This window comes from Macrosteles quadrilineatus, unplaced genomic scaffold, assembly GCF_028750875.1.
Source record: "Macrosteles quadrilineatus isolate MER2022 unplaced genomic scaffold, UCM_ALF_1.0 Scaffold_9__3_contigs__length_116548681, whole genome shotgun sequence".
NCBI classification, from domain to species: domain Eukaryota; kingdom Metazoa; phylum Arthropoda; class Insecta; order Hemiptera; family Cicadellidae; genus Macrosteles; species Macrosteles quadrilineatus.
Window position 1 is genome coordinate 30750503 of NW_026542602.1, and position 72089 is coordinate 30822591.

At 33.6% G+C, this 72089-nt stretch overlaps 2 protein-coding genes across 6 annotated transcripts; one reads left to right on the forward strand and one right to left on the reverse strand.

Annotated features, from left to right (window-relative positions):
- The first annotated feature begins 4698 nt into the window (after positions 1-4698).
- On the forward strand, positions 4699-43053 carry LOC129004515 (uridine-cytidine kinase-like 1). 5 transcript variants are annotated; one of them, XM_054433129.1, is made up of 15 exons: positions 4699-4773; positions 9944-10083; positions 13589-13624; positions 16183-16350; positions 17636-17742; positions 21982-22152; positions 22474-22545; positions 23186-23347; positions 23960-24049; positions 25086-25295; positions 26258-26443; positions 29041-29206; positions 30400-30542; positions 42251-42294; positions 42923-43053. In XM_054433129.1, exons 1-14 carry the CDS (start codon positions 4721-4723, stop codon positions 42290-42292), a joined length of 1746 nt encoding a protein of 581 aa, XP_054289104.1. In that variant the 5' UTR covers positions 4699-4720; the 3' UTR covers positions 42293-42294; positions 42923-43053. The 5 variants fall into 5 exon arrangements, with proteins under 5 accessions (XP_054289104.1, XP_054289105.1, XP_054289102.1 ...); XM_054433130.1 differs by having other exon boundaries at positions 30400-30522; positions 42923-42934; XM_054433127.1 differs by lacking the exons at positions 42251-42294; positions 42923-43053 and adding an exon at positions 41499-41626.
- LOC129004516 (xylose isomerase-like) lies at positions 42859-59401 on the reverse strand. Its single transcript, XM_054433132.1, has 7 exons — positions 59195-59401; positions 56147-56308; positions 55543-55653; positions 53455-53620; positions 52058-52263; positions 48834-49309; positions 42859-45913 (listed from the first exon to the last, which is right to left on the reverse strand). Exons 1-7 carry the CDS (start codon positions 59367-59369, stop codon positions 45740-45742), a joined length of 1470 nt encoding a protein of 489 aa, XP_054289107.1. The 5' UTR covers positions 59370-59401; the 3' UTR covers positions 42859-45739.
- Between the last annotated feature and the right edge of the window lie 12688 nt (positions 59402-72089).

Genomic DNA, 72089 nt, shown 5'->3' on the forward strand with positions numbered 1-72089 from the left:
TTGTATACAATATCACTTCTTTTTGAAATTATGTCAAGTCCAAGAGACATACATCTAGTTTTGTATTAAAGTCTTCTGTCAAGAACTACACGAATGTAAATGTTACTGTGGACAAGGTAGCTGAAACATTTGCAAATAGGTGTAATAAATTTAAGAATATTGTATTAGTAAAAGTATCATATACATTTGTCATTTATATCACTGTATTAAATAATGTATTACCTAATTATTTGTAGGGAGTAAATTAGTTAGTAGACTATCTATTAATCGATTTGCAAGGTACATTATGAATATTTCATAATGTAGCTTGTAAATCGATTAATGTATTTAAACCAGACGCTCGTCAAATAATGCAGTTCAAGGCGGAAATGTAGTGAGGGATACATCAGGATTAGAATGTGTGTTACAGAACAAGAAACTGATGACAATAGTTGGAATAACTAGTCAATGTCAACGCACTCGATAAAAGCGCGGGATTAAAAAAGGCGCGAATATGTGCAAGTACTACTGTATAACCAACGACAACACCTATGAAAAACCAGACATAAGCTATATTACAACCAGGCCTACGAAAAAGTCAAACTATGTAAATAATGAATCACTGAATATGATTAGACGAAATCACAGAGGTACAAACTATGTTAGATATTTACGTGGTAAAGGAGTGTAGTTTCCTGATAGGTCTAAACAACGTCATCAGTTACCAAATCAATTATTTTTACTAGTTTTAGTCATACAATTGTTCTCATTTAAACTTGCGCTATTATGCTAATTCAACCTAGGGCAGATGTAGTTCCCACAATATATCTATACTTACACGAGGAGAGCGTGGTTTCGGTGATTTTGTAAAGTAAGAAATAATAGATGTAGAAAGAAATGTGTAGATTTTGAACTTTTTTCTTTTTTCATTGATTTACTGTGTTGATTATGCACCACAGTGCTTTGTACTGTAATTATTTTCTGCCATTATGAAAAATTCATTGCCAATATTTCTTTCAAGGTCCCTTGCATTATTTTGCGTGTACTAATATGTACTAGGTGTACAATGCAGTTGCCTGCTTGCAATTTTGAGCGGAGCTATCATAGTACTGTAATCCAATACTTTTGCAAAGTCAATGCTAAATATAGTTCACGTAATTGAGATGTCTCCTACAAGTCCACTAAGTCAATTGTATAATTGTTTCTCATAAATGGGATGACTACTTGTAGTATCCAAAGTCAATGCTTTATCTGTTTCTCTTAAATGAAATCTCTACTTGCAGTATCTAAAGTTAATGATAAATCTATGCTAAAACTATTGCCTTGGGTGTAGTACGCCAGTGTCACGGTGATAACGGCGGGAGTGGTCGTGGTAGGCACGGATGAGTCGTTGTTCTTGCAAGGCTGTTTTTTGCCTGTCTTCTGGCTCAGTCAGCACTTACACCATCGGGAAGAGATAGTACATCCAAACTAACAAAAATAGGTTCCAAGGACCCATATTAGATTTAATACAATTGGCGGCAAACGTTATTGTTGATTAGTATGTTAAATAACAATAAAACTGTTGTAGGAGTTTGTTCCTAACCGTAGGTGCTCTGTATAATATTTAAATCGCTAAAATTATACCCCAACAATCAACGTTTACAATCGTGATACGTAAACAAATGATCCAATAATATGTAAGCCGAAGGATCGTCGTAAATTAATGTCTTTCGTGTAATACAACAATATGATAATAAACAATGTTACTATATCACTAATAACGTGTACGTAGACCGTCGTAATTAGGCTCAAATTAAAATATAATAATGCAATGTCAGTATTAAACAATCTTAATACTTGTGCGTAACAATATTGCTGTACTACAGAGAAACAAGGGTTTTCGAGTCGCTGTTGAATAATAGGACAACAAGATATTTAATAATAATACGTTAATGAATACTATTACTATTAAACAGTTTCAATCCCAAATATTTTACGGGCAAGCAAGTCGGTTGTATTATGCAGAAATAAAGCCTATAGTAGAATTATGAACGAGGAAACTCAAATAGTAAACCGCACGAATACCGTTATCAAACAGCTGATTGGGCCCCTCTTATCTCTTGCCCATTCATCCAGAGTACAATTGACGAGCTTAAACAGTGTACAGTACATTTCTTTTTACGTACAGGTCTAGAAGGGTAGGTACAGGTCGACTAGCATTTACAATTCTCACCAAATATTTGGTAAACTGAATGATAACTGAAAGATAACTGAATGCTCTGACATGAAGCAGTGTTCTTCTTTACCTATAAAACAAGGTTGACACCTTTCTTCACTGATCACGTAATGCGTGATTTTCTATAAAGTCTTGGAAAAATAAAAGGAAAAATAGATAGACTACAGGTGTACTGTATGTGGTTTACACACAAATATTCATCAAACTGTGTGATAGTTTGTTATAGCAATGAACAGTTTGAGAGTACCTATCGTATTGTTTAAGTCGATGGAAAATCTCTGTTGATCCTGTTTTACAAGCAAACCAAAAAGATACAGTAGTCACCACTCTATGCGACATATTCTAGCCAGAATATTGTAATCGTATGATTCTATAAGCATTGGTAGGATTGCAAAGTACTACACAAACATTATTTCAAGGGTAATAACAGTCACAATTTCCGCTGACTTTAAAAGAGCCAACTAAACTATTATACTAATGGACACACAACTAAATGGAACAACTAATGGAAATTCTCACGATGTACATTCGTTCGATATAAGCATTGAGTATACACGTCAGTACATACGTGTATACCCAATGATATAAGCAACGGTTCTTGCAATTTATTGCTTATTGTTTTTTAGAGTTGTTTTCGGACTTACTCACACTCGTATAAGGTTTTCCACGTTTGTCATTGATAATGTAGCCATGTTGCTTTGAAATGGCGACCATACAAAATGTATGCATTTTAAGCCAAGTATGAATGGAGATGAGTGTGGGATGAGTGGAGCGATCTTGTTGTCCTGTTTGTGACTAAGGCCGACATAATCCTTAGACACAGCTGTTAATTAATAGTGCATACAGTCAATTAATAGCAGCAGAGGTCAAGTTTGGTATCAAATTAAAGGTTTTATTCATAAAAATACATTGCTGCAAACCCAAACTCAAACGAGGATGATGATAATAACGTTAATGATGTCGCTAAAACGTATCGTTTGAAATTTAACAGCTGAAAATAAGTGAAATAGAAAAGGTTTTGGTTAAATCCATCAAATTGTAATTGGACACTAGTAAATACTAGTGCACTTGTTGCTACCTCCCCCCTTCGGTTTCATGTATTCCTCTCAATCAGTTCAAACCTAGGAGGATTAAACATTAATGTTAATTAATGTTAAATCCTCCTAGATTCAAACCTGAAACACCCAGATCGAAACTCGCCTGTCGTTATTTTACCATCGCCTGTTTTTTAAATATATTTTTCAAAAAAGAAATATTATATTGATTTACTTTGGTTTTTAAAAATGTTAACGTTTTATTTTGTTAAAGATTTATGGTGATACGTAAATATTGTGGTGTAGTAGAGTATATTATATTGTAGTTAAGTGTTAAATTTTGAAATTTTAGGGTGAATCGAGATGAATCTTTGTTTATAACATGGGTCTCTCCTACCTTAACATACATACCAAGTTTGATAAACATCGGTTGGAAAAGTGCAAAGATAAATATTTGTATGTAAAAAATACAAAATGGCGGATATCTGGTTAACGAAATTATTTTGGAAAAAATGTTATCCTTGATCTGTTTATTTTGACCCAAGGAATTACTAGGTAAAGTATCTCCCCGCTTATTTTAACACCCTGTTTATGATGTATTCTTATAAGTGAAAAATGTTAGCTGGTAATAAAGAAAGATGTTTTATAAATAATATGAATGTACTGGTGATCTGTATATTCACCTTTTTCTTGTCCTTAGATAAATTAAATTAGATAAATTAAAAGTCCACTCAGCAGTCGCATCGTACGATGTAGTTCTTTCCATGCTTGCGAAATGCTACATTTGCCGTCCTCTTCAACCCAAGTTATCTACTGAACCACTGATTGTAAAAAAATTCAAAAAAATATATTTTACGCATTACACTTTTGGCTACAACTTTGCCACAGACAAAACCTCTCTAACCCAAAAACAAAAAAAAATCTCGCATGCTAACTTTTTCATGTTAGAAATCACGATTTAAAACTATTTCACCATACAAATCATTTTTTATTAATTAGATCGGTAAATAGTTTAAAGTTCCAACAAAATAGTCATCGAGTAGGACTAACCAAGAAGCTCTGTGCCAAATTTCAAAATTTTAGCACAACTTTAAGAACACCAAAACACGAAATTATTGAAGACATGCGTCGAGAGGACTATCGTTGTTTTTAACAGATTATACTTTTGACCTTCCGGCACTGTTGACTCAGCGAAACTGAACTTATATTTTATCTTATTTCGTTATATTAAAACTGCTGTTGCATTAAGTCAAATTCCCAATAAGTCAATTGCTTTAAAATAGACTAAACTTTTAGCCCGGACTGTACTATTTGACTTTCTGGGATTTTTGATCTACAGACACTGCAAACATTGTAGTTTTTGACCTAGCGGCACAGGTTTAAATTATTTGACCTTCCGGGACTGTTGACTTTCTGCAACGCGTCCCAGCTGACAGACAGAGATAAAAAAAAGAAACAAGACAACAAACCGAAACCAACAAACATAAACATGGCCGCAAGCTTGCTTCAATTTGATCCTCCAAGCTCTGGAAGCTCTGACTGGTAAGTTAATTGGGTTTCCTGCAATTTAAATACGCATTAGTTAATTTCTTATGTTCTTGAAGTTTAATATATCAATACCTGTGGTAAGTTGATTTTTAATTAGTATTTTTATTGAATAATACATTTTGTCTTCTGCTACGTATGTACACATGTTTGTGACGTCATTCTATTTCCTGCGGGGTCAAGGAATATTCATTATTTGTAATATTTGAAAATCTTCAACTATTTCGGGTACCTATTCATCTGTTTGATAGAAGTTAATCTGTTTTTTCAATATAGTATTTTTTTTAAATATTAATTGCTTTTTTCACAATTGGATTACAATTAGGTTATATCAAATATATTTTTAGCTAAAATTGATAAGTAAACTTTTATCTGCACCATACCCAGTTTCAATTTAGCCTTCAGTGGTTTCTTGGGCTGCACTTGCGTTACGTTCTACACTCATTCGAATGAAAAATATCGATATTTAGATTTTTCGATATATCGATTATTTCATCCGGTTTAGTTGGGTCAGGTTAACCTAACTAGCCAAACTTGATATATCGAATTAAATAATCGATAGGCCTAATTCATTCGAATGAGTGTAGGACGTCAACTAAAGTGCAGCCGTTTCTTAAAACAGGGAAGGCCTACTGGATACCAGGTTAAATTCTAACCTGTAAGCTGATATAAAAATCAAACTGAGAAATTGGGAACATTTTATTTAACTACAATTTTGCTACCGGTAACTTAGCATTCGTAGGAAGGCTACAGTATAAGAAAAATATAGGTTAAAAGGGATTGAGGCGTCACAGAGGAAGCTGTAACCTAATTGTAGTAGCCTAAAGGTGTAGGCTAACATAAAATAATATTTTCAATTATTTCATTTATTTTTGCTCGTATCTACACCAGTGGCATCAGTGAATTTGATCTTAACCATTAAAAAAATTATTTCAGCCATGACCATAACATTAGTGATATAACTCCAAAACCTCTTAAGCTAGGAAATACAAGCAATGATCTAACTTACAGTACTTAGCCTAGTCTTGCTCACAAGGGCCTCTGCAGCAAACTTGTAGCTTTCAAGCTGTCGGTAAGTTAGTTGAGTTGTGTCCGTCGTGCTTGTTATGGCCGGCCGCACATTTTTCGTTAGCTTAATGTATCTGAGTGTGTTTCAAATGTTAAATTTGTGTATTTTGATGACGACATCATGTTCAAATTTTATTTTTTATGTTAGACGACAAGGCTTGAAAATGAAACATCAGTTTCGAAACTAGTTGCCTAAGACTATAGGCTACTAGGATTGACGACGTAAGGTACCTTATGTTAACTTTGTTATATTAACTTATGTTAGGTACTTAAACTGGCGAGCGACCTTTATTTCAATTTTTAAACGCTATATTATGTTGGTGACGGATTAACAATTTTATAGATTTTCTGACATTATCTGTTTTACTACACTTTAGCTACTATTGTAATATTAAAAACAATAGTTTTAAAGAACGTAAGTCCACTTGACTCAAAATGTCTTTTTTATTGTGCTTACTTTAAGCCCGAATGAAAAAAAAATAACTCAAACCGATCCAAAACAAATATAGTTAATATTTGTAGTAGTTAAACGAAAACTTATTAGCCTATACTTTTCACACCTGAAGTGTGTCTGCTACAAAAAGAAAACTAGATAAAAAGTATTGTTTTTAATCTAATAAAAGCATTTTAGCAAACATCTTTTTCAAGAAACGAGATACAGTAGAACATCGATAAGACGTGTTTCTAAGGGATCAGAAAAATAGTCTTGTTATCGAGGTGCTATGTAGGCCTAATGCAGTAGGCCTAGGCCTTACTATTAATATTGTGTATGAAATGTTGATAAGTTATTAAATAAAATGTGAGTATTATAAAAAATACACTACAGTAAATTTTTTTTAATAATTGTATGCAACGCAGTTGACGAAATATTAAATTCCCTAGTAATTTCAGATTTCTTTTTTATTTGGGAATTATTTGGGAACTGTGCATGCTTTACCATCTTTCTTAAAAATTCTACTGTTAATAAATTTAGTTTGTTTTCCAGACATGATTACCACTCATAAAACACACAAAACATTTACAGCTCACAAGCACAAAAAAACATAATACTGGACATGAAATGAAACAACAAATTATCAGTAATACAGTAAAGACTAAAATGAACAGACACGCTACTGATCTGTCAATGATAAAAACTATGCTCTATAAAATAGGAATGATTTGTGTGTGGAGTAGGAATTTTACTTGTTCTAGTCTGGATTGACGTTGTTTCCCCCAAAACATACACTCTGGCGAATCCCCGTGAGAACCGTATCATATAGACATCGAGTTTGATAAGGTGTCTTCTTGAGACTGTTTTAATAAAAATAGCTGTGTTATAGAGGTTAATAAATCATTGGGTGTTTTGGCTTTTTTAAGGGGACATGAAAAGTACACTTGTAATCGTCGTTGTTGGGTCATTGAGGGTCGTGTAAACGGGTTTCTACTGTACATGAATTATCAATGTTTCAACGTCAGTTGCTTGATTAGTGCTGTGTAATAGTATTTTGTTGCCTATGACCTAACCTTGAGAGATAAAATACTAATCCAAGTTAGTATTTCTTCTCAAAACATTGCTTATTAATACGGTTTTATTACATAAAAATTGTCTTATGCAATCTGTCTTTAGAAAAAGAATCATAAGTCTTTTACTTTATTATCCAAATAACTAACAAATAGCTGTGCCTTACTAGTTAGGAACACTTGATATTGATCATTGTTATAGTACATTATTTAATTAACGCATATGAGATTTTGCCTTTTATTCAAAATAAAGTTAATACACAAGTATGCAACAACAACTAATGTAGTTACTTGACGCACCTTGTATTTTCTCTAAACAATTAAATGACAATGAACAACAAGTCTACATGTGTCATTAATACAAAGTTTATAAACAATTTGCTATCCACCATTACATGTTTATGTCAAATTTAATCAATATCAGATCACAATTACTCGAGCTATTGTGTTAACAGACACACACACACACACACACACATACAAATTTTAATAACTAATGGGCCTAGTGTTTTTGACTTCTTAGGACATTAAAATGTAAAGTGAAATAGTTTATTACTGATATACTTTATGTATTTTCAGCAAAAAAAAAAAATAAATAAAAAAAAATAAGAGATTGTATAGTAGCACAGTGCATTTATACACTCTCATATTTTACTTACTAAACAACTCATAGGTACTAAAAATGTCTCTATTATTTTGTTATAATAATTGTTACTATGTGTGGCTGTTGCTAAGTCACATATTATAGACAGTAATTCATTTCAGAAAAAAATTACTGCAGAATTGTAGTACCTAGGGCCGAAAATGAGCTGCAAAACTATTTCCGAACGCTATTTTCTCCCACACTATACCCTATCACCACTATTCACTTTACAATAATAATTCTCACAGTAACAGACACACAACTACAACTTTAAGGTTATGTGGAATATTTTAAGGAATCAGCAAAAATAACAATTAACAAAGAAAAGAATGAGGATAAGAATAGTTTATTGCCATTGACCATGTACAAAAAGGAATAGGCATTGTCAAGTTGCACCAGAATAAAAACAAAAACAAGTAACTTATAAATTCATATATCTACATAAACCAAGAGTCATTGAGTTCTAAAGAGTTCTAAAATCTAAATAAAAAATAAAACTAGTTAAAAAATAAAATAGTTGACTTATCTGCGGTGACAATAAAAGAAGTCTGCTGCGATACTGCTTGTGTATTTAATATACTTTAATTTTTCAAGTAAATAAGCAAACAGCTGGTTTTCAAAACCTGCTCAGTCCCCAATTGACGATGGCAGCTAGCATGGGCCTCCAAAACCATTTGTGAAACGGCTAAAAACATGTTTTGTTGTATGGTGAAAAAGTTATATTTACTACTTTCAAAGTATTATTTTTGAAAGCATGATTAATGATTTTGACAGTTGTATGATAAGCAAGAGGGGACATTTTGATAAGGCGAATGTGTGACCTTGTAACCACAATTAGCTGTCTGTGGGCTCGTTTGCTACTAGTTAACACAATCGTCAATTGTGTTCATGAGCCCATCACAATCATGTGCAGGTTCGTTACTCTTACTCTTCCGCCTATTACTATTATTTAAAAAAATCCTTTCACCTTTGGCTGTATGCAAACTTTTAATCACTTGTGCAGCTCTTAAACAAATGCTCAAAATAAAATGCATGTAATGAAAATGCTACCCTATACCATAAAGAATAAATAAATTTATTTAAACTGTTTGTCGCTGCTTTTAGTTTAATAACAAGTAGGCCTAAAACCTATTTAAAATCTTGAAATATTACTTTAGATATGTTTGTAATAAATAATTTTAAACACTACAGCAACATAATTTTAATAATAAGCTACATCAATGTTTTGATTGTAAAATGTTTTGATTTAGCACTTTGAAATGTCATCCAAGACATTTTCAAGAAGCTCCTTTAAATTGGGGTTTTAATTTTGTGCAAGTATTATATAAATGAAAGGAATCATGTTATAAAATATATGGATTTCTCAGCAAGGTGAGGATGAAGAACAGGCTAATGTTGCTAAAACTACTAAAACAGTTGCACACATTGATTACGGTTTGGTATTCATTATCCGATCTTCAGATATCCGACCTTTGCTGCGGAAGATCAAGTACTGTGAAGTCACATGATATTTCCAAGTAGTGTGGCTATACACCATGTAGCAAGTCTATAGAGACAGTATCTTTTGCTTTTATCCAGTCAAATAGAAAAATTAACCTACCTTTTTTGACCTTAAGATTGACAAGAAAGTTTATTAAAGATGGTTCCTAAACATTGGTCTGTTTTATTTTCAAATGGCGTTCAAGTGGTGGTTTGGTTCTTTCTTGCCAACTTTGATTTCTACAATCTCCATTTTGGAACTCAGGACATACTCAGAGTGTATCCTTGTGTAGTAGGTGGGTTATACTTTTGACTATTGATAAAACTTGACATTTCATCACCATGTTAAATTTGTCACCCAATTTTAAATCAAAATGGAGGGAGTTGAATTGAAACCCCATCAGAGTGTGTCTACCTCTCCCTTAACACTGTTAGGTACTGTTGTTTGAATGACATGACTATGTTGTGTTGTAGTGATGCATGTGAACGAGACGTGGAAGACCAGGTGTTTGTCCAGGGATGTCTGGAAGATGAGGAGGAGCGCAGTGGTGACTTCTATATTGCGTCTACCTCTCCCCCTCCCCCACCACAGTCCCCACGCCCACCCTCCGCTGGTGAGTAGACCATCACACTTTGGCTTTCAACACATCAAAAACATAATTTTTTTTAAACTGGGCCTATGCAGGATTACCAGAAAGTAACAGATTATCTAGCCTGTCCCAGCAGTGGATGGGTACAGTAGTGCTGGTCTCTTGGTATCATAATGTTTCTACACATTCATTACACAACCGGCTGTTTCCACCAGCCTTTTCATTTCCTAAAACCTGTCACTATTCTCTTGCTATGACTTTTTACACTTTCATGGAGTAGAGTTTTAGCATGACTGTGATTGGAAATCTCAATAGCTGTGTGGTGCGGTAAGGTTACATTGGGAGTAGATTTTTCCTGACCAGGACATACCCAACCATAGGAAGCCTGGTCGGCACACCTACACCGCAGCCAGTCAGTCTTACAGTCACAGTACAATGTTAGCTGCAGCAAAAGCAAAGTTACTTTTACCCTAGTTTGGATTTTGTGATTGAGTTTTGCTTCCGATTTGGAAAATAAATGAGGAACTTTTCGATTGAACGTTAATGGACAACAATTTACTACTTAAAATACCCACGAGAAAGTAGGTTCATGAGTTTAATGAAGACCACAGGCCAAGTAAACAGTCTTTACCCAACCTGCTTACATATGCGTGGTCTTCCAGAAAACCCCGTGGTAAATAGGCTCCTCCCTCAACTGCACAACGGCTGAAGCGATCTGCACCAAATTTAGCACAAACATGGGAATTTTAACTAACCATGGGAAGGTATGGATCTGAAATAGTACAAATCGGACCACAGGGCTTTTCCCTACGTGAATTTAAACTTTTGGAAATTTAACATGGGCCTTATGGGTTAAATGGTCGCCATGACATTATTTTGCGAGATAACAACAAAAAGGTAAACAAGAGTTGCAACATATGTTAGTCAACGAATCATCTAAATAGCACATTACAAATACTGTACAGAGAAAAAGGGAAGAACAATAGTATTAATATCATTGAGCATAGTTTACTACAAAATGCTCAAATTACCAATAATTAAGGTTGCTGGAATAAGGCTGATGTACCATTGACTTTAAATAATCCAAATAGCCATTCCATTTATGTGAACCAAATAAAGACCTACCATTGAGTTTGGATACTGCAAGTAGACTTTCCATTTAATGTGAACTAGACTTACCATTCAATAATGCAGACTTTGAATAGGTACTGCAATTAGGAATTCCATTATTGTGAACCAAAGATACCACTGAGTTTGGATACTGCAAGTAGACATTCCATTGAAGTGAACCAGACGTACCATAGACTTTGTATACTGCAAATAGGAACTCCATTTATGCGAATCAAATGAACCATTGCTTTGGATCCTGCAAGTAGACAATTCATTAACGTGAACCAAATGTACTACCAAATGTAAATGAGTTTGGATACTGCAAGTAGACAATTCGTTTACGTGAACCCGACGTATCATTGGTTTAAAAGCTGCAAATAGACTTTCCAATTAAGTGAACCAGAAGTAAGCCTACCGTTGACTTTGGATACTACAAATAGGCATCTTATTTATGCAAACCAAATGGACCATTGACTTTGAATACTGCAAGTAGATTTCTCATAAATGTGAAGCAGGTGTACCATTGATTTAGGATAGTGCAAGTAGACAATTCTTTTACGTGAACCAAATGTACTTAAGTTTGGATACCATTCATTTTAGAACCTCAACCTGTAAATAGACATTCCATTTAAGTGAACCAGGCATACCATTGACTTTGGATACTGCAAATAAGCATTTTATTTATGCGAACCAAATGTATCATTGACAGAGGATAGTGCAAGTAGACATTTAATATATGAGAACTAGATGAAGCATAGACTTTGGTTCCTGCAAGTAGACAATTCATTTACGTGAACCAGCCGTATAATTCACTTTGAATACTGCTAATGGACATTCCATTTATGTGAACCAAATATAGCCTACCATTGACATTGGATACTGCAAGTATTTAATCTCATTTACGAGGAACAGATGTAGCATTAACTTTAGAAAAGTATTGGATTAATATGCTATATGCTAGCTCCGCTTAATATTGCAAGCAGACAACTGCATTGTACACCTAGTTTAATTGTGTCAGACAAGCTCAGACCCATCTCTCCTTTCCAGCACTACAACAAGCGCAAGTGTAGGAGGGCAGACAGCACCACATGTGTTTGTTTTCGTCAAACTCGGTCACACCCACCCAGACTGTCAAATTTTGCTTCCAATGTACTAGCAGCCTTAGGTTTGTGATTACCAAAATCTACCAAACAATTTGAATTTTTGCTGCCAGATTTGTCTGAAATTCCCATTGTGGAGGGGGGGGGGAAGGGAGAGGTGCCATCAGTTACTAGTAGACTAATATTGTGAAGTTTGGTTCAGAGATTTACAAATTAATGCACCTGTGCTTTTCTTGGCTTTCACCCATCATTCCTTCACCATACACGAGACAAATTTGATTATCAACCCATTCCGATGCCAAAGACTTCATGTTCTTGTCTAGTGCCTGTTACCTCGTTAGGCCAAAACGCTTGTTACTTTCCGGATGGACAACATTGTGTTGGAAAAGTGTTACTTTGTTACAAACCTCAATGATTAACAAAATATTTATCTTCTAGAATAAAACATTAGTTTACATAAAACCATTATAATGTAAATGAAAGAACAGTATTCTTTGGAAGTTACTCGTCTGATTTGGAAAAGAGTTTTTCTTCACAGGCTGTTTCTTCCTGATGCACTTCACAAAGAAAATGAGTAAGCAAAAAAGGTAGGCTTCAAATTCAGTAAAGATATTGATGGCAATCATGAGCTTAATTTTTTTTCTAGAACGCTAGGCACTAGCCTGGGACTATTTTCACGTTACTTCAGGCCAGACCAAGGAGTTGCGTTATTATCACTTAGATAAAATCCATTGGTGATTTGGTGGGGTTTGAACCGGGGACCTCACTAGACCAGCTTGCTCCTCATAAGCTTGATATTAGAAAATACATAAATTAAAATACATTTTAAGGTTATCTTATAAAAAGATAGGGCATTTGCCAGGAATTATTAAGGAAATTGACAGGAAAGCAGGCTTACCTTTAAATAAGTCCATAGAGACACATAAAACATCATAAAATTAAAAGTAGAAATTTTCGTGGTCACTGACCACTTTTTCAACCACTGGAGATTGGAGAAAATCACCAATCTCTCAATTTGTTTTTCTCCAATCTCCAGTGGTTGAAGAAAATTTCTACTTTTAATTTTGTGATGTTTTATGTGTCTCTATGGACTTATTTAAAGGTAAGCCTGCTTTCCTGTCAATTTCCTTAATAAATTAAAATACAATTTTTCAACAATATTATAAAATCATGAATACAGTATATTCACATTTGTCAGTGTCATATCATTGTCTAACATGGCAATTAGGCTGATAACATTTATAAAACATATCAACCATAAAATAATTTTTGTAACTTATTCCTTTGTAATTAATTTGAGTCACAAAATTTGTTTCCAGGTCCTTTTCCAGGTTGTGCAAGCCCAATACCTAAAGGTTGGTTTTATAGTTTGCAAATCTTCAGGGTCGTGGCTGGGCAGGGTTGGGTGGGGGCAGGTAAAGAAGACGACAAAAATAGGAAAATATAACATTTCATAACTTTTTTGTAATTTATATAACCGAACATGAAACAAAACATTACTTTGCTCATGTTTACTGAACTGTAATGAAATTAAACCCAAATCAGTAATTCAAAATATACTTGGCATTAATCATCCTAAAACCGAACATGATAAATGCAAGCTAGAGTCCAAACAAAGTCCCACAATTAATGACATCTGGTTTATTGGTGAATAAATGTGTTGAATGTTATGACGGTAATAACTTCATAATTGACATCAGATTGTTTCTCCGTTAAAGTGAGCCACTGAATTTGCATAAACACTGTAAGTAATATTAGCTTAATAATCAACTCAGCTGAATAGTGGATATTGGCTCCTACTCTGAGTGGTGCCCTGTTGAGAGGCTTACTGTGGTAGGGATTCTAACTGAAAATCCCTTATAGTACCTCTACCCTGTGTACTCCTCAAACAAATAGTAATGCAAAACAATGCATCTTTACAAACAAGTGGAAAAACAACATGCAGAACTAGCTCTATGATGTCCAAAAGTTTTTTTATATTTGAACCCGTAGATGTACTATATCATGAAAAGTTTGATTGGGGAGGGGATGAGCTATTGGGGGAGACAATCCCTCCCATGCGACGGCCCTGATGTTTAATTGGGATTACTAACAAACTTGTTTTCACAAGGGTTTGTAGTAGATGTTTTTGAGTAGTCCTTATGGTAGATATGAAAAATTAAATTTATTTATAATTTTGTAATCCTAATTTTCTCTAACAAAGAACTATCGTGCATAATCTAGCGTTAATTAGCCTTTAACATATAACCAAAACAAAAAAGCTGAAAAATATTGTGAGTAGAACCTTTTATTACAAAAATTTCATGTAATGCTTCTTATTTTTGAAATATACTTTTGGAGAAGTAGTGTTATGTAACCGTAGTTAGTGTGTGACTAAAACTTGTGCCCTGTGTTCAAATAAAATCATGCAACTAGCCTAAGCTACCAAGTCCAGTTGTAAAGCTTCATCTGATTATCCACATACAATCAATAAACACACACTAATAAGTTATGGTTTTTACTTCGTTTTAAAGCATTAAAATGTATTTTGGAATTATTCACAACTATAACCTCAAATTCAATCATCAATTCAACTTATAAACAAACATTTACTGAAACATAAACAGTGTTAAAAGAACACACAAACCAGCTGTCTAAAGCCGTCTGCTATTGGTTGATGCGTAATGGTTTGTGATTAGTTAACCACATTTGTCAGCTCCAATGTACAGTAAAAGAGCAAAATACTTGTTGCCAACCTTCTTCTGTTGCATTTGGTACAATTTGCAGCCAGTTATGCCAAAATATGATACTGAAAGAACTGATTTTCCGATTGTCTCTCTCCGACATTTCTCGCACAACCTCAGCCGTCTCGTTAAGATACGTTCGGTACTCAAGCTACGACAATGGAGCGTCTCGTAGCAAGACACTCAAAGGGTTAAAAAAATGTTAAAAACAAACAAAGCAACAGTAGACTTCCTCTAGTCCGTCAGGCTCAGATCTAGATTCGAGGACGGACTGAAAAATGGAATTCTTTCATTCTTTTATTTTCACAGAAGTTACACAAAAACAAACAACAATAACAATGAATTTAACAGGTGGCAGCTGTGTGAATTAAAATCAGCACCGTCTGGGTCGGCGGATGACGCCACACGCGCAACTGAGGCAACCTTTTTTTCAGTAGCCTTGATCCAATGGGACAGTCATGATTTGTTGTGAGTGATTTAAAAGTACTTTGCCTACAGTTGTCAAACAAAGGGGCATTTTGTTCACTCAAATTGGTTTACAAAACAGCTGATTTCTCAACATTTTACTTTGCCCCATGGACTTTCCTCACTCCGAATGACAACTGAGCAAAACAAATCCAGGCTATGTTTATTTTAATTAATTGAATGATAAACAACAGGAAATGGGCCATACGTAGATTAAATTTCCATTAACAATAGTAAAATGTTAAAAAAAACACATAAAAAACAATGATTTATATTTTGAAAAAGTTGTAATTATTTATTTACAAATATAACTAATTGAAGAGTAATTTTGGTTTTAAAATTTTTTGGATTTGCTGTGATATTGTTTATCTTGTCTTCAATATTGATCATAAATATAAAATCATCCTAATTTCAATGTTGTAAATACGTTTGTCAAGAAAATAATAATTTTTGAATTGTTGTATACCAAAACTGTAGACAAAATACCATAAAAAACAATTTGTCTTCAAAGTGTCCCTTTTAACTCTATAAACATTTTTCTCTCTTTTGAAAAATGCCACTTTGCTCCCTAATACCATAACTTTTACCAACATCAACTGTCAACACAACTGTTTTGGACTCTCTCTTATCCAGTTCACTTTACAATTGAAGACTATAACTCAATAACACTGTACACTCTAAAATTCTCAGCATAGAAAAAAACAATATCTTATAATGTGGCTCAGGGTCGTGCAAGTCTCCTCGGTCCCGTAGACAACGCACCACATCCATGTCTCAGAGCAAGAAGACGTCATCGGAGTCGGTCATCAGGGGCCTGACTCGGACCATCTACACGGCCGGGCGACCCCCTTGGTACAACAGCGCTGGACAACAAGTGGAACCATTTGTTATAGGTAATTAGATACTGTACCCATGCTTTTCAACCGGGAGAGGTTGAAAAAAGTAATAATGTAGCTTTAAAAAGGTGTGATTGATTTTAGAAACATAACTTTATCACCCTTTTTATCTTGTTTTCCTTTGTCTTACCTAGGTTGCTTGACTCTAGCCCAAAACCGTTTTACACATTACTTCAGGCTAGGCTTAGAGGGCCACGCCATCTATATTATTAATACGCTACATGAAACTTTGTGAACAATAAGGCATTTTTGTTTTAAGATTTAACCCCACATAGTATATACCAAAATTCTCGTCTAGGTGTGTAGATTTGCAAACTGACCTTACATTTTTGAAAAAAAAAACACTGGGCTCCGCCTGTGCTATAAACATTTACTGGCTTGGTTGAAATGAAATATTTACTATTTGAATTTGGGTTGGTGTAAATATTACAATGGAATACTAAAAAGAACTGAATTAACACTGTGCTGCATTTCTTGAGCAATGATTCAAAGAGCTGATTTGCAAACTATGGAAACATGGGAAAGTCATAGAACACCACCAAGTAGAAGAAATAGAAATAATGGTTTAAAAAAAATTAATAATCATTGTTATGGACAACCTAACGTGGCTATGAGTGGGAAACATTTGTAAGTTAGAAGACACTAAAAAACAAGATCAGCTTTTGAAAAATGATAAGATATTTACTAGAAATGTTGATTGTATCGAACTGTTATGTACATCGTGAGTATTTCCATAATCTTTGAGTCGATTCTTTTTAAGTCATCGGAAATGACTTTATGACTTTTTTAAATAATACCTGTAATACTTTGCAATTGCTCAAATTCGAGCAACAGGTACACTAGTTATTACTTATAGACTAGATCCAAACACTAGACCAAATGATTCCTTACTCAATCACCCCATAGTTAAATGTAGTATGATAATTAAACACCCACTGCAAAAAACCTGCAGACTATTTGCAAGCCTGCAAATTTTTATTTTTTTGATTGGATTTTCATTCAACTATTTCCTTCAACATGTTGATTTGTTGTTTTATCGGAATAAGCAGTGCAAACTGCCATTTTTGGCTTTCTTAAGCCATTAAACATAAAAATAAAAATAAAACTTCATTATCATACACAAATGTACAGATAAAATTGTATGCTCAAAACCCTCTTACCATACAGAGACAACCTAAATCACAAAAAAAAAATTATAATTATTTTACCCAATGTTAAATATTTTTCTAAAACCGGCTAAATAAAACTAAAAGGCAACATAAATTTTTGGTGCTGTTAAAAGGTATCTGTGGCGGAAGTGCGTCTGGGAAGACTACAGTAGCCACTGAGATCATAGAGAGCCTCAACGTACCCTGGGTCACTCTCCTCAGCATGGACTCATTCTACAAGGTCAATCACTTAACATAGGGTTTAGGTCTGGAAAAAGTATTACCATGAGAACTGCAGTAATAGCTTATTCCCTATATGGGAAATATGCTAAAGGAGGCGTAAGGGCGGCTATGTGGATAGTGGAGGCTGTATTAAATTAAAAAAGACGTTTTTAAAGCGATAAATAAAATACTTAACTTATATCTGATATTTTAACACGTTGAGTATGGGCTACATCAATTGATGTAGTGCATCACAAGCGCTCCTATCGGGCTACATCAAATGATGTAGTTGCGCCACTCTCACTACATTAGTTCAGTATGAGCTCAGCAATTGCCAGGGAACTTTATAATCGCTGCCAGGCTGTAGCTTAGAATGCCAGCTTTATTTTGGTGTAGATTGGTAAAAAAAATTCCTGTAAAATCCCATCTGGCAATGCTTTTGTCCCGGTTTTGGGGATTTTCTCAATTCGAGCCATATTACAAAGACACTGGTTATTGATCCAGTCAGTGCTACTATCTTTAGGTGTTTCAGTGAACTACGTCCACTTTCGGGGCAACGCAGCTCAATCACCTCTGCTCTTTTGTGATTCGTCGATAAAATATTTGAATGCCAATTACGTTTGCTGATTCAGTGGAGCGCCGAGGCTTTGCCAGGGCCTCAACGCCATTGGCGAGCGCCTTTTTAAAGGTTTTCAGCTCTCAACGTGTTAAGACACAACCACAAGCATTTTTGTTTGCAGTTAATTCAAGTGTTTTATCGTTTTTCATATCTAGCCTTGTGTATAAGTGTATGAAAATTCATATCTGTGTATCAATATCTACTTATATCATTTCTGTTCAATGGAAGTTATACAATTTCAATGATACCGGTACTTAAATGGGAAGTCTTACAGCTGTTATAAAACTGTGCATACATTTTATCTTACGAGTAAATTTGCTACCAATTGATATAGTATGACAATTCTATTCTACTGCAGTACTTAGAATTCTACCACTACTCACATTAAACCTACCATTTACTTTTGGGCTAGTGATTAATTTTTTGTATTAATCATACAATATAGTGAATAGTGTAGTCATTTATTTATTTCGTTTCTATGACATAGCTCTATTTTGTAGAAATCAATTATGCAATCATAACAACAGAAATACTGCATCATTACATTTTACGGTGACATAGTATTTATTTTACATATAAAAACTTTTAAGCTAATGCAATAATTAGTTCAATTAGAACCATTGAATATTGAATAATTTAAACATTAATCGAAGACGAAGCGGTTGACAACTTTCAAACAGTTGACTAGGCCTAGTTGCCTTCAAAACTAATATTTCAATAATTGCAATGCAAACTGTATGCATTGAGGTCGGCAAACAGTATTCACTGTGCAGGCACTTTGGACGTCGTGGCACTTGGACGTCGTGCAACAGTCAAATATTGGTTGGACGTCGTGGCACTTGGACGTCGTGCAACTGGCAGAGGCTTTGGACGTGGTGCAAATGATACTTCTTTACAATTCTACAGTGCGCTGTTTCACGACGTCCAAGTGCCACGACGTCCAAAGCTTGTAGAAAGACTATATTTTTGGCAGTTACTGTACTTTTGGACGTCGTGGCACTTGGACGTCGTGCAACAACTCAAAAATTATGTTTTGGACGTCGTGGCACTGGAAAAATATTATTGGACGTCGTGGCACTTGGACGTCGTGCAACACTCCCCTAAAGAACTAGCTGATCTTAGTCAATAACAAATCTTTAACTGATTCATTTGACACTCTTCTTCTGAAAATACACGCCTTTGTGTGTTGGTGCTGTAAAAAAAACTCTAAATATAAAAATATTTTTTGGCTCAGTATAAATAATGTTAACATTACATGTTTGGAATAACTAATTTTAGTGCGATAAAAATATATAGTGTATAGAAGCGATAAAATGGAATTGAGATTTCACCGAAATCATTTCACAAGAAAAAACTGACAATAGTTACCTACTAGACTCAATACAATTAGTGATGTGGGCCGGGTAAATACCCAGTTGGTAGGTAAATATAAATTGGGTATTTACCTGGGTATTTACCCCAGGCCCGGGTAAATACCCAAAAACTGGGTATTTATAATTTGTATTAAAGTTAGAGAAGATTGAGATGTTTTTTTGCAATTATTACCTTGTAAGGATAGCAAAATGATAATAAAATGTGTTAAACTAAATTTCATATGGTCACTACTAGCATTTTACTTCTCGGTATAATCGCCATAAATACCCAGGTCTGAGCATAAAGCATAATCGGCATAAATACCCTGGTCGCATGGTTGCACTGGTCCTGACTACTTATGATTTTTTAATTTCTATGATAGATAGATGAGTTTATTTTATTAAAAGTGAAGACTAATAATTTGTAAAGTAATAATTATTATTTAGAAAGACAGGAAAATTTAACCTAGTAGTGGCCTATGTGTGGACAACTTAAGAAAATAATTAAAATTCAATCTGTAGGATGGCAGGATTTAATAATATTTTTGTTCTAGATCTTTTGTTGGTAAACTTATAAAAAAAAACTAATTTCATAAACTTGTGATACAAAAAATTTGAATCTATAGCACAATAAATCTTTCAAAATTATATTATAGGCCCTAAGTTAGACCAAAAAACAGGAGATACATTTTTTAATAGGTTTATCCAAATATATTATTGTTCCCAACTAAGCGGTAACATAGAAAAGTTTAATGAAGACTCCCTTTTATCCGGACACCTTTTAACCGGACAATTTGTATTAGCCCATTGGTTTAACCTGACTAGATTGGCAAGAAGTGAGCGGTACTGAAATGACTGTTCTCGTGGGAAAGATTTGAGACCAGTGATCACGTATCTAAATACAATGCTCTCCTAAATTAAAGTCGAATATGACAGTACCAGTACACGGTTTCTGTTTTAACAAGTTTTTGGGGACGTTGGTTTAACCAGAAAACCCGTTATCTGGACTAGCCTTGGTCCCGAGGAGTCCGGATAAGAGGGAGTCTACTGTACATTCAGTATTCTGCCATTCTGCCTATATCAATCAGGCCTTGGGTCTGTCCAGCCTTCCAAGCCATTTACACAATACAAATTTTAACTAACATAATTTATTAACAGTAGAAGTAGATTTAGGTTCACTATTTCTCTGATGAGGTGTTGTCTTGATTTCATAAAAACAAGTGCTAAATCATTAAATAAAAGGTACTAGCAATTCTGCAAAGCTTCAAGTTACTGTAAAAGGTGAAATAGACTATCCTAATTTATCATGTAATGATAACAATAACATATTTAGGTGTGGATAAAAATGAATTTCAATCGATTTCATAAATACCCAAAATACCCGGGTATTTATGGATTTTGGGTATTTACCCGGGTAAATACCCAGGGTATTTACCCCGAGTTTTAAATACCTGGGTATTTTACATCACTAAATACAATCCATTAGACCAATAACCCCGCCGCAGCAAACCTGCAGACTAAGCGAATTTCCATTTGCCTGATTGGATTTACACTATGTCTCCTTAAAAATATCACATTTTTAAATATAATTAGTTTAACAAGTACTTACGTTTGCTGCAACAGGGAGGGTAAAAAAGTCATTTTTTCAAATGTTAATAGTTTAGTAAGATATGAATGCATTTTATAAATTTGATCAAAATATGTTCCTAAACAAGCAAACTACAACATAATTTTTGTTGTTTTTTTGCCTCCTGATCACGATATAAATTATTACTAGAGGTTAAAATACCTTATAATCCGTCAATGTGATCATGTCACCGATGAAAGGCGACCATCTTCAGGCAAAGAATGGACATAGAATTACTCCAAAGAGTTTGTCAATGAACACGAAACGAAAAACAATAACACTTAAAACACATTTTTACAAAAAACCACGTGTGGCAACAAATTAACTGTGCTGCGGATGGTATGCATACATTGGGTTACAGGTCCAGATTGTCGCAGCAGGCTGACAGTCTATAATTTAATTCTTTTTGTCTGTGACGGTACCCAAGAAGTCGCATCTATTACCTGATTTATCCACTATTCGCCCACCCCTATTTTACAAACTTGAAATTATTATTACAAAAATATCTGTAAATCTACCGCTTGTCCTCTGGTGTTTAAAACCGAAGATTAATAATGCCTATCTTGCCGTAAAATTTATACAAAAATAGGGAAACATTTGCTGGACATTAACAAGTATTGCTGTCTCAAAGTTATATATGATAATGAAATTGATTTTCAGGTGCTGAACGAAGAGCAGCATAAGTTGGCAGCCAAGAACGAATACAACTTTGACCACCCAGATTCATTTGACTTTGAACTACTGATACCCACACTGCAGAGGCTAAAGAAAGGCAAGAAAGTGGATGTTCCCATCTACAACTTTGTTACCCACCGTAGAGAGTCCAGGACGGTGAGTGGGACTGTTTAGAGACTACAAAATGTAGTGAAAAATTAATGAAAAAGAAAATATTTTTAAGCCATACTTCCTTCAGACTGTAATTAAAAACTAACAGATTAACATGACATCTCTCTTCATTGTATTTAGAGCAGTATCTTCTATTAGGGAAGGAAGAAATCATTAAACTTTAATTTTAATTTAATATTTTAACAAAATTTTCATCTCTTTTTAGGAAAGTATTGCACTTTAAAAAAAAACAATGACAGTCAAATAAAAAATTACTTTTTGGTTTTATTTCTAATGGTTTGTTTTAAAATATTGTATTTGTTGCAGAAAACCATGTATGGTGCCAATGTCATAATCTTTGAAGGAATTTTGGCATTCTACAACAGTGAAGTATTGAAGGTATTATACAAATATTGAATAAGAAATTTAATATTTTTTATAACTGTTGATTTTTATACTATTTTGTTTGATGACTAGCGGACTAAATTACAACAAAAATTATAACTAGAATGTAAAAAATATATATTTTTTGCCACTAAGAGTGGTTGCTTGTACCTCCAACTTTGTTCACTTAATACTAATGCATTATTCACCAAGTATGTATGTTGAGTTGACTTGCTGCTAAAGTGAGTAATAGGATAGTACATGATGCCACTGAATAAACGCCTTGTGTATAAACTTCTTTACAGTAAGTTAATTCTTTTTATTCAAGCGAAATATCCAAGTTAGTAAATTATAGTTAATCTTCAATCAATCAACCAATAAATCTTATTCGTTGTACAAGTTTGTACATTTGAACGACAGGAAATGTGCGTGATTTGGTAGTGGTCAGAGGAAGATATATAGGGCCCAGGTATCTTAATTTACAATCATACTACTCCACATCATCACAGTTAAAGAGCGCTAATTTTTCTTTATATGTAGAATTAAACCAATTTCTATCCATGGACTGTTTTAAACACCTGATTCTGAAAATTTTTTTGCCCAAGGGTAACCAAAGTAGTTTGATACAAATTCAAATGTTATGTCTGTTTTACAGTTGCTGGACATGAAGATATTTGTAGACACAGACGCAGACATCAGACTAGCGAGGAGACTCAAGCGAGATATCTGTGAGCGAGGCAGAGATCTGGACGGAGTTCTCAAACAGTACTCCAATATGGTCAAGCCTGCCTTCTACCACTACATCGCTCCATCCATGGTAACTTGTAGAAAATTGTGTGTACATTAAGCTGCTACTTTTCAATCCCTTGTACCTAGATTTTATCTAAAAGGTGCTTCCTGGCTTTCAAGGAGGTAGCCTATACAAAAAGGTCTGATATACTTGGAGTAAACCCTCAGAAATCAAAACCAATAAATATAGATTTGTCTTCTTAATCCATACTGTCATTTTACAGCAGCTTGTAAAAATGTAGTACAACCAAGTTAGCGATGCCCTTCTGTAAGCTTCAGTTGAGTACCGGTGTCCGGTATTGTCTTTTCTACTTCATAATAAACTAAGTTTATATTTTTTTCTGTTATATGTGTTTTATTACCTATAATCAGTCTGTACCAATTCTCTTAATTTTAAGTTTAATTCTTTTAATCCAGATGACTTGAGTTCCCAATTTGTCTTAGTTAAGGATTTTATGTAAAGGAATAATTTAGAGTTTCATTTAAACGAACAGCTTGTAGTTGAAACCCCAAATTAGTTTAAATTAATAAGAGTTTAATGTACTATTTTATTTATCTTTATCTTAAACAATGACCAAGTTTTTTTTCAAATCCCACCCCTCACGTATACTGTGTGGTAGATATTATGTTGTATGCGCAGGTACATGCAGACATCATTGTACCTCGAGGTGGAGACAATGCAGTGGCTATTGAACTCATCGTACATCACGTCCACACTCAGTTGACTCTGGTCAGTATGCAAACACATTTTTGCTTGCTAAAAAAAAAAAAACACTTTTAGTTTGAAGCTTCACATTCCTATAGTTTATTTAAAAACAATTAGTGTGCAAAATGCACTGTAGTCTGGGAGATTTTATTAAATCAATTCCAAAACTGTCAGGAAACTTGTTAAATGAGTTTGATTGAAACATGAAAAAATTAGCGAAGATAAAGAAAAAGGTTTGCAATTTTATTTCTGATGTGAATTAATTGGGGGTTTTTTAAAGAATAATTTCCCAACTCTCAGTTCAAGTACTGCATTATGACCAACGGTCAGTATTGTGTTTGTCATAGTTAAATTGCACACATGTTGTATGGTTTTTTTCAAACAGCTGCTAATGATAACTCAAGTTGTAAAATCCTTTAGTGCAATGTACTTATAGTCATCTAATCTTAAATATTTAAACCAAACAACAAAATTCTCTCAAATCTTAAGTGGAGATGATAAGCCATAGATGTACAGCTTTGCTCATGCTATGAGTCCTAGGTAATTCTTCATGAAGAGCCATGAACAGGCAATCCTTGATTATGTGATTCATAGGCTTAACTCTCAGCAACACAGCTACGTGGTAGCCTTTCACTACCCATTTATACTGTTAGTTAGCTATTAATTTTTTGTTTGGATGTTATCTTCATCATATATCTCATAGATCGTGAAAGAAAACATCATAATCTTCTGTAATTGCAGTAAAGTAACAAACATTGTTCCCCCATGATCGTATATTCATCATTGTATCCTGCTATCAAGGCAATATAGTACACATCCCCTGCGATCAAAGATATCATCATTGTCTCCCACTATCGTGACATATATTATCGTGGTACATCATTATTGTCTCCTGTGGTCACGGCAAAATTATTGCATGGTTATTGATAAACCAAAATAGAGTTTTTCCATCAATTCTCAGTTTCAGTCTTTTTACTAAAAGCCTTGTTAAGTATCATTGACAACTGATTTTAAACACAGACCCATACCTATAACTAACTATTGTTGTTGGTATCCTCAGAGAGGCTTCAAGCTGAGAGAAGAGTTAGCCCAATGCAACACCGGCCAACCTCTGCCCAGCTCCATGTACTTACTGCCTGACACTCCTCAGATCAAGGGACTACACACGTTTATCCGCAACAAGGAGACTCCGCGTGACGAGTTCATCTTCTACAGCAAACGGCTGATCAGGCTTGTCATAGAGTATGCACTCTCACTGCTCCCGTTCAAGGTACCATTCTTACTTTTAATCATAATCTGAATAACTTCTTGATCAGCATCGTACGTGTTATGAAATTACCTGAAAAAACAAACAAATTATTCGTCTAATAACACTACTACTAGTGTTATTACACTACACTAACTAATAACACATTACTAGTGTTAGATGTATAATTTGTTTGTTTTTTAGGTAATCATAATCCTATTATTACAGTAAAATCGAATTAATCCAGCTACTGATAATTCGGTATTCACAAACTTTTTTTAATAGGTTTGTGACTTCTTTTAGCCTTGTATTTGCTCGTCCACGAGGGACTTCTGTGCATAGAACGTTTTGAGCAAAGCAAGTAATGAGCTGGTTCAGTACAAGAATGAACTCTACTGATAAAGATGTGGCCCTGGAACAGAAACCCACAACATTGCTGCCTTGATTTCACAATCATTCTTGCTGCTCACTTAACCTCCAACGCATAAAATGATTGACCTTACTTTCATTCACACGGTCCCATTGCAGTAAAACTCCTTAATCCAGCATCCAATATTCCAGCTAATTCAATAATTTATGTTGGTGTAAGGTTTTTTTTTACACTGCCTCCCAACCACATTTTTAAGATTTCAGGAGCATTCTATATTGTTTGCGAGCAATTAGTGTAAGTTGGGCATACTGAAAAATCCCAAAGAAAAACACAAAAAGTGGCCTGATATCTTTACTGTTAGCCCTTTTAACTCTCTATTGCTAGGTTTCACTATTCCTGTGTTGACCTCTATGTTAGACAAGGGTCAGTAATCAAACATTATCGGTAATCTTGCACTTAAGTCAAAGTCCCAAACAAGCTGATTGCCTACTGTGACTGGGTTAACTGAACTTCACTTAGCAGGTATAATCTTGCAAAGAGATAATAAGGCATCAACATCTCTATTGAGTAAAGATTCCATTACGGTTTTCTGTAATGCGGGGTATGAATTTTGTAGGAGATGATGGTGGAGACGCCCCAGGGAGTATTGTACCAAGGGAAGCGCTGTGCCAGTGACAGGATCTGTGGAGTCAGTATCCTGAGGGCTGGAGAAACCATGGAGCAGGCTGTCAGGGACGTCTGCAAGGATATCAGAATAGGAAAGATACTGATACAGACGAACCAACAGACTGGAGAGCCTGAGGTGTGTCATCTATAGTTATTAATAAATGTGAAGAAATACAAATGTGAATTTTAGTGTAAACTAGCTGTTGTACCCGTGCTTCGCAACGGAGAGGACAAAAATCAAAAAAGAATATAAAAAAAAAAAAATTATCTTGAATTCCGTTCTATAAAATAGTTACACATTCCCCTTTGGTTTCAGGAACATAACTCAACTGAAACTCTTAGTTTGAAAAATATCTTTCTTTAAGGCTACCTAGTACGAATTATATGAGGCGCTGATGCATTTATAGAAATAATGTACCCATACGATTCAATTTTGAAATGATAACTTCATATTTTGAGTTGTTTTGTCTCTGGATCACAGAACAACCCATAAAAGAAAGGTATAAAATTACCTGAGTACTGCCAGAGTGATCCTGTTTGTTCCTTACGGATAACGCGTTTCGAAGTCTTCATCATCAGATCTTGTACAAGAACATTAAAACGTTTGTAACATACAAAACACGGAAACATATTATGTACAAACGTGGATGTAAATTCGAGTAGGCCTACCGACGAAAACTTACAATGTCCGACCGCACAGTTACAGGTGAAGGTTAAACATTAAAACTTTGGAAGCTCATGGGGCGTAGCCCAAGGGAAATATAATAACAGGAATATGCCTATAAGTTAACCAGGTATATAAGCTACCTTCATACAAAATTTTATTTCAATCGGTTCAGTGGTTCTTGCGTTATAAAGTAACAGACAGACACACACAAACACACACCATCTCATTTATATATATTAGTATAGAAGTATAGACTAGAGGATGTCCAGTGGTCGAAAACTCAAACAAAAATATGTAATGTACAGGCTTCTCTAACTTTACCCCGTGCTGTAAACAAAACATGGGATTGAAATTTCTTCAATTTGTTTTTATTTTATGTTTATATTTAGTTGTTATTTTGCCACCAGCATGACAACCCATAGGGCCCATCATGTTTTTTTTTAAATTTCAAATACATGTTGTGCTTATTTTTGGTCCTATTTTAATTTATAAAGGTATTATGCACATCTACAGGAAAATTTCTTTCTTGTATGCGTGGATTTTCCCTGCGATGCACACGAGTAGAGAAAAAAGGTTTTAAAGAAACATGCTTGCATATAAATATTTTGTTTTGATTTTCTGTTTATATTTCGTTGTTATTTTGTCACCAGCATGGCAACCCATAAGGCCAATGTATTTTTTTCAATTTCAAACTCCATTTGCTGTGTTTATTTTTGGGCCTATTTTAATATAAAGTGATTCTGCACATCTACAGGAAAATATCCTTCTAACAGTATGCATAGATTTTCCCTGCGATGCATACAAGCTGAGAAAAAGGTTTTAAAGAAACATGCTTGCCTATTAATATATAGATAGATGTGTATAATATATAATAATAATAATAGTTTTTTCCTTTGTTTGAAGTTCATTGTTGGTGATGGTGAGTTAATGTTGTTCAAAGGTTTATTGCGGATATTTTCCATCACGATTGTAAAAAACAATACACGACGTTTCGGGATCTGGAATCTGATCCCGTCCTCAGGTGAAAAAACTTAACTAACACATTACAACTAACAATACACAAACGCCCAACCTAAGTTGGGATACACTACAGAAGGTAGCAGTCAAAAATATGCACTGTATAGCAGTCAAGTCATGATACAACATGCAAATAATAACCAGTCACAAAACACTATAATCTATAAAAGGTGTAACGTAAAAAGCTCACACAATGGAACACTAATAGCACCGTTCGCAATGACTCCACCAATGAGACTGATGCAAAAATGATTGTTGGTCGGCCATGTTGCATCAGTCTCATTGGTGGAGTCATTGCGAACGGTGCTATTAGTGTTCCATTGTGTGAGCTTTTTACGTTACACCTTTTATAGATTATAGTGTTTTGTGATTGGTTATTATTTGCATGTTGTATCATGACTTGACTGCTATACAGTGCATATTTTTGACTGCTACCTTCTGTAGTGTATTCCAACTTAGGTTGGGCATTTGTGTATTGTTAGTTGTAATGTGTTAGTTAAGTTTTTTCACCTGAGGACGGGATCAGATTCCAGATCCCAAAACGTTGTGTATTGTTTTTTTACAATCGTGATGAAAAATGTCCGCAATAAACCTTTGAAGAATAATAGTTTACTGTCCTTAAACACTCAGTAGTATTAGTAACAATTTCATTCAAATAAATCATATTAATCTAAAATGATATTCTGTAAATAAAATTAACATTTAAACAGGAAACTTAATAGATACAAAAAAATATTATAAAAACAACGAAAAGGCTATTTTAAAAATATACTATTCCTTTCAATCCTTTCTTATAAAACAAAGAACTCATTGTTATTTAAAAATTCTGTTGAGGAGTAATCTGCTTCATTGATTAGCCATCTTGACAAGTGAGTTTAGAGCATTTAGGATCAAAGTTACAGATATTAAATAACCAGGCAATATATTAAATAACTATCTGCTGGTACTTGTGGCCGTTTTAAAATTTGCTCAATCTAGTTGAAGCAGTTCAAGTCTTGAGAACCTCTTGTATGATGACTATGTTTAATATCTCTTGTGTTTGTTTTCAGCTTTACTATCTGCGCCTCCCTAAGGACATCAAGGACTACTTTGTGATCCTGATGGATGCGACGGTGGCGACAGGCGCGGCAGCCATGATGGCAATCCGTGTCCTTCTTGACCACGAGGTGCCTGAAGAGAACATTCTCATTGTCTCCTTGCTAATGGCTGAGTCAGGTATGTATTCCAACATTTATGTTAGCTTTTCTTTCATACAAGTTATCATTCTTTAAATATTAAAAAACCCATTAGAATAGGTTTAATTTATCTCTCTCTAAAAAAGCATTGATTTGATACAAAACACAATAGCTCTATCATAACTAATCTTCTGTTGATCCATAATTTTGACTAAAGACTGAGCTATTTTTTTGATAAGCCTAGTTGGTCATAGAAAGACCAACCAGGATTATAATATTTGTTGTTTCATTGGTTTCCAACATCAATGTTTGTTTTTAAGTTGAGTGGCAAATCATTTTTAATCTTCTTCATCTTTGTGGTTGGGAAGATTCGTCAAAAGCAAGTACTAACTCACAAGAAAATGTTTTACAAAATTTTGCCGAATACTTTTTTTTCTGTCGATGTGTTGCTGGAATTTTAGGTACATTTCTTTACAATATTCTTGCATAGCTGTGCTGCAATCCATTGTAACACTAAGCTATAATAAATATCTCTAGAGGTAGCACTTCTTGATAGGATAATGTGCTGCTGGCGGCCATTTTGTAGTGCACTGAGATTGTAAATCCAGGATTGTCTATTACATTCTACCATTGATTTTAGGATACTAAAGTAGAAATCCCATTTATATAGACCAGCTGTCACCAATTTTTTATTAAAACAGAATGTAGTTGTGTCAGCCATTCACAGAATTTGTGAGTGTCTAACATTTTATTTTCTACCCAATTATCTGTTGCTGACATAATTGATGAGTCATAACAGTTGCTATAGCTCATAATAAGACGTTCCATCAGTTTGACATAGTAAAAAACATTGTACATCAACATAAATTAGCAATTTAATCTCTCGGTGGCTCTCATAAACAACGAAGAATTTGAAAAAAAAACTGGCGACAACTTTAACATGAGGATGGACTGTCTAGTTGTATCAATAGTTGAAGATTATACATGCAAGACTAAACACCTTACCAGCCTTACAAACCAACGGCATGTTTGAAGTAGTAGTCAAACTCTCACATCTCCAAACAGTTCAGTTGGTATGAAGCCTAATAGAGGGGGGGGGGGGCATAGATTTGATAAACATCTTCCTTTCCTTTGTTTGGATTTAATTTTGGGTGCTGGTAAGTTAAAGTTATTAAAGGGGTCATTACAGGCATTTAGGTCTTCTTCCTTCTGTAATCACAATTTTGGTTCCAGGTGTACACACGATTGCTTATGCTTTCCCACAAGTGAAAATCGTAACATCAGCTGTGGACCCGGACATTAACGAGAAGTTCTATGTTATCCCAGGCATCGGAAACTTCGGAGATCGCTATTTTGGTACTGAGCCTTCCGGGCAGGTTTGAGACCTAGTCGTAAGATAGATAATTGAATAACATTACATTAGTGACAAGAGAAATCAGTTACCCCAATGTGACTGTACTCTGGTAATCTTGTTGAACAGTTGTTGACAAAGCAATGCCTTTTGACAAAACGTAAATAGTCTTATTCAGGCTAAATTTCTTCTCTAGAAAAAGAATTTACGTCACAGATTTTCTCTATTTTATCTATATCACTGGAAAAGTGATGTGTATTTGTGTAGGAAAATGTTGTCTAACGTAAAAGTATGTTTTTTTTTTGTTTCAAACTTTATTTTACAGAAAAAAAATATTCCACAAAACAGTTGGAAACAGGGTGTTTTTCCAAAACATAATTTTCCAAAACAAGAAAGATTGTTATGAGGAATCCAAAGATGTTTTTTAACTATTTTTTTTACCATTATACACATTATACAAGTTTTATTTTGAAAGTGTGATATGTTTTATCAAGGTACAAAGTCACAAACTATTTTTCTTCAAGCTTTTTCCAGTTCATATTGAGTTGATTTTTTTAAAATATAAGGTCATCACTTTTACGTCTGCATTTATTGAGTTTTTGATTATTGCCAAAATTTGTTACCACAGAAAATATTCCAGGGCTAATTTATCGAGAGTAACTTTTTATACTGCAAGAAGTTAATCTTTTTAATCTGTAATATTTGAGTGTACAAACATTTCAATCCTTTTAGATTACTTGAGATTTATTTATTAGTTTGGCTCATTCCCTTTTTGAGATTAATTGATCAATTTTTTATACATTGCTTCAGTTTAAATACTTATCCCTTGATCTACGTGGCTTTTAGGTAGTAAAAACTAAAAAACAATACCTAAACAAACCTTAATTACTGGCCAAAATATCTATGTCCTTGTAGGTTGATTTTACCCTTTTTAAACTTACTTTTACCCTTTTTGACTGACATAATACATATTTAATTTTTTCATAGTTACTATGCTTTATATTCAACTAATTGTTTAACCATCTATTTGTCAGAAATGTTATACTTGTAGGAATTTTACACTAGATGTGCAATTTTTAGTTCTTAACATCAAGCCAAAGTTAGCTTGGTATGGTTTTATTTATTTTATAAGTTTTTCCTTTTCCTTATATTATTCATCAGTATTCCAAAGCTAAGAGCTTATTCGGTTTTAAGCATATTTATTTCCTACTTGTTTTTAGTTTAGGATTACTATATTACAATATTTAAGGAAGAAACTTATGCTACTTAAATAACTTTAGAAATGAAAATAACTAAGTTTGATTTTTTATGATATAACTTTTTATACGATGACCAAGTTTGTTATGTTATTCTACTCCTAAAAAAATTCGAGGGATGAAGTAAATGAAATACATTTACAAAAAAAAAATTTAATTATAATCAAATGGTTGTAATAAATACATATTTAGACATAATATGGGTACTTTGTTGGAAAGGCCAGTACAAATTGACACTTCTTTGTTATTTTAATTATTTTAAGTCATTTGAAAAATATTATTGTTACTCATTTGTGATCATTGAGCAGATGTTACTATCTAGATCTACATTCTCTTAAAATATCTCTTTGTATCGGTGCTTTTAGTTTCAACACTTATAAACTTGTGATATTTTCTGTTTTATCACTTAAGTCATTAGTTTTAAGCCAGAGACATAATATTTAAAGTAAAATATGTTGTTTTCATAGATCATTCATTAGAAGTGTTATATGGATTTACAGTTGACTCTCAATATTGGACCTGAATAATATATACCTAAAGCCTATTTTTATCTCCTACTGTCACATTTTAGGACACTAGGCTAGCCTGGAACCACTTTTACATTGCTTCAGGCTAGGCCTAGAGGGTCATGACATCAACATTTTGATCAAGTCCTTTCGTGATTGGCAGAATTTAAACCCAGGACCTCTGGGACAGAAGTCTCACACTCTACCATTAAACCAGCTCGCTCCCCAATAACAATCTTAAGCCTATGCCTATTGCAGCTATATCCTAACTGTAATTCCTAATTTAAATGCTAGAAAAGTGAGGTACTTGATTGAATTTACTATGGATTCGCTGTAGATTTTACCCCATGAAAAGATGCAATTCTTCTGTCACAACACAAGCCTACTTCCTGTATTCAATGGGTATCATCCAATGACTCCATCATCAATCATGTAGTCAGGTTGAGGTTACTGAGTTTGTCGGACCATCAAGTGTCGGATTATTGAGAGTCAACTGTCATACATCAACAAGCATACATATTAGTAATGAATTTGTGTCAATTAATGTTATTTGATTTATGACATTTGAATGCAATTCAAGTTTTTTTAGTTGTCTACTAATACTTTCAAACAGTGGTTTGCGGGTCTCCGATATTTTCAAGTTGGGTCAGGAAAATGTAGAGCTCATCCTTATATATAATACGTGAAGGCGATTTCTACAAAACACTACTCCTCCGTTAATAATGGACGGATTTTTACAAACGACGTGTCAAAATAAAGTATTTTTTATGTAGACGCCCCCTTTCACCAATTCCTGTAATAAAAATCCTCGGGCTTTGCCCCACAGGCCATCAAAGTTGGAGTTTCTCCCATAAGATTAACATGGGGGAATCTAAATATTTAATTGGAAACTTTGTCCCCACTAATTTGAGAGAACGGCTGGGCGTAGAAACTTGGTAGAGGTGCCCAAAGAAAGGTCTTGGTCTCTAGATGAGTTATCAAAAGAAAAACGAAGCAAAATCCCTTAGGACTCTGCCCCAGAAGCCTTTAAAGATCCCTCCACAGAGTTGTTTACATTTTGGCCATGAATAATACTTTTTAATGAAACAGCTGTTCATTTTTAAATTGTATTTCAAACAACACACATATTGGGAGTTACTGAATTCTACCAAATCAGTATTTGCAATGTTATTTTCTGATTTTAAAATAGATTTTCTTCTTTATCATGTCATGTTTTGAAATATAACGTTCCGTTACGAAATCAGTGGAAAATCCTTTTATCACAGCAATTCTCAAATTATTCCTTATTGAACTATCTTATATCTATTGTACGGGTTGGTGTCTGCCTTTTTCACCACCTACTTTTATCATATTATTCTACACATATCAAATATCTATGTAGAAATATCTGCTCTTATCGTGTCTAATAAAATCCAAACATAGAAACCTTGCCAAAAATGGTATAAATCTTGACAAATTATTTGCACCTGCCTATATTACGAACTTCGGCCTACTGGGTTGGTAACATTATTGAAAATAACACGGCATTTTGGTTGTAAAATATGGTACAAAGAGAAAATACTATTTAAGCAGCTACTGTAATGACAGAAAGGTCATATTCCTTTTAAACTAGATCAAATAATCCTTTATAAGTAACGTTGATTAACAATATGTAAACTTCATTATTTACGTAACAGTCAATTTACAGTATTTTTGCTTTATGGAAATGTCCCATTGCTATGTAATTTGCATTATTTGTTGCCAATGAAGCCGGAAGACCATATTAACTAGGAGGCCTCTAACAGTTCAATAATAAAAGCCAACTTCAATTCAAGTGTTCCACTATACCTAACACTTAACATTCCGTAGAGAGATTATATTGACAACTTTATGTTATTGATAAGGCTGAGGCAACTAACTGACATCCCTCATGTCAAGGAATTCCAGCTTTAACAGTAACCCCACAATCAATTTCTCAAAACTATGCTAGAGGGTTCATTCATTGGCACAGAAGTACGATATAAACTGACGCGAAGGAAAAATCAAACTTACACTGTAACGGATATATACCTCTCTTTGAAGTTAAAATATGTCTTCCCAAAAAATATTTTCTTTTGAAATAAAATCATATTACACTGATAAAATCACGGAAGTGTTTAACTACAAAAGATCCGCCAATACGATTTTAATACTATTTAAAGGTTCTTCTAAAGGAAGAGATGCCATATAACATACTAATAATAACTCTGATGACGTACGGTATGTGTAATATTCTATTCATTGAATGATCAACCAAATTTGGCAACTAACGCAATTAATATCATTATTGTTTTTACACTTATTACTCTTTAAACAATGCTAAATGCTCAAAATATGTATATTTCACCCAATTTATTGCAGTTAGATGAATTAACGTAACCCTTGAAAGTAACCGTCGATTTTGACGGGTTTCGCCTAGTAACATTAAATAAAGGAACCCCAAATAAGTCTATTCTACGTGACAGTCAATAGTTGGCCCCAGAGATAAGTTTTGGTCGAAAAAATGTTTGGGTAGCCTAGATTTATGCCAGGCAAGTTATATTAGAGGTATGCAAGCGGCTTGACTTTTGAGCTAAGCTTTTGGTGATCACAGAAAGCGTCTGCAATGATATGCAATTGAAAATTGACGATTTTGCTGCAATTGTGGTAATGCTTATGATTTTGTTGCAATAGCGAAAGACTATGATGATGACACTGCAACCACAGAAGTTGTTTACAAGAGATGTTCACAATAATTGCACCTTGACTGAAAAAGATGTTGAAAATTTTGCTGTGATTACAGGAGATGTTCCTAATACCATCACATTAGCGGGAGATAATTTTGTATACTAATTGTTTTTTTCTAAAGCAACCCATTTTTAACCTGGCCCAAAGTAAACAAATCTGGCCCGCAGGCCCCTACTTTCACAAGTATTGACATATTTTATGCCTGTTTGCCATCATAATATGTATTATCTCATTTGATGTACTTTTTAGTATTAAAATAATTTGTTTGGCCTATATACTAAAACATTGACAGGTATTTTAGAAAGTGCTTGCTCATGTAACCAATAACAGTGTCAATTCATTGCTTAAAATTAAGTTAGAAAAGTCAAATAGTACTTGAGCTAGTCTCATACTGTAGTTTTAGCAGATGAAATCAAGTACAATTATGTCTAATCTGAATTGTAACATAGCTACTGTTAGCTATCTTTTCCATAATATAATCTATATGTTTAAATAAAACTTGCATAATTTTCAATTGATAAAAAAATTCATAATTCTTGAGCAAAATCTAGTAAAAGTTAAACTACATACAAACGTTTTCCTAGCTGCATCCAAAGATATATTTACCTTCTCATTATTTAACTAGGGATGGGCCGATTCCTATTCTCGATCCTCGATACTTCTCTTGATTGTACTCGATACCGATTCCGAAAAAGGGGTTAGTTATAGTGATGGTCAGATCCGGATATCGGACTACTGAATCAATGAGATCTGAACTAGAACCTACGCCCAATCAGATCCACAATAAATTGGATCTTAGGCTGGATTCGGTTTTGATGGATCCGATTTGGTTTCATCAAACAAAAGAACTTTATATGGAGGATCCCGATTATAAGGCATATACTGTGACATTGCCAAGCCATATAAGTTATTGACATAAAATAAACATATATTGTGACATTGTGACAACATATATATGACAATGTTTGAATTAATATGACTATCCGTATCCATATACGTTACGTGATGTTGACATATAGGCCTACTGTGACATTGCCTAGCCATATAATCTATTGACATCAACATATATTTTGCAAGAAGCACACATCTATGTGTTATTAAGTGAATTTATAATAGGTATCGGTATAGAGTGTGGAATCGAGAATCGAAACCAAAGTTCTGTAATCGTTATCGTAATCCTATCCTGGAATCGGCCCATTACTATATTTAACTATACTTTTGGCAAAAACATTGTTAATATAGAGATCTCAAAAGGAAAATCAATCCTAATCTCTGTGATCCTTAATATTCTTTTAAGCGCTCTTGTTCCTTAAAGTTTGAAATATAAAAAGTATTTTTGTTCTTGCCTTTGTCAATTTTTATGATGTTGTTAAAGCAATGCAAAGATGTCATCAAAATTGCCCTGATCAAAAACCAACCTTACACATTAAAAGACAAGCTACTTATAGAAATTACACAGAAAGATATTTGTTATCTGTTTTTGACATTTACAGTAATTTCAACATTTAAGTCTTATAATATAAGCCTTTTGTTTGAAACAAAATTGTTCCCATATAAGTTAAGGGCTTGGATCATCCAATTCCAAGAAATGTGAAAAATGTCAATGGGATTGAAAACACGTAACGTAAATATATTGTATGGTCTTCTTTTCAGTGAATTTGAATCCATAGGCGAAACAACAAAAATTTTTCTAATAATGGTACATTTTTTAACATAAACATTCCTTTAACATACTAATTCAAAAACTTCTTTAATTCCCTAGAATTAGCCCATACAGGGTCCTCAAAAAGAATGGGAACAACATTTAATTTTTAAAAATTTTCGTACATAATGTAACAAATCTTTGCCCATTAGTACCATTTCTAAGTACCCCTGCCACAGCAAACCTGCAGACTAAGCGAATTTCCATTTGCCTGATTTGATTTTCACTGAAATCTATTGTAATAACCTAGGGTTCTAATGAAAACCTAGGTTTGCTGCTACTGGGAGGGTAATAGTGTCTTTGATTTTCACTTAAATCTATTTTAATAACATAAGTTCTAATGAGAACCTAGGTTTGCTGGTACTGGGAGGGTAATAGTGTTTGTTTTTTATTAAAATATTAATAGCTTAGTATAAAATAAATTAATTTTCCAAGTTTAATAAAAATATATCCATAAACAAGCAAACTATAAGAATTTACTTATTTTCCAGAAGAATAGCATAGAAATTTTAAATTTACAATTTTAAAATTTTTCCATAACTAATAATTTTGTGCAAAAACACTTCAATATATTAAATTTTTCTTTTTTAAGTTCTACAAAATGGTTTGGAAATAAATTGCTAGATTTTGCGTTTTTAGGGTCGCAATGAGTAAAACCAATTTTTACTACATAAAAACCCCCTTCCCTTAGTCCGATCATGCTTGTTCGCAAACTAACTTGTTAGAATAAACGTACACTTACACATTTGTACCAAATTTCATCAAAATCGGATAATTTATGCTCGAGTTATCGTGCCAATGGACACACACACACATATATAATTAAAGTCCACGCATAGCCATCCAATCTTTTACGGTTTTAATTGGTGAATTGAAAATTGCAAAGCATTCATTTTGAACCCTGGGTAAAACATTTTTAAAAGGTTTGCTTTCTTTAACATCCTCTAATGATTGCATTCTGTTACTGAAAACGTCAGTTGCATATTCCACAGTTGTTTATATATGTACACAATTCAACTGTTGCTGTTGCTAGCAGCAGCAATGTTGCAAGTTGCTGTTGCATTGTTTGTTACTCCATTTGTGATGAGAGTGCCTAACAGCCTACTGATGGCACTCTAGGATTACTTGAATAAACATGTTTGTACTTGTATAGTTAGTTGAATTCGTTCATTTACATTCCTTTGCCCTCGTCCATTTTTAGTTTAGTCTCATTTGCTAATTTTGATCAAGTGAACTCACAAGTTTCAACTAATTTGTTTTCTTAAGCATGCTGTGTGAGAATTTAAATTGCCAAAACATAGTAATACTTATATTTATTTAGTATATTCATTCCTAAACTGAATTTCTTTTTCATGCTGTAAATTTAAATAAATTCACTTATTCTTTTATTGGGGTGGTATCGACTATGAATGAGTGGTTCTACGTTATGTAAGAAAATCAAATAGAGTAGTACATTTTATAGATGGTAAGGATTTATTCTAGTCTCATACTGTGCATTTATTGTTTCACCTAGAGAGAGCAGGGGGTCATTGATACCAACTATTTCATTTTCAACTGACTGTAGACGGAATATAATAATAACGAGCTGTTGGCCCGTCCTATGTACGGGAATCGAGTACCTAGTCAATTAAAACGGAATAGTTCAGAACATCTAGTTTACACGCACAGAGACAAATTCTGGCAGTTTTAATTTTTTTGGTAGAATTTTATTAGCTAGTACCAGGAGACCGAGCTTTGCTCGGATTGAATTACACATTAAATTTATTTGATAAGTTATTTAGCTAATTTAAAGATATTTATTATGTTCTGTAATCAATGTGAACACATTTTAGATGATACAAGGAAAACTTTTTTTAATACACCTTTATAAACGCATAGATTTCTATAAAAATTACTTGTATCAGCTGTTTTATTAACTGCAGCTACAAAAACGTATTGACGATAACATGGGCACTTTAAAGGGCTGTAGGGCGGAAGCTGGATTTTTCCCAGCCTTGTAACCAATTCCAATAGACAGGGTGTCTAGTAGTCGGGAAAATCGGGAAAGTCGGGAATTAGTATTGAATTTCAAAATGGTCTTGAAAAGTCGGGATTTAGTATTAAATTTGATTTCAAAGTCGGGAATTTTTATGATTTTGCCGCGATCGTCGTCTTCCGTTTACGTAACAGCGAAAGCCAATGATGATTGTCCTCACGGCCTCGGAAAATGTTCATGATTTTGCCGTGATCGCGGACGTCAACCATAACGTTTCCGTGACCGCGGGAGATGAAGGTGATGTCTAAACAGCCGCGGGAAATGTTCATGATTTTGCCGCGATCCCTCACGACGACGATGACGTTTCCGTGACCGCGGGAGACGACGATGACGTTTCCGTGACCGCGGGAGATGACTATGACGTTTCCGTGACCGCGGGAGATGACGATGACGTTTCCGTGACCGCGGGAGATGACGATGAAGTTTCCCTGACCGCGGGAGACGACGATGATGTCTACACGGCCGCGGGAAATGTTTATGATTTTGCCGCGATCGAGGACGACGGCGATGACGTTTCCGTGACCGCGAGAGATGACGATGACGTTTCCGTGACCGCGAGAGATGACGATGACGTTTCCGTGACCGCGGGAGATGACGATGACGTTTCCGTGACCGTGGGAGTCGACGATGCCTACACGGCCGCGGGAACTGTTCATGATTTTGCCACGATTGAGGACGATGGCGATGACGTTTCCGTGACCGCGGGAGATGACGATGACGTTTCCGTGACCGCGAGAGATGACGATGACGTTTCCGTGACCGCGGGAGATGACGATGACGTTTCCGTGACCGCGGGAGTTGACGATGATATCTGCTCGGCCGCGGGAAATATTCATGATTTTGTCGCGATCGCGGACTATGATTACGTTTCCGTAACCGCGGGAGATGACGATGAAGTTTCCGTGACCGCGGGAGACGACGATCACGTTTCTGTAACCGCTGCAGTCAATGATGATGTCTAAAAGTATGGTACGCAGAAGATTTCATGATAAAAAAACCAAATTTGCTAGTTAGAATTTTTTATTGCTGCATTATTTCTTTACTTGAAAACACCACATTATCATAATACTACTTTATGTCAAAGACAAAGGGTTGGTGTAGTATTATTTAGAAAATTTGGTTAGAAAAAGCTATAAAAATAGGTACCGGGTATCGGTATCAAGAATTGAGAATCGATACATTTTGGTATCAACACCCACTAATTGTGGAAAAAACTAGTCTTGAAAAATCTGGAATTAGTCTTGAAAAGTCTGGAATTAGTCTTGAATTTTATAATGGAAATAAACTAGACACCCTGAATAGATTTCTTGTGGCCAAATACCCCATAGTAAACAAAAAAATTTAAAATCCTAGGAGCTTCAATAGAGCTTCCAAGCTGTTTTACATAAGTTAATTGGTTGCTGAAATTTACATTTTGTTGGCCATGCCAGCTGTCATCGTCATTTGGGGACTGAGCAGGTTTTTACACACCTAGGGCCGCAAAATCAGCTGCCCGCTTACTTTCTTCAAACATGAATGCATATTAAATACCCAATCCGTATCCATAGCATTGAATTAGAATTGTTTTATTGTCATCGCTGTCTAACAACTATTTATTATTATCTCGAGCCGGCAAAACCGTCTCATTTTCGGCCCTAGGTACAAAATATACTATTACCTACTCCATTCGCCATTACACAGCGACAGCTCGTATGATATCTGCTGTAAAATGGACATACTGTATAATAATGTAAGCTAAGATAAGTTGGTGATCGATCTCATCACTTATACTCTTCAGATGTTGAAAATAGCTTCTCTCATGAGCTTATATACTTTAAATCCTATATTGAAAGATAAAGGAAGCCCCAGCCAAGATGGGAACCAAAACTGATATTGAACTCGAAATTGAATCATACATGGAAGGCAACATTGTTGTATCCAATCAGAAGTCACAATCGTGTTTTGCGGCCGTAAGTGGGCCATACAAGGGCTCTTATAATGCTTTTCATTAAACAATTTTTTGTAAGATTCACTTACTTTTTTAGTTTTGATCACAACAGTTTTGTAAAGAAATGTATTTGTTTTATCAAAAATACCAACTTGGAACGTCCACTATAAGTGTTCAATAAAGAGCATTATAAGAGCCCTTGTATACAAACGTTTTTGTGTACCATTTTCGGGCTGCAAAACACGATTATAACTTCTGATTAGATACAACATTGCATTCCATGTATCCAAGACAGAATCACCTTTTGCATAACAAATGCAAAACAAAAACGTCTGTAAAAAATGGATCAAAATGTTATTAGATTTGTTGATGCAGCATGCAATTGCCGATTACTTTCCTACAAAATCATCTGACGTTAACGGGGTAATCAGTGGGTGAGGAGCACGCTGACAAGTGGAAGGAGGGGTGGCAAACTGGCCAACGTCACTGCCTGGAGGCGGCAGATAGTTAAATACGTCCCTGGTGTCGTTAACACTATCTTTACATGATTGTTGCCTAAACTACTATATTACAAATGTAATTTGACATATTTTTGTACTTTCAAATATTTTTATCTTTTCGAAAGAGAGGTACCGGAACGCCGTTCCGCCACAAATCGAGCATTGGATCTGTTCATAGTGTCCGTACTTGAATTAAATTTCCAGTAGTTGCACTTAAATACATTTGTGTGATACTGATTCAAACTTTCCATTTTACATAAGGTATACATACTTAGATACAAACTTTACTAATGCTTGCAATATTTTACAGAAACCTCTCCAGCCCTCAGGCTATGTTCGTCGCCGAAGAAGATTTTTTTTCACTTTGTGTTCTCCAAAAGTTCATTGAATATGTTTTCTTTAAGATTTTATACATATTTTGCCTGTTTTAGAATATCATAGCAGTGTATTAATAAAAGTTAAATGATATTTATATGCTGTGAGAGTTATTTTTGGAAATATGAAAATGGTCGGTTTAAGCATTGAGTGATTTGGAAAATTCCTTAAAGAATAATATAAATTCATGGTTGTGATACGATTTGCCATATACAATCACTAACAGTTGAATTGTAGATTTTTTTTAAACTGGGTAGCCAAGAGGATAAAGTGCTCGCCTGAAAATCTAAGTGTTATCAGTTCAATCCTGAGTAGTCAGTAATGTTTTGATAGTTTGAAACTTAACTCAGCTGTCCTCATTGTGATAATTCATTGGGTTTTCATTATCCACCGTTCACATAATTTAGGCCGTTTTAGGGGAAGAAATCCATCCCCTCCACTTGGTCCTACCTTTAAAACAATAGCTCAACAGTTGAGGTTCTCCAAAACGTTGATCAGCTGCAACATACATTAAGCGAAAAAAGTGGTTAGGGAACCTCCCCTCAAAAAAACTGCCTAAATTTTGTGAACTGACTAAATGATCCTAGCTAAAAAGAACAGCTGATCCTAGTAAGTTACAAAGCTAAGCAAGGCATGCTGAACTAAGAGATTATTTGTATAACGTTTTGAAGAGTTTATTTATTTTAGGGCCGTGCGGTTCCAACAAAACACCGCCACCGCATTAAGTGAAGGTAAATGTTTTGGTTTTTATTTTAAATATGATTTAATATATAGACTGTATGGAATTTAAAAGCCTTAATTTACCTCGTTCTCTAAAATAAGATGTAGTGTGACCTATTGAAGTGGGTGACACACATTGCTTTGCTAGCGCTTTTAGAAAATTTCCCCTCTAGAGAATAATTTATTACCCAGAACTGATTACCTTTTCGTTTCAATGTCCCAAGAGGCCAGGGATACCCTCTGTTCAAATTCATATTCCATATATATTTATTTTGGTTGTAAATTAAATACAACTGTGCTCCCTGAAATTAATAGATTTTCTTGAAGTTGCATGTTATGAGACTAATTCCATTTTCAAGCATAATACTAACATGAAATATTGAAAGAATTAGTATAATAGTAAAACTCCAATCAGGCAATACAAAATTTACTTAGTCTGCTTGTTAGCTGTGGAGGTAGTATTCAGTATTCATCATTATGTTTTCATTATTTAAAATACTTTTACATAATGGTTTATAAACATTTTAAACCCATAGAAAGAAATAAAACGACCAATTTAAAATTATATATTCATCTAGTTTTGTCACAGCTCAACCTTTGACAATATGTTGAGTAAAATGTATATTAATTTTTTTTCAGTCAATGGCAAAGGAGATAGTTGAAAACCGTGTGACAATTGTCTGGGAATAAGTATTGGTTTACTTTACTTACATGGTGATAGAAAAAGTTGACAGCTTGAATAAAAACCTCAATATTTATATAACAACAAAGTTTATAAAATATCCATAAACTAATGTAACAAAACAACTAAAACTAACTTATGAAATCTAATACTAGTAAAAAACAAGAGTTAAATTGTGATCAAATTGTGTTTTATAATAAATAAAAGTAAATAGTAACATTTTAAAATGAGTTTTTTTACCTATGTTATTTTATCTTTCATACAATTTTATACTATGTCAGTTATTGAGGATTTTTCAAATTTTTAATCTTATCAAACAACCACTGCGCTTAAAAGTTTATATTAATAAAGTAGTGATAGATTTCCACATAAGTAACATTGACAAATAAGTAAATAGTTTGGTTATTAAACATTGTACAGAAGATAGAGAGAGTTATAACTTTGACTATTCCAATAGTTAATGGTTATACAGTAATAACAGTAAACAATCAGTTTTTGTTATTCTAATGAATATTATTTTTAAGATTTTAATTAACTGGTATTATGGTCACGGATAATAATCAGGCATAGTAATAAAAATTATAAAATCACAAATGAATAACCTTATTCACTTCATTTATTTATTACATACAAGACATTATGGCACTCAGAATCCACAATCTCAAATAAATGCAAAAGTAGCAGATTAAGAGAATGATGGTGCTAAAAACCAACATCTTTGCAATTGTGCAAAATAGCGGCATTAAAACATGTTAGAATTTGTAGACTAAAATCTACGATTTTCTGGTGAAATTGACAAGCCTAAAACACTTTTTTTACCAGTTCAACTTAAAAACTCAACGCGCTATGATTTACAGCATTGATATTAAATATAAATATAAATAAAATTGTCAATTATTTATGTAAAGGTGTTTTTCTACCTAAAAATGAGATCAGTAAATGCTATCAACAACTAAGTCTTTCAATTATCCTAACAAAATACAAAACTCTATTTTTTCAATAGAGTGCAATCGAATAAAAAAATTCCACTGCCGCAGCAAACCTGCAGACTAAGCAAATTTCCATACGCCTGATTGGATCTACACTAAATTGTCTCCCTTAAAAATATCACATTTTCCCTATTTAAATAGAATTAGTTTACCGAGTACTTAGGTTTGCTGCAACAGGGAGGGTAAAAAAGTTAAAAAAATGTAAAATGTTAATAGTTTAGAAAAATAAATGCATTTTCCAAATTTGATCAAAGTATGTTCATAAACAAGCAAACTACAACAGTTTACTTATCTATATATATAAAATCCAATGTATGTTTGTATGTTTGTCCTTTATGGACTCCAAAACCGCTCGACAGATTGTAATGAAACTTTCAGGCATTATTAAGCATTATTCAAGGATGGTTTGTGTGAAGTTTGGTGCAGATCCGTCAAAAGGGCTCCGCCCCAGTGGCTCTGGAGTTTCCCATGTTAACCTTATGAGTACTCAAATTAAAATGGAATTAAAGAAAATTAACAGCTGGTTTAACTAAGCAATTTGATTCTGTGATGTTCAATAGCATTAAAAGTTAATAAGTTTACCAACAGGGTGCAGCACAATTATATTTTTTAAATTTATGACAACAACAGCTAATTTGCAACCAAAAGGTGAGTGAGCGTAGCGAACGAACTTCAACCTGAAGGCAAGTGAGCACAGCAAACGAGCTCCAACCTAAAGGTGAGTGAGCGTAGCGAACGAACTTCAACCAGGATCTTGAAATAAACAAGCATTTGACATAAAAGCATAGGACAGGACGACGTCTGTCGGGCCAGCTAGTTATATCTATAAGAATAACATGGGAATTTTTAATTTAAATTTTTTTTTTATTTTCTCCATATCCATTAGGCGCATATTAATGCTTCAATATAATAAATTATTTTGTTTTTTTAAGCTCAGCAAAATGGTTTGGAAAGAAATTGCTAAATTTAATGTTTTTTGGAAAAAAAAATGGGAAAACCCAATTTTTAACCCATTGGTATGACCTCAAATTAGGTGGTCTAAGTTTTTAACGATTAGAAGATTATTTCAACAGTATGATGAAAATAGTTGGTCATCACACGGAGCAAAGTTTCCGCACATATACACACATATTTGCAAACGTTAGTGTTAGTGTGTGTATTTTCATGTGTTGCTGTTTCATTAATAAACTGGTGTAATAAATGAACAAAAATTGACCCCTTGTGACCCGATTGAAAATTAACATCTTGTCCCATTGAAAATTGAATGCGATAGCCTAGACTGGACTACAAGAATCACTCTGGCAGTTAAGTATTTAAACTACTATTATATATCCTACAAGTGATTTGGAGGCTAACAACATGAAATACTAATCTCTGTCATTTCAACAAACTGTAAGCCAAGCCAAACCAAATGGACAACTTGTTACAAACTCAATTTATTTAATCTTTTATGTCACATAAATGATCAAAGTTTCAACAATTAAGAGATTACGGAATTTTACATTAGTACACACACACACACACACACACTTTCCTCCAGATGGTCCATATAGATGAAGTGTCTACTCTAGTATCCAATAGTTATAATAATCATGTTCAAATTGATGCTTCTTGAGAGGAACCTTTGAATATGGTCTGATGAAAGTTGACAATTGTTGCCAAAGGTCTATAGAATACAATAACTATTACAATGACTTTCAGACAATTTTTGTGCCATCCACTTTACATTATTCTACTCTATAGGTTGTATCTCCTGATGAGTCAGCTGTTACTGTGATCACCTGTTCAGTATCTAGAGTCTACATAACGGTTAAACAGAGCTTCCCAGTGTTCGGAACGTCCAGATGTTGGAATGTTTTCTCCGTTTTGTTTTCTAGTGTATTCGTCACATTCTTCCAAACTTGCTTCTCCATTCATGAATCGGCTGCCGAAGCCAGAGTGAAATGTTAGGTAGCGTTGCTGCAATCAAAATAGTGATAACAAAAATACAGCACAACAATTGGGGTCAAATTACATGTGGGTTAATCAATAGCATAATGGTTGTAGCTAATCAAACACCCAAAACAGTTTATAGTTTAGTCGTTTAGTGTATACTGTATGTGTAAAAAATATAAATTTTTGACGATCTGAAAACGAATTAGCCAAAGAACTATTTTTATTTTAATGAAATTTTTTGGAGGAGATTTTCTATTTCCTTTTTGAGAAATTATTTGGCGATGTTAAATCTATTAGTTATTTACTTAATAGATTGAGGTTAATAGAAAGAACTTGTTCCCACAAGCTGTAAAAGTAATGTAGGACGGATCTGTTTAAATTTGAAGTTTAGCATTCCTATACAGGGTGTCCCGGAACTCTCTACCAATATTTTAGGACATTGCTCCTGGCAAAGAAACATACCTAAATATCATATTTAAATTGTCTGGAAGTCCTTAGTTACTCACAAAGCCGCCATTTTTTTTATTAATTTTTTTCTAAAGAAGTGTTAAACCTACGAAATGGAAACTTTGCACAAACATTTATGTCAACTAGACAAAGCTACCAAAAAATTATGAAGATTTTTAAAGGTGTTTTATGAATTTTATGAAGGTTTTGAAAACAAAATGGCGGCTATTAAAAATTGTGTTTCTTAAATAACTCGAAACCCGTTGATTTTTACAAAAATGTTAAATAGCCGCCATTTTGTTTTATGAATTTGAAAAATTGTCATTTTGTGTCAAAAAATCGTCGAATTTTTTGGTAGCTTTGTCTAGTTGACATAAATGTTTGTGCAAAGTTTCCATTTCGTATGTTTAACCATTCTTTAGAAAAAAATTAATAACTGAAAAAACTAAATGGCGGCTGTGTGAGTAACTAAGGACAATATAAATATGATATTTAGGTATGTTTCTTAACCAGTTACAATGCCCTAAAATATTGGTAGAGAGTTCCGGGACACCCTGTATATTAAACAGCTCCAAAATATATATAATTGTTTCCATTTCAAATAATAAACTGAAGTTAAATTAAATACACAATTAAATTACATAGTTTGGGATAATGTGTACTTATTTAAGTGACATTAAGACTATATAATTTGTGATATCGATGACACCGTTAAATTTCAACCAATGCACAATCTTGTATCCAAACATGCAAAGCTCATTTTAAATGAATTAATAATAATTTATTAGTACCTAATAGTAAAATTTAAAAAAATAAATTTCTAGACAAACTTTTTAACTATTCATTTTTTACAAATGAATTGAATATGACAAGCAATCATATCTATATCCATACTATTATATAAAAATCTAATGGTGTCTGTCTGTATGTGTATTACTAATAGGCTCAAAAACTACTGAACCGACTGGGCTTAAATTTTACAATAATATAGCTACCATACCAAGGACCATTATAGGACTATTCACACTTTGATACTGACCGTGGGCTTTGCCCCTTTGGCTTTAAAAGTTCTAAGGTGAGGATTTTAAAAGTAAATATTGATTTGTCTCCATGGCTGCGATGAGAACACTAATAATGTTTGTTTACATTTGCTTTGACATTTCAATGTAAACAAGAAGAACTGCTAAATTACATATTTCACAATTTCAGACAGCTGATACAAAGAAATTAAATATATTTTCCATAACTATAATGAGGTATATTTTAATCTTAAGTTTTATCATGGATTATTTATTCTAAAACTATGTCAATGATTATAAAAAAAGATTCTATAACCGTTGCTGTATCAACTTCGGCTCTGCTTTGGATTTTTTAAAGCGTCTAAGTTATGAAAATAATGTTATTGATATGTTTTCATGGAAACAGTATGAAAATTATAATGTATAGATGGTTTGTATGAATTTGGAGGAATTTTTTTTATAAATTCGAACTGCTTAAAATGTGTTGGATAAACAACTTGCACTTCACATAGATTTTTTATATTTAGGTAAATTTAGTAGTTGTGTTTTACTACACCACTGATTAAATCAAACTTAAGGAAAATATCATAAAACTTAGCTGTAAGTTACACGGTGTTCTTTTGTTTCTAAAATCAATGAAATATTTGTTATTATGTTTACTTAATGGTAAGTGTGAAAATGTAAAGGCAGTAGACTATGGAACTAAATAAAAGAACTGGTTTCTATATTATGTTGTTCTTTGAAATTTTTTTAGAGTAAAATCATAGATGCAATGAAACATATACCGTATTACTATTAATTTTTTTTGTTCTCCGATGTTTTGATAATAATTAGTTTTGTCTGCCATCTTAAATGCCCAATTTCATTTGTAAATTAAATAATATGTACTAAACATATGAAACAAATGTGTTAAGAGTGTGGATAGGTTTGTTTACTTTGGGGCAGAGCTGAATAGCAAAAACACTGTTGCGCAAAAAATCACAAACTGAATCATGGCTGGTAACAGAGCGTATTACGCTAACCTCAAATCCAATCTGATGACCCCCAAGACAAAGATGAAGGTATACAAAACTCTCATTAGGCCTGTTGTTACATACAGTGCAGAAACCTGGTCCCTTTCCCATTGAGCACAAAGGCCATTAGGGTTGAATTTTGTTTGTAAAAGCATTGGCGGATGTGTATATTTTATACAACAGATGTAAAGATCAAAATGTTTCTATTTCAGGTCCTCTTCCCGTTGCAAAGCACGGGTACAAAAGCTAGTTTACAATATGTTCAAAAATATCTTTTTCATGAACATTTATATGTTGGTGCTATTTTAAGAATATAACTACGCCTTCCTACACTTTTCAATATATCTACCTAACCTACACCCCCACTGTAAATGTTTACAGTATCAGGATTGAAGTGTATTTATAATTTTTTTTTAAACGGGTTATAAAACAAACGTTCTTATAACAATGTTACTATACTCTCACCTGCAAATTTTTAATGAACACTCCATCAGCGATGATCTTAGCTGCAACTCTCAAAGCCTTGGCGTAAGTATCGATGGTAGATATGTAAGCGACGGCCAAATCCTTGAGGTCTACAGAGTCAGGACGAAGCTTCACCCCGATGTTGATTCCTCCCGGCTGTAGTCCTCCGTTCTCAATCACAGATTTGAGCAGCAGCACAGTGTCGGGTAGATGAGGAGGCGTTGTTGTGAAGGTCGTGTCGACAGATCCGAGAGCTCCGTAGACAGACGCTAGAGTCAGCTGATGTCCAGGCCTCACACTCAACTTGTACTGCCGGTCCAGCCCGTAGTGTTTGAGGAAGCAGATTGCGCTCGTAGAGTCATACTCGTAACGGAAGAACGTTTTCTGCTCTGTATCGTAGTTGCTGTCGTTGAACCAATCTTCATAGTTTGGCTCGTAAAGTAGTTGACCTCTGTAGCCTAGTCTGTCTTTGTAATCTGTGAGGAAATAGTTATTTTGTAAATATGTTTATTCCTAGCTTTGTTCTCCTAGGAGGAGACGTTGTGATCTGTGAAGAGAAATGTTTAAAATATGCCTGATTGGTTTATAAATGGTGATTATAATCGGTTTCTTAAAAAGAATCAAGTAAGTTAGTAGTAAAAGCAAAATCTTTCATAACTAATATATCTATGTGGAAGGTAGCGATTATCGTTAACAGCTTATGTAAAAAAGGTTATGATTCCAAAGTTTTGATTTAGAGCAACAGAAAATGATCATTTGATTTTCCCTTCTTTCCGATTTGTTTTCCATTTGCTGACAAGGCACTGTTTTATCTTATCCATTTATCTTACCCTTTTAGCGAATTTCCCTATAGGGAAGTAGCTATTACCGTAGGTCTCATGGTAAGACTTAGGCCCGGGACCGATTTACTTTTTCATTTTAATGTCCCCAGAGGCCAAAAACACCATTCGTTCAAATTTTTATATATGTATATATATATATATATATAGATTTATATATATATATATGTGTCCGTGAACACGATAACTTGAGTAATTTTTATCCGATTTTGATGAAATTTGGTTTGAAGGTGTAAGGCGGGATAAACTTGAATGAGTTCGCGATCCAGCATGATCGGACCATGGGAACAGGGTTTTATGGGGGGTTTTATGGGGTAAAAATTGGTTTTTCTCACTTTTTACCCTCAAAACACAAAATTTCCCAATTTTTCTCTAAACCGTCTTAAAGAGCTTAAAAAAACAAACAATTCAGTATATCAAAGTGTTTTTGTACGGTTATTGGTTACAGAGAAAACTAAAAAAATTGTAAATTTAAAATTCCTATGTTATTCTTATGGAGAATATTGTAAAATGTTGTAGTTTGCTTGTTTATGGATATATTTTGATCAAACTTGGTAAATTTATTTATTTTATAGTAAGCTATCAATATTTTACTAAAAACACACTACTTTATTAGTTTCCTTGTAGCAGCTAACCTAGGTACTCGTTAAACCTAATGTTATTTAAATAGATCAATTGAAAATCAATTCGGCCAAATGGAAATTCGCTTAGACGGCAGGTTTGCTGCGGCGGGGGTATTTAATTCTTTGCCTATTCAGCCTCAAAAAGTCAGAGGCATAGTTTTTAACTTACCGTATATCAGAAATCAATCAATCAATTATTTAAGATGGCCAAAAACACCATTCGTTCAAATTTTTATATATGTATATATATATATATATATAGATTTATATATATATATATATGTGTCCGTGAACACGATAACTTGAGTAATTTTTATCCGATTTTGATGAAATTTGGTTTGAAGGTGTAAGGCGGGATAAACTTGAATGAGTTCGCGATCCAGCATGATCGGACCATGGGAACAGGGTTTTATGGGGGGTTTTATGGGGTAAAAATTGGTTTTTCTCACTTTTTACCCTCAAAACACAAAATTTCCCAATTTTTCTCTAAACCGTCTTAAAGAGCTTAAAAAAACAAACAATTCAGTATATCAAAGTGTTTTTGTACGGTTATTGGTTACAGAGAAAACTAAAAAAATTGTAAATTTAAAATTCCCATGTTATTCTTATGGAGAATATTGTAAAATGTTGTAGTTTGCTTGTTTATGGATATATTTTGATCAAACTTGGTAAATTTATTTATTTTATAGTAAGCTATCAATATTTTACTAAAAACACACTACTTTATTAGTTTCCTTGTAGCAGCTAACCTAGGTACTCGTTAAACCTAATGTTATTTAAATAGATCAATTGAAAATCAATTCGGCCAAATGGAAATTCGCTTAGACGGCAGGTTTGCTGCGGCGGGGGTATTTAATTCTTTGCCTATTCAGCCTCAAAAAGTCAGAGGCATAGTTTTTAACTTACCGTATATCAGAAATCAATCAATCAATTATTTAAGATGGGGACGCCACTATGTGCATATTTTAACCCAAATATGAGTGAAGGATGAGTGTAGGATGAGTGGTGCGATCTTGCGAGTCTTGTTAGTGACTAAGGCCGATATGTTCCTTAGGCACAGCTGTTAATTAATAGCCCATACAGCTAATGGCAACTAAGGGACCTACAGTTTATAGTGGAATCCGAACCAAATTTTTTCCTTGTAATTTACGAATTGGTCTAGTTATCGGGATATTAATGCGGATAGTCGTAGTACTCACTAGTGCGGACGTTAATCCACACCAGGGAGCATCGCATCCACAGTGCATCCCTATAAATATCCACAATTCGAATAAATGCTCTTCTCGCATCAATTATTCCACTATGATTTGCCTTGCAAATGAAACTTGATGTTTCTGTTAAGTTCTACCTCTACCTCCACATACTTTGTGTGCTAGAAACTCACAATAACAAAACATAGCTTTGTAGCATACAATAACAAAACATACTACAGTATTAGAGTTTCTTGGGGGAAAAGGTTTGATGTATCAGCTGCTTTGGTTCAGTTGATCAGCCTTAGGCTCTTGGCTAATCCTATTATCTTATATCATTATTATTATTAAATTATTAATATTATTATATGGTACCATTGACTGATGGTACATAGATTATTTCATTTTATTTATTATAAGTGGATGGTTTTATTTATGTTTTAGAGGTAGAGAGGACTTGCAAGTTCTAACTTCGCCTCTCAAATAAATAAGAACATTTTTATTTCATTAACAGAGTTGCGTTCGAAGAACGTTTATAGGGTTATTCCAAAATATATAGTTATAATCTCTACCTGCAGCCATCTTCAGCAGTCTGGCATAGTTGCGCAGTTGACGGGAGTGGTCGGTGTTGAGTGTTGAGCTAAAGCCCTCCCTCGCGCCTCGGAACAGGAAGTTCTCTGCTCCGAGCTTTTGAGCGATCTCCAACGCCTTCTTAATCTGAGCGCCTGCAGCACTGACCACCGCTGCGTCCGAACTGGTGCCTGCTCCGTTGAAGTACCTGGAGAACAAGGTAAATCAGTTAAAATAAACTCTTGGAGAAACTGTGGGTATGAAGATTCTGGAATATTACTGAATACACATTAGTTTGCATGCAAGTACAGTAGAAACTTGCTAACGTGGATGCAACTGGACTTTGGCAGTGCCAGATTGCCAAATTGTCAGATCCCTGTGAACTAATTAAAATTCACCGTTATTGTGATAATAGCCGTAGTGTCAAAAGGGCTATTACTAGGTACTAATAGGCTTTTTTCTGAGTAAGTATAACTCTACTTGATGTCTGCTGATTATCTTTAAAACTTCTGGCAATGCATCTTGGAAGGCTTATTGAGTGTTAAACAAACCCCTTAAATGAATGACAGATTATGGTGCTATTTAATGTGGATTTTAATGTACAAATGAAGACATAATAATTATGCTATATAACTATACATAGGTTAGATTTAGCTAATGGTCCTTATCAATAGGGACAGGATTTTTGGAAATAAGATTACATTCAGAGTCTTGCACTGATGCGCAAAAAGATTTTTAGTAAATTCAATCCGTAATATGTGCTTTGTGGTAAATAAAAACAAGTTTCATATTGTTCGGAATCGAACGTCTTCAGGTGGAAAAGATCATCAGACATGAAAAGATAATAGTTAGTTTGGAAACCAGGTGATGTTGGGAAACGTCATAAAAACAACAAATGTTGATAAAGTCGGATAAAAAAGGAAAGGGGGAAATAATGAAAAAATAAAAACAAATATCAATTGAGGACTCAACACACCAACAGTCTAATTACTCGTGCTGTAATGGTCCGCAAGGTCGCTATAACAATGGCAACATTAGCGCTGAAAAATGATGACAACTGCAACTTTTTCCATTATTTTTTTTTCCATTTGAATGTTATGAACATATTTTTCTTAGCTACTGAGTTTTCTGGCTTTACTTGGTTAGTGTTCTGATAACATTTCTCAGGTTTCTTCCCACCTGAGCACGGGATCAAATTCTAGATCACGAAATATTGTGAAACTTGAGTTTTACTAATCGGTGTTGGACATCCAATAAATCATTTACATATTCACGTACATTTAAATTTAAATGGTTGGGTTACATTCAGTTCACCATGAACTTTGTGAAATTAAATATGATTGAAGATTTCAACTTTCAATTAATTATTCTATTAACTCAAATTGTTCGTAGACCCTACTTGTGCTGGGAGTAGAGATCTACGCCAAGCCACAAGGGACGTACTCCTGATCGGTGTTGCAGTTCGTTGACAAACTCCACACTCTCGTCCAGGTTGTGACTGAACTCCTCCTGAGAGTCACTTTCTGGAGCCAGCTGTCTGTCCCACACTGTCCAATGCTTAACTCCTGCGAAAATTCGCTTATTTGACAACCATCGTCATCATATCATCACTTCAGACATTGCTAAATATTCTTTGTAACCTTGAAAACTGTCTGTGGTTTCATATCATTGATGACATACCTTTGGATATTGAAGTAGACAACCCATCGTTATGGACTAGCTGTTGAGATTTGTTGCTATTAAACTTGGACCTTCCCCTTCCGTAAAATTCTCTATATAAAAAAAGTGTTCTTTCTTTTTTAATTCTAGGGTACACTAAATTACTAGATATTCATGATTCATGATTGCACAAAATAACATATGATTATGACTTTTTTTACCCAATACAATTTTTTACAACTAGGCTGTGCTTTAAAGTTGCATGACATTTATTTAATATCTTTAAACCTGCAAAGACAAAAAGCTATCACATTGTTTTACTGTGCCTGAATGACTACTAAGGATGACATTGTATTTTTAACACCAATCCAAAGTATTAAATAAGTATATCCAAATTAACTGATTCGGTAAAGTATCCTCACATTATTCAATAAATTGACTTTATGTTCTACAATTTATGTCGCTAGAGTTTGATCCTGAGAAGGATCAGGAGTTTTTTCATGGTTCAAAACTGGACCCAGCTGTTCTTAATCACTGGACATATAATAACCAGCTGATCTTTGTAAGTAACAAAGCTGTCGTCTCGTTCATTTAACACTCATCTTCGCAATAAAATAAGCACCCTTGTGTCAGCTATAATAAAGTAGAATCTAAATAAAAGTATTAGCGTCTGATAAGTAAAAAATTATGGGCAGGGAATTGTGTATTCCAGTACTGTACTAGAATACATATTTCCCTGCCCTTAATAGTACTTATACAATCTGAATCTAAACATTGTTGTAGTGTGACTGTGATGATGTGACAAATATAAGATTTACATATGAAGGGAGGTAAATTAGAAGTAGCCGAGGAAAAAGTTAGTTGGACTTTAACAATTTTTTTTTGTAATATTACATACATACTAGTGTCCCTGTTGCTCGAATTCGAGCAATTGCTAAGTATTACAGGCCTTATTTTAAACGAATAACAGTCATAATTTTTTATGACATTAAAAGATTCGACTCAAAGATTATGGAAGTTTTCAAGATGTACTTAACAGATCTATATAATCAACATTTCTTGTAAATATCTTATCATTTTTCAAAAGCTGATCTTGTTTTTTAGTGTTTTCTACAAATAGTCTTATATTCATAGCCGCATAAGGTTGTCCATAATAATGATTATAAAATAAAAAAAATCATTATTTCTATTTCTTCTCCTTAGTGCTGTTCTATGACGTTCCTATGTTTCCATAGTTTGCAAATCAGCTCTTTCAATGATTATTAAGAAATGCAGCACAGTGTAATTCAGTTTTCTTTTTAGCACATCAATTTATCCACGCTCTCTCGCTTTTTTCCATTGTAATATTCACACCAACAAAAATTCAAATAGTAAATATTTAATTTCAACCAAGTCAGTAAATGTTTGTAGCAAACTGTTAAATTAGTAAACATTGACTGTTTAAAGTTTTAACTGTATTTATTTATATTTATAAATGAAACTGTTCCAAACTAACCAAACCAACATAATGTTCTTCTTCTCACTTTTAATTTCTGACCACAGCTGGTTTTAACAATGTTTGTTGTCCGTGTTAATCTTATGGAGAAACACGAAATTTTAAAGGGCCCCAGGGCCTCACTCTCTAATTATTTCCCTAAAAAGAAAGTTTACTGCACAACTTCACGTTACGCTCTTTCCAATGACACCAAAAGCATGTCAATCAGTTCAGTAGTTTCGGAGGAGTAATTATCACAAAAAACCTGCTTGCGTATTAAATAAGTATAGATATTTATTTTTTTATAAGAAAATAAAATAGGTTTGTTTCTATATATTGTGAATCTACACTTACCTAACTTGGAGTAAAATTCAAATGCAGCTCTGAGTCGCCTCTTGTAACAATCTAAAGTTTGAGTTCCATCGTCCCAAGGCCTGGAATACGTCGACTCATTGAAGCTGAACCCTAGAAAAGACTGTGGTTATAAGCACACCATCTCCATTCAGTACATATCTAAATCTATCATTGTCAGTTTTCACTATGGCAATCCTGTCTACAAAGTTGTACCATGGAGTCGTGTCTACTATGGTAATTCTGCAATGTTTCTTCTTGTATTGTTGAATTCATATAAATTAGTGGACTAAAATATGTTATTTTCTTCAATATCAATATCAAACGTGTTTAGATCGAGCATGGCCTCTTCTAATACAAGGCTGCGGTGAGACAAAAGTGGCAACACTGCAATCCCGTCCTACTGAAACAGCTGTTGCATTCATTCATAAATGGAGCGTCTGCACAATGTTTATCTTTGCACGTTTGTTATTACTGTCATAACACCGTAATAGGCCGGCCGGTGCGACGTTGCCACATACCATTAACACCCTGTTCCCTGTACTGCCATGAACCATCTCTGTAGTGTTGTAGAAGCAATGACAGAAAGCTACTATAGTCTACTCACCGTGAGATGTGCTGGGGAGGTGGAAGGCCTGCCAATACGACACTGCTGGTCTCAGCCACTCCTCCATGGGACGGCCATGAACCCTCTCTGTAGCGTTGTAGTAGCGATAACTAAGTGTGTCTTCCACTCCTGCCTCAGGCTTGTACTCCACTTTGCTTAAGGCTATAAAAACAGATAGACACTTATGTCTATTAAATCCAAATTAAATCATTCTCTTCGCTACACTACACAGCAAGCAGCTTATTTCTTTCTGTTATTTTTTTTGACGATGTTTTTTACGGAAAGGTACAGGAAAAATCAGCTGGAAAAGTCAGCCTTAAGTTACAGTAAACTTACAACAGTTTACTGATTCTCCCCAAGAATAATTAAACGTTGTAATCTTAAATTTACAGGTTTTAAAATTTTCTCTTTAGTTGTCAAGCGCACAACCATACTTTAATGTACTTAATTATTAATTTTTTTAAATTTCCCTATAAATGCTTCTTACTATGAGATGTACTCTAGACGGTGCAGAAAGACTACCAGACCCAGGACCGAGTCACTTTTTCATTTTGTTATATGCGTGTACGTGAACGTGATATCTCGAGTAATTTTGGTTCCATTTTGATTAAATTTGTCTTGAAGGTGTAAGGCGAAACAGTGGCAAATCTACCATATGGGCTAATGGGCTTAAGCCGCCCCCCCCCTGGACTCATAAACTTACACTAGATAAAACGAGCCTCGGGCTCCTCAACTTACACTAGATCATGCTAGATCAAACAAGCTCAATCTCTAAAAAAATCACAGTTTTTGAAAATTACGATAAAATAAATGTTGCGCATTAGTTTTGCGTACATAAACTCAAATGGGCAGATTTAGGTTTATATTTTACTAGTGTACCTGTTGCTCGAATTCAAGCAATTTGAGTATTACAGGCGTTATTTTAAAAATAATAACGGTCATAATTTCTGATGACCTTAAAAGAAGCGACTCAAAAGATGATAAAAAACTCACGATGTACATAAGAGTTCGATATAATCAACATTTCTTTTAAATATCTTATCATATTTCAAAAACTGATCTTGTTTTTTAGTGTTTTCTACAAATGTTCCCCACTCATAGCTGCATTAGATTGTCCATAGGCCCCCCCTAATAACAATAAATTCTTAAAAAATCTACGACTTTCCTGTTTCCATAGTTTGCAAATCGCTCAAAAAAATGCAGCACGGTGTTAATTCAGTTTACTTTTTAGTATATCAAATTGTGCAGGCTTTCTCGCTTTTTTCCATTGTATTATTTATGCCAACACAAATTCAAAAAGTAAATATTTCACTTCAACCAAGTCAGTAAATGTTTGTAGCACACGTTTCCTAAAATTTCCTTAAGTTTTCTTAAATCGATTTGTAATGAAATCGCCTTAAAAAAATTATCCTTGTATAATCTTTGTAAAATTAACGGTTTTCTTTTATGAATTTAAAAACCGTCATAATTTTTTTGGTAGCTTTGTCTAGTTGTCATAAATGTTTGTGCAAAGTTTCAATTTCGTATGTTTAACCATTATTTAGAAACAAACTAATAACTGAAATAAAACAAAATGGCGGCTGTGTGAGTAACTAAGGACTTCCGGACAATTTAAATATGATATTTAGGTATGTTTCTTTCCCAGGAGAAATGCCCTAAAATATTGGTAGAGAGTTCCGGGACACCCTGTACGTATAAAGATATAGATTGTAAAGAACAAATTAACATTTAAAATAATAGTTGTTAGCGCAGCAACGTGCGCCGGGTAACTGCTAGTTTATTATAAAAATAAATCATCTGTATTTAATCCTAAATGAAAATTGATCATAACGAAATGAGAGGAGAGATGATAAGATAACCTTGTTATGATTTTTAATATCACAGACTGTATTAAAACTGCGGTTTGATGCCTAATTTAAAAAATGTTCAATATCAATCAGTAATTTCAAAAATAGGTAGCGCATCACTGAATAATATGTTTCTTATAACATGTTTTGTAGCTCTATATTATTTATTACTACTATTAAATATTTAACAGTCCCGTGCCTCCTCTTTTCCACCCTGTATATAGCTAAGGAGTTACAGCACAAGCTAAAATTTCCCTCATGAGCGTACTGAGCATGAAACATGCATCTAACTAAGTAGCTTAAAATTAAAAGAATAAAGTTTTATTCTTCTAGTATCTAAAAACGGTTTGTGTATGTCAAACCATACAGGGTGTTTCCATATTGTCTGGACATATTTTGGATATATTTTTGGACTTGTTCCTTGGGCTAAGACAAATATGAAATGCCATATAAGTATGGGTCTAAAATTCCTAGATTTCGGTTTCTGATTTTTAAGAATTATTTTATATCTTTTGGGCATTTTTCAATATAAAAATTTCAAAATTGGTACAAATGTTTACTTTAGAAGGTAAAAAGAACTTAAACATTTTTGATACAATATCTCAAGCCGTTTCAATATGGTGGCCACTTAAAATCTTCAATGGCAAATTTCACGAAAACCGTTACGTATTAAGAAAATCTTTCTTGAGGTAAAAAGATAATTTAAATCCAAATCAAATGAAACCTTGTTTGTTAAAATCGCATGACAAACTCCCGAGGTATCAGTTTTTTTCTGCATTCGTTTACACAATTTAATAAAAAACTTCTTGATCAGCATTGTACGTGTTATTAAATTTACGGAAAGTAAATGAAAGAAACGTCTTATAACACTTAAAACATATATTTACGCTTATACCGTTACTCACAAGACGGTAAATATACATATATAAAAGATGCCTTAAAATAGATGTTTGTGGTGATTGATTTCGATTGGACACTCCAACAGTATAAGCGTAAATATATGTTTTTAAGTGTTATAAGACGTTTCTTTCATTTACTTTCCGGCAATTTAATAGGAATACCATACTGATCTGTATTATAACAAATAATAAACAGTATGCCATCCTTATATGACATTTTATGTTTGTCTTAGCCCAAGGAACAAATATGACAATTTGGAAACACCCTGTACATATGGGTTTGACGTAGGTATAATGCTTACCAGGGAAAAATTCGTTAGCCTCTGGAATGTTGGCACGACTGGAGGCGTCTCGGAGGGATGAGGTTTTCTGTCGCTTGGCAGCTTGCGCAGTAAACATCGCCATGGTGTGTTGTGGTGTTGTAACGGTGGTAGCACTGACCAAGGGTGTATATATCAGCTGACACATGATACCCATATGTTCCGGAGCCTGGGCTCTGTCATGCTGGATGGTTTTGTAAACTAACACCACTGTTCTGCTAGCATATCTTATAGCCAAAGTAAACTGAAATGGAGATAAAAACAGTGGTTTTTTTTATCGCCCAGAAGTCGGTAATATTATACTCTAGGTTTATTATTAGCAACAAGATTTTGAGTTGGATTCTTAAAAAAAAATAAGTGTGCACTTAGCAATTAAGTACAACTTAGCAGTACCTACAGAGCTAATGCAATAAGAACATAAAAAAATAATACCCTTCTGCAGCAAACCTGCCGACTAAGCAAATTTCTATTTGTCTGAACTGATTGATTTTCAATTAAATCTAATTAAATAACACTAGAAGACCAATGCTGCTCCGCAGCGTATAAAATATAATATACTAGAAATAATCAAATTTATGTTTTTGATTGAGTACCAAAATACAGTATCTTGAGCTTAACTGATTAAAACGATCAATAGCTCAAATTAAAGCCTATAATTTACTGATTATTTTGAGTCTAAAACATATAAAACACAACAACAATACTGGAGCTATTGGGTTAAAATATGCACATAATGGCGTCCCCATCTTAAATAATTGATATATTCATATATTGATTTTTAATCATAGAAAAACCTCATGAAAAATAATTTTTATATTGGATGTTCACCTTGCGTTTGCTTGAAACTCGTACAAATTAAATAACTAATATCTTAATTGAAAGCCAGTACCTAGATACTACATACCGGTATGCCGATGCTTGATGGCAAATCTGTGAGTGTATACCTTCAATTTGAGACGTCAATCATGAAAATCGGTCAGGTAAAAGAGCCAAACGAACTCTGAAAAGAGAAACTAAATTTAACTCCTATAAGAAATACTTGGGGTGCAAATTTTGTTTACTTATAAGTTGAATGGGATTATTGATAAATATATGCTGATGCTTGATGGCAAATCTTATAATAAACTTACTAAAGAAATCAAATTAGAAACTTCCAAAATTAAATTTAAATCAAAATTGAAAAAGTTTCTTATCAACAAGGTTATGCACTCCTTTGAAAAGTTTTAGTTCTATAAGTATTTAGTTATTGATTGCTTTATTTAATTTAAATTGAAACTTTTGGTTTTAAAATAATTTTATCTAACTATTTTAATTTTGATATTTTCAACTATAAACTTTCATATTGCACTGCTTGTTTTAATTTATTAGATCTGAAAAGCTATTAATATTGATGGTATGTTGTTACGCCATGCATGATAATGATGAGTATTTTAGTTATGTTAGTTTTAAGTTACTCTTGACACCATTCCTGTATTCATGTATTGTACTTAAATAAATAAAGTTATATGAAATGAAATCCGTGTGCGCATAAACCTTCAATTTGAGACCTCAGTCATGAAAATTGGTCGGGTAAAAAAGAGCCAAATGAACTCGTAAAAGAGAAACCAAATTTAACTTCCATAAGAAATACATGGAGAGCAAATTTCGTTTACCTATAAGCCGAGTGGGATTATGGATTAACTTTAATGGGTTTGGACCGCTTTCCCTTAAAATTGTTTTGACATCATTACAAAAATGCCACTGGCGTAGACACGAGAAAAAAAAATAGATAAATATATGCCGATGCTTGATGGCAAATCTGTGTATGCATATACCTTCAATTAATCATGAAAATTGGTAGGGTAGAAGAGCGAAACGAACACGGAAAAGAAAAACCAAATTTTTAAAATTTATATAAGACTAGAGGACCCATGCTGCTCCGCAGCGTTAAAATAAATATAATATCCGAAAATAATAAAAAATTACGATTTTTGATTGAGTATTACAGTATCTTGAGCTTAACTGATTCAAACAGGCCTATAATTATCTGATTATTTTGAGTCTAAAACATATAAACAACAAGAATACTGGAGCTATTGATTTTTAATCGTAAAAAAACCTTATGAAAAATAATTTTTATGTTGGATGTTCATTTTGCGTTTGCTTGAAACTTGTACGATTTGAATAACTAATAGCTTAATTGAAAGCTGGTATTTCACTGAAGGTTCTTAGACCAAAATATATAGGATTATATAATTATAACTGGTGAAATACATCTTAAATTGAAGTAATAATTTGAAAATAAATCAAATTATGTTTTCTGGTCGATTATATTTTAGGTATTGTCAGTTTTCTTAATATTTAGATATAAATTATGATGTTTTGCTTAAAAACATCTTCTTTTTATTTCATACAGTCTCCACTACCCCGTACACCTTTCAACAAATTTCCCACAAAGGGAATAAGCTATAACTTCAGGTCTCACGGTAAAACCTAGACCCGGGAAGGTTTGCTTTTTTGTTTTGGCGAATTTGTTCATTGCACACTGAGCTATCAATATTTTGATAATAAACACTCCTTTACATTCCCTGTAGCCAGAAAACCAAAATAACCTACTAATTAAATTTAATGTTATTTGAATAGGATATAAATCTGATAAATTTTAAGGGAATATTTTTGTAGAAATCCAGCCAGGTAAGCTAAATGGAAATTCGCTTAGACTGCAGGATTGCTGCGGCAGGGGTGTTTATTAATACAAAACTAAATGAGAAATCAAATTCTAAACTGCTACAGCTCAAAAAACCCCAAAATTGGTAAAAAATTACATACACCATAGATTTTTCAGAACTTAAATAATTTAAAAACAACTAATCATCCACAAATTTAACGTTATCTTTGAGTTTTTAGAAAATTTCCCTGACTTAATTTTAAAAATTTTCCCCTGACTTTCGGCCTTTTTTAAAAACTTTCCCTGACCTTACAGTTTATGGGGCAAAACCATGTGAAGTCCAAAACTGTTTAAAAATTCTAGCTAAATACCTTCTCAGAATTGCATTATTACAGGGTGCCCACAAAATATTGGTTCAATTTCATTGTTCTTTTTGTAATCTACCACATATTAGTAGAGGGATTTAGCGGCTCCGGCGGCAGTGAGCGTGAGTGAGCGTGTGAGCGTGTGACGTCACACGACGCCGCCCCCGCCCCCGACGCCACCCCCGACGCCCCCACCCCGACGCCACCCCCGACGCCACCCCACCCCCGACGCCACCCCACCCTCGGCGCCACCCCCGTCGCTAACCCCTACCACCATCGGGCAGGTTCAAGGTCATCCTTTGTTGTCTGGAACCACCCTACGCATTGTGGGAGGTCTCCAAGCCAACCCTCCCTACACCATCACTCACTGTCAGCCGCAGCTGCTCCCCAACACCTGCTCTCCAAGCGGCCCCCACTCATCCCTTGTATTCTTTGTTCTCCCCATAGCGCACACTTATTTACCACCAATAGGATGTTAGCTTATTTTGACCAATCAGAGAGCAGTATTTCACATATTTCAAATATTTTAACCGTTTTACCTACCAGACTGTTTGAACGACCAACCCAACTGAAAAAGTGGTAGGAATAGTGATGTAATAGACTAACTATGAAAACTATGAAACTATGAAAATAGCATACATATGACACAAAATTGTAAGAAAAGTGTATGTTTTTCAAGTCCAATAGTTTAGTTTATTTTACTTTGCGGACTATGAAGAGAGAAGATGCTACTCACATTTAGATAGTTTCGTTTTAAACTAAGAATAGAACAGACTGAAACATTATTACGTTAACATATTCTGCTAAGGTTACAACATATAATAGAGTGTTAAATGTAAACCACGAGTTATGTGGGAGGTCTCCAAGCCAACCCTTGCTCCTCCCGCTCACTCACGATCCTCCCGCTTACTCACGCTACCCCCACCCGCCCCAACACCAACCCCCCCACACTCACACCTCGACACCCCCACCGCCCAACGCCTCACCACTATGCCCCCACCCCATTCTTCCGCCTTCGCGAAGGTTCAGGGTCATCCTTTGTTGTCTGGAACCTGCCTATGCATCGAGGGAGGTCTCCAAGCCAACCCTCACTACACACCATCACTCACTGCCTTAGCTCACTGTCAGCTACAGCCGCTCCCCAACAACAGTGCTCCAAGCGAAAGTGTTTCACTAATTAAATGCTGTTTAATATTCAAACCATGACACGTAAAATTAATTTTTAGCTTAATTTATATAAAAAGTATTAAACAAATTATTCTATAGTTTTTTTTTTCAATCCATGCAACTAATGAGAAAGCAATAACAGGATTAATCATTACGATTTGGCAGGTCACCAAGAATCGATTTTACTGCCCAACAAATTTACTAATTCTTGGGAGAGTAATTAAGGTGTGAAATACAAACATTATCGTTATTATATCACTTTTTCTTCAAAAAAATAATTATCATTTAATGCCTACATGACCCGTAATGAGTATAAATTTATCCATTTTCCACTAATTAAACTGTCACTCTTGTTCAAGAAATTTAAGAATTTGGATTTGTGCCTATACATAAAGTTAGTAAATAAGATAAATTACGTTAAAAACTTCAAGTTTTTATGGTTTAATTTAAATTGTTGTCGTACATTTTTCTTTTTTTTTAAAGATAACTAGGTTTGATAATACACATCTATTTTGTATAGGTATGAGTACAAAAATATATTGATTCTAGTTTTGGCTTAGACTGTACTCAAAAATTTCACTAAAATTAAAAGTCGTATAATTTAGCTGATAACGTTACATAATACTATAAAACTAATATTTTTACAGAACTATTATCTGACATTTTCTCACTTGAGGAACATCAATTGTCTAGGCAACGCACATTCAGAATAATATACGGGCTTTGTTGGTTGATAGTTAATCAGTTAAAAAGTAGGTTACGTAACTGAATAATTTCACCACGGAGATAATATTTGATAAAACGAAACTATTGTCCCTGTTGAGTTTTGCTTGTCTTCAAAAAGGTGTTATTGAATGATTATTTTTTGTTAGATTTCTTGAAAAAATAGTTAGCTGTTTTGACAAAACATTTAATTGAATTAATTTCAGACAAAGATATCACCAATATTTTAGTTATGTTTTATTATACGTCATAACGAAAACGTTACAAAATTAAATCTCACTTATGGACAATGTAATATAAAATATAATTTTGTTTGGTTATTTTAGGTAACATTATAAAATTATCTCTAGTTATAATACATGGATTTATTAATGTCATACCTATAGTTTTATCAACGTAGAAACAATAGAAAATTCTAAAAAAACAAATAAATACGGGTAAATTGTTTGGGAGTGCAATTTTAACGTTTGTTAATCAAACCAGTATTGCAAAGTTGGTCACACATGTGTTATTTATTTTTCTCCTAAACTTAGTTGAAAAAAAAACAATAAACAAATGTAAATGTATACCAACTCCTTTGCACTATAGTCGAAGCATTTGTATGTAATTTTGTTAACTCCTTTTTACAATTTTCGTCTTTTACAGAAAATAGTATTCATTTATATTTAATGGGTTTTACGGTTTGTCTTAGGAAAACAAAGATCAATATAACTTAAATATGAAAAGCTAGATCTCCACTCTTTTCTTCGTGTTTAATTAGCTTGTTTGGGCGTATATTGGATTATACTTTTACCAACTCATATTGCAATAGTAAAGTGATTAGGCATAGCTATCACATTAGTTTTAAATATTATGCCATGTTTATGTAAATACAACCATGATGGTAGGCTAATGTTGCTTAAAGGGTTATTACAGACACTTTTCATCACACATGTAAAACACTCTACCCAACGTTTCAGCATCTAAAAACTCATCTCGTACACAAATGAGAAAAAACTTAACACATTGTAACATTGTAACTTAACATATTGTACAACTAACAATACACAAACTCCAACCTAAGTTGGAATACACTTCAGAGAACATTCAAGTATAGGCTATCCACTGTATAGCAGTCAAGTCATGATCCTAAATGCAAAATACAACAAATCAAAACACAACAAAATCTAAAATGTAATAAAAGAAAAAAATAAGATATGTGGTTTCAGCTGTTGGCCTATGATAAATACATAATACAATAAAGTTAAAATAAAGTTATATAATAACTAAAAAGTGAGAAATAGTGACAAGTTCTCACACAATATCTTTCGTCAAAGTTTGGCAATTTTTGGTGCAGGTTTTGCCTTTTTTGAGCTGTCATTGGTTGGAGGAATAAAAATAACTTTAGATGAACGGGATTTTATTTCTCCCACGGTCAACGTTCAATTAAATATGCATTCTCATATACAGTCAATTTAAATATAATTTCAAAATATAATTGCTTTATTTTTCTTGAAAAACAATCTTTCTTTTATTTTCATTATAATTTTTCTATATTTTAAGAAATATATGGGGTTTTGTAGAACTATTTAGTTTTAATTATTGAAAAGTCAAGTAACATTACTGTGCGCAAAACCTATACAAACAATTGATTGCAAAGAAGATGCTTTGTTCTCAACCACAGTTTATTTATCTTTCATATTGTCCCACTTAGGTTCGTATTTTAACTAACTATGAATGTAGAATGAAGTATTCACCTTTCCAAGTCGATGTCAGTACTGATCACGATACCGTTACAATCGACACGTAACTAGTCTAAACCTTGTTAATAATTTTAAAATAAACTAACTACAATTCCTTCTATAAAAAAAAAAATAATAATTAAAAATTTATTTAAAAAAACTTGTATTCGGTTTAAAAAATATTCTTTCCAAGCTAGAGATGTCTGATATGTCTAAAATAGGTCAAATTGTTATGAAGTTTATGTGCAGTTTTATTTTATTGAATGCTACAGAGAGTAAAATGATGATTTAGTTCAGAACGCGTTTTATACTCAGATTTATAAGTTCCGCTCGAGCTTTAATAGTTTATGAAGCAATATAGCATTTAATAAGTTTATACCATAGCATACCGTGAATTTAAAGAACCAAATTCTATCAAACTGTGTCCACTCCCATTGAAAACACAAAGCTTGAGTATAACTGCAATACGCATTTTACACCTATATGCCAACCGCGTACAAAGGACGGATACTCTGCTATTAAATAAATAAATAAAGCAAATAACTCAAAACAACATTCGATAACTTCCATTCACATAATAGTGCAGCTTGATTATCAGCATACTTGTAATTCCTTAGCATCCAGAACCTAGAAATTTTCAAATATATTTCCATCCCTGTTTTATTTATCAGTTAACTAAACCTGTAAAAACATGAAGAAATAAGGGTTCACTAACTTAATCCGTTACCAAAGACACCACTGTCGAGTATAATTATTTATCTCATACGGCAACACCCAGTCGTAAATATCCATTACTTTCAAAAGATATAAGAAATCATCGCGGCCAATTGTATCATTGTTTGAAAGATTGGTATATCAACCGCATACTCCTCAGTGTTGTTTGCATACACATTCCTTTCACAGGGTAGGTAGACAATAAGAAGCGATTGTTGTATAATAAATTTATTCCTGAAAGACGAATATATACAAATAAGAATCCTTGTCCCTGGATCAAGTGTGTTAGGTAAAATATTTGATAAACTTGTGTTTCAGCAAATCTCTAGTTATATTTGTGATATTAATAAGTTGTATAAATACCGATCAGGCTATAGTTTTAACTATAGCACCCATACTGCATTGGTGTCAATAACTGATGATGTAAGAAGAGCAATGGACAGTCGTGAAGTTACTATTATGGTTTTGTTAGATTTTTCTCGTGCTTTTGATAGTGTCCATCATAAAATGTTACTGGCATTTATGAGATCTTTTTCTTTTAGTGATAGCGTTGTTAGTTGGTTCGAATCATATTTATCAGATAGACAACAAAGAGTTAGAACTAGTAAAGGTTCATTGTCAGAATGGAAGTGCAATCCCATTGGCTCTACCTTGTCTGCAATGTTATTTTCTCTATACATCATTAAAATTTGCGATTCATTGGTTTTTACTAAATCTATTCTCTGCGCAGATGATTTTCAATTGTATTTACATGCTCCTGTTAAAAATATTAATAATGCTATTGATATGTTAAACACTGATTTGGACACTTAATTAGAGTGTTGCAATGGTCATGACCTAAAACTAAATATAAATAAATAAATATAATTTTAGGTACTAGCAGACTATTGAACACAATAGATTTGGAAGTGGTCCCTAAAGTAATGATAGATAACAATGCTTTAGAGTATCAAACTACTTTTAAAAACTTAGGTTTAAGAATGATGAACAGCTTATCATGGTCCGAACAAGCTAGTTACATACACAGAAAGGTATATCAGTGTTTATACCAGTTAAAGCGCATGTGCTTCAATCCCTCTGAAAAGTGAAGAAAAACTTTAATTTTAACATTGGTTTTTTCCCATTTTTGATTATGATAGTGTAGCTTTTTGTGATATCAGTAATGCTCTGTTAACTAAACTTTAGAGAGCACAAAACGCTTGTATTAGATTTTTTTAGATTACAATTACATGAACACGTGACAGAATATTGTAAAAGATTAAATGTCCCGAAGGTTAAAGAGCGATTAGAATATAATACTCTCGTCTTAGCTCATAAAACAATTAAAAGACACGAACCAATGTATTTATTTGAGAATTATAGATTTATGAGGAATGTTCATCTTAGACAGACACGTTTTGGTGATAATATTTTACATTTTACTAGACACAAGACAGTCATATATACTAATTCTTTCCATGTTCATCAATCAATACGTTTGTTAAATTCCCTCAATGATGAAGTTAAAAAGTAGTATTAGTGACAAGATTTTCGCAAAAAGACTCAAAGCTAAACTCTTAGAAAAATATAGTTTGTAAGATGTTCAATATAAACATGTTTATAATAAGAATCCTGACAATTTGTTTTCTTTTTTTTGTATCTATATATAGTATACTAAACATAGTTGGGTTTCTTTTTCTTTTACAGTCCAATTGTATAAAATAGTGTGTTTGTATTATAGCTACAACATTTCATTAAACAACTTGTGAATAAAAAAAAAAATCGGCATTGTAATAAATATTTTATTGAGTGTAACCACAACAATGTATTGTAATGTGTTTTTTGTGCCTGTTGTGATGGAAGATTGGACCATCGAGGTCTAAATCAAAGCAGGTGAAATAAAGAAATGTCAATTGTCAAAATGTCTCTCTCTCTCTCTCTCTCCCTCTCTCTCTCCCCCTCCCATTCTCTCTCTCTAATAGTAATATATGAAGAGTGAATTTTGATATTCACTCTTTTTCATTTCTTATCGTCATACTTTCATTACAACATTTTAGCCAAGAATTAAATAGTATCCTGTTTTATTATAATTAATTTTAATCACAACGTAAAAAATATTTAATTTTTTGAAATTTTTTATGCGGCTGCCGGTGGTGGCATTGCGCGATAAGACAACGCGTTACGCGTAAGGGTAACGCGTTACTCTTTCGCGTTATTCTTTCGCGTTACTCTCTCGCGTAATGCGCTTCGCGGAAGTTATACATTAAAATGTGCTGGCTCGATTTTTGGAAGTATTTTCCGTAACGCGTTACTCTTACGCATTTCGCGTTCCTCTTACGCGCGGATGCGTTTCGCGGAAGTCTTGAGCGTTTCAAGATTTTGTAGTAAAATAAATGGTAAAAAAAAAAACAAAATAAATTTTAATCCGCATTCCACAGTGATGTGGAACTCACAGGGAGATAAGGGGTGTCTACATCGCCCCTTCCCTCGCTACCCTTGCCACCTGTGTCAAGAGATTAACGTTGTCTAGACTAGGTGATTGATGCGTGGGACAGCAAAATAGAGGGCTTGTGAAATGCATTTCGCGGAAGTCTTACATACACTTTTGCGTTACTCCTACGCGCGGGCGCGTTTCGAGGAAGTCTTAAGCGTTAAGCATTTCGCGTTACTCTTTCGCGTTACTTTTTCGCGTTACTCTTACGCGTTACTCTTTCGCGTAATGCCTTACCCTTACGCGTAACGCGTTGTCTTATCGCGCAATGCCACCACCGGCAGCCGCATAAAAAATTTCAAAAAATTAAATATTTTTTACGTTGTGATTAAAATTAATTATAATAAAACAGGATACTATTTAATTCTTGGCTAAAATGTTGTAATGAAAGTATGACGATAAGAAATGAAAAAGAGTGAATATCAAAATTCACTCTTCATATATTACTATTAGAGAGAGAGAATGGGAGGGGGAGAGAGAGAGGGAGAGAGAGAGAGAGAGACATTTTGACAATTGACATTTCTTTATTTCACCTGCTTTGATTTAGACCTCGATGGTCCAATCTTCCATCACAACAGGCACAAAAAACACATTACAATACATTGTTGTGGTTACACTCAATAAAATATTTATTACAATGCCGATTTTTTTTTTATTCACAAGTTGTTTAATGAAATGTTGTAGCTATAATACAAACACGCTATTTTATACAATTGGACTGTAAAAGAAAAAGAAACCCAACTATGTTTAGTATACTATATATAGATACAAAAAAAAAGAAAACAAATTGTCAGGATTCTTATTATAAACATGTTTATATTGAACATCTTACAAACTATATTTTTCTAAGAGTTTAGCTTTGAGTCTTTTTGCGAAAATCTTGTCACTAATACTACTTTTTAACTTCATCATTGAGGGAATTTAACAAACGTATTGATTGATGAACATGGAAAGAATTAGTATATATGACTGTCTTGTGTCTAGTAAAATGTAAAATATTATCACCAAAACGTGTCTGTCTAAGATGAACATTCCTCATAAATCTATAATTCTCAAATAAATACATTGGTTCGTGTCTTTTAATTGTTTTATGAGCTAAGACGAGAGTATTATATTCTAATCGCTCTTTAACCTTCGGGACATTTAATCTTTTACAATATTCTGTCACGTGTTCATGTAATTGTAATCTAAAAAAATCTAATACAAGCGTTTTGTGCTCTCTAAAGTTTAGTTAACAGACCATTACTGATATCACAAAAAGCTACACTATCATAATCAAAAATGGGAAAAAACCAATGTTAAAATTAAAGTTTTTCTTCACTTTTCAGAGGGATTGAAGCACATGCGCTTTAACTGGTATAAACACTGATATACCTTTCTGTGTATGTAACTAGCTTGTTCGGACCATGATAAGCTGTTCATCATTCTTAAACCTAAGTTTTTAAAAGTAGTTTGATACTCTAAAGCATTGTTATCTATCATTACTTTAGGGACCACTTCCAAATCTATTGTGTTCAATAGTCTGCTAGTACCTAAAATTATATTTATTTATTTATATTTAGTTTTAGGTCATGACCATTGCAACACTCTAATTAAGTGTCCAAATCAGTGTTTAACATATCAATAGCATTATTAATATTTTTAACAGGAGCATGTAAATACAATTGAAAATCATCTGCGCAGAGAATAGATTTAGTAAAAACCAATGAATCGCAAATTTTAATGATGTATAGAGAAAATAACATTGCAGACAAGGTAGAGCCAATGGGATTGCACTTCCATTCTGACAATGAACCTTTACTAGTTCTAACTCTTTGTTGTCTATCTGATAAATATGATTCGAACCAACTAACAACGCTATCACTAAAAGAAAAAGATCTCATAAATGCCAGTAACATTTTATGATGGACACTATCAAAAGCACGAGAAAAATCTAACAAAACCATAATAGTAACTTCACGACTGTCCATTGCTCTTCTTACATCATCAGTTATTGACACCAATGCAGTATGGGTGCTATAGTTAAAACTATAGCCTGATCGGTATTTATACAACTTATTAATATCACAAATATAACTAGAGATTTGCTGAAACACAAGTTTATCAAATATTTTACCTAACACACTTGATCCAGGGACAAGGATTCTTATTTGTATATATTCGTCTTTCAGGAATAAATTTATTATACAACAATCGCTTCTTATTGTCTACCTACCCTGTGAAAGGAATGTGTATGCAAACAACACTGAGGAGTATGCGGTTGATATACCAATCTTTCAAACAATGATACAATTGGCCGCGATGATTTCTTATATCTTTTGAAAGTAATGGATATTTACGACTGGGTGTTGCCGTATGAGATAAATAATTATACTCGACAGTGGTGTCTTTGGTAACGGATTAAGTTAGTGAACCCTTATTTCTTCATGTTTTTACAGGTTTAGTTAACTGATAAATAAAACAGGGATGGAAATATATTTGAAAATTTCTAGGTTCTGGATGCTAAGGAATTACAAGTATGCTGATAATCAAGCTGCACTATTATGTGAATGGAAGTTATCGAATGTTGTTTTGAGTTATTTGCTTTATTTATTTATTTAATAGCAGAGTATCCGTCCTTTGTACGCGGTTGGCATATAGGTGTAAAATGCGTATTGCAGTTATACTCAAGCTTTGTGTTTTCAATGGGAGTGGACACAGTTTGATAGAATTTGGTTCTTTAAATTCACGGTATGCTATGGTATAAACTTATTAAATGCTATATTGCTTCATAAACTATTAAAGCTCGAGCGGAACTTATAAATCTGAGTATAAAACGCGTTCTGAACTAAATCATCATTTTACTCTCTGTAGCATTCAATAAAATAAAACTGCACATAAACTTCATAACAATTTGACCTATTTTAGACATATCAGACATCTCTAGCTTGGAAAGAATATTTTTTAAACCGAATACAAGTTTTTTTAAATAAATTTTTAATTATTATTTTTTTTTTTTATAGAAGGAATTGTAGTTAGTTTATTTTAAAATTATTAACAAGGTTTAGACTAGTTACGTGTCGATTGTAAC

Excerpts from the sequence above, each read along its gene's own strand:
- LOC129004515 (XM_054433127.1), top strand. The coding sequence starts at position 4,721 with ATGGCCGCAAGCTTGCTTCAATTTGATCCTCCAAGCTCTGGAAGCTCT. Across the intron at positions 22,546-23,185 it reads ACAACAGTGAAGTATTGAAG|TTGCTGGACATGAAGATATT; the intron begins GTATTATACAAA and ends TCTGTTTTACAG. Across the intron at positions 25,296-26,257 it reads TCTCACTGCTCCCGTTCAAG|GAGATGATGGTGGAGACGCC; the intron begins GTACCATTCTTA and ends TGAATTTTGTAG.
- LOC129004516 (XM_054433132.1), bottom strand. The coding sequence starts at position 59,369 with ATGGGTATCATGTGTCAGCTGATATATACACCCTTGGTCAGTGCTACC. Across the intron at positions 52,264-53,454 it reads GATCTCTACTCCCAGCACAA|GTACTTCAACGGAGCAGGCA; the intron begins GTAGGGTCTACG and ends CTTGTTCTCCAG. Across the intron at positions 45,914-48,833 it reads TGTTCATTAAAAATTTGCAG|CAACGCTACCTAACATTTCA; the intron begins GTGAGAGTATAG and ends TTTTGATTGCAG.